This window comes from Lycium barbarum, chromosome 7, assembly GCF_019175385.1.
Source record: "Lycium barbarum isolate Lr01 chromosome 7, ASM1917538v2, whole genome shotgun sequence".
NCBI lineage: Eukaryota > Viridiplantae > Streptophyta > Magnoliopsida > Solanales > Solanaceae > Lycium > Lycium barbarum.
In genome coordinates, this window is record NC_083343.1 from 111015044 (window position 1) to 111079750 (window position 64707).

The 64707-nt window shown below is 35.5% G+C and overlaps 1 protein-coding gene and 1 long non-coding RNA gene across 2 annotated transcripts; one reads left to right on the forward strand and one right to left on the reverse strand.

The window, feature by feature from the left end:
• Positions 1–11675: 11675 nt before the first annotated feature.
• LOC132601738 (putative UPF0481 protein At3g02645) lies at positions 11676–14956 on the reverse strand. Its single transcript, XM_060314803.1, has 3 exons — positions 14488–14956; positions 12757–13304; positions 11676–12251 (listed from the first exon to the last, which is right to left on the reverse strand). The coding sequence occupies exons 1-3, from the start codon at positions 14954–14956 to the stop codon at positions 11676–11678; spliced, it is 1593 nt and encodes a 530-aa protein (XP_060170786.1).
• Positions 14957–42300: 27344 nt separating this feature from the next.
• On the forward strand, positions 42301–60248 carry LOC132602418 (uncharacterized). Its single transcript, XR_009567774.1, has 3 exons — positions 42301–42770; positions 42921–43220; positions 60132–60248. It is a non-coding gene; the product is annotated as an uncharacterized LOC132602418 (long non-coding RNA).
• The last annotated feature ends 4459 nt before the right edge of the window (positions 60249–64707 follow it).

A 64707-nucleotide genomic window follows, 5' to 3' on the forward strand; every position in this document is an offset into this window, starting at 1 on the left:
TTTGGTCGTGTATGGCCAATTTGTAGTGTTATTGTGATGTAGCCCTGTGAGGCAATGATATTATGGGCTGTTGTGACAGGTTGGTAGTGCCATATTACAGGGGAAACTCTGGCGAAAGTTTTGTAGAATCCCGAATGTTAACATTCGAGGATGAATGTTCCAAAATAAGGGGAGAATGTTACACCTTGTAAATTTCCCCGTTAGCGTACCACGAATAGACCCACGAAGGGTATTACGTATATGACATGTTGACAAGTAAGAAGTAATATTTAATGATTCGAAATGAGATTTCAAAGACATTGGAGGTAGGAGACGAAAGTTGTTAAGGAAAGCAAGGTATATGTTGTATGTCGGGCAAGAATTACGAGTATCGAATTAATGATGGCTTAAGGACATTTTGGAGAAGAGTTATAATGTCCCTTATGTATTCATGCCTCACGTTTCACGTTCAAGTTCATGTATTCTCTATTCATGTCTCACGTTTTAGCACTCATGTTTTCATGAAACTATGTCATGTCAGTTTCCATGACCCATGCCATGTTATGTCTCATGTTTCACGCTCATGTCATGTATCCAGCGCTCATGTTTCATGTCTCAAGCTTCAGTACCCATGTTTCCATGTAATCACACATTTAGTTCTTATGATCCATGATCATGCTCCCACGTAACCATGTCAAGCGCTTATGTTTTATGTCATCTTTCATTCATGTTCATGTATTCAAGCCATGTCCAGCCATATCCTTAACCATGACCCATCATTCGAGGACGAATGATCCCAAGGGGGAGATATTGTAACACCCCGTACCTTTAATGAAAGTTTTGACCACGATCCTAGACTTAGAACATCAGATAAAGAATGTGGGAATTGAAATTTTTCCGTTCAGTTGTGATATGGTGGTTTACGCCCATGAACAGTGGTCGTATTTCAAAATACGACCATGAACAGTGCCCGTAAACTGAAACCAAGAATTTCTGAACATTCTGGAATTTGACATTTTGAGGTCATATGGTTAAATATGGACCGTATTTCACTTTACGGCCCGTATTTCAAAACGTGTTTGGAATTTGGGAAAACTTCCTTGATGCAAGTTGTAGAGAATTGAAATACCTTTCCAAAGGTATCTCACGGGGGTCAAACGGACATCTGTGCAAAGAGTTATGACCATTTTACTGAAGAGAGGCAGTGCAGTCCATATGGCAGAATACGGACCGTATTGCAGTTTACGGCCCGTAAACTTGAAATACGGCCAGCACAGTGCTGGACGTAAACTGTATTTTCCAAAACATTATATGTTCGTTTATATCAGTTCAAGTCATTATTTTTCATTCCCTCAAACCCTAGAACGACCTCCTACTCTCCTCCAACATCAAGAACACCAAGGTAAGTCCATTCCAATTCTTCCAACTCAATTCTAACATATATCCTTGTAATCTAAACAAGAAATAATCATTCCTAATCTAGGGTTTTCAAGAAAACCCATCTCAAGATTCAAGAATCAAGATTTAGGAAGTCTTCTTCAAAATCCAAGTCTTTAATTCAAGTTTTGGAACAACTAAGGTATGTAGAACTTCCATCCACATGTGGGAATCTCTATGTTCTTCCCCATGCTTCGTTTTCTTGATATCCATGAAGTTCAAATCCTAGGGCATTAAACCCAACATATTGGTAGCCCGTATTTACGTATTTATGTACATGAATCTTGTATCTATATTCGTTATTGTATTCCTAATCTTCCATTACGGTTATTAGGAACCCCAGCTTAATCCATGAATCATGAATTCTTCCTCATGTGTTCTCAATATGTTTACATGAAATTTTATGATTTTATATAGCAAGTTACAAGCATGTTTTCAAGTCAATTATATATATGATTTCAAAATATTCTTATTACTCATGAATCAAGAACATGTTTGAAAGACTATGACAAGTTATCTTATGAAACCATGTTTACAAGATTATTTCATGAAACCATGTTTACAAGATTATTTCATGAAACCATGTTTACAAGATTATTGCATGAAACCATATTTACAAGTCATTTCGTGAAATCATGATTTCAAGACAAGTACAAGTTAATTCACGAAAATCATGGGCTTCTTAGCCAACTATATTATGTTCATGTTTTTGGGAGTTGCACAAATTACCGAGAAGGCTCAGATAGCCTGAAACTACGGAGCCACCGTAGGACAAGGATCGCTCCGCCAGCTAGGACGATACCTTAATATTTTTTTACTGAATGGATCCATCAGGTACCTTACTACCTCAAGCAAGGTATGAGGGCTCTGCTGGTCCGGCGAGGTACCAGACTCCACGTACCCACGTGGTAAATTACTACCTTATACCCTGGCAAGGTATAGGGGCTCTGCTGGTCCGGCGAGGTACCAGACTCCACGTAACCGCGTGGTGATATGTTATGATATGATATGTCGGTTTATGAAATGCTCTCCCTACTTATCATGTTTTACTCATGTTATATATGTATATTTATTCATGCTCATGTTCATGTTCATGTCCAAGTTTTCAGTTTCAGCTCTTATCATGTTCTTCCATGTCCCATGTTGTTTCTTCCGGTTGCTTTACATACCAGTACATTTAATGTGCTGACGTCCCCTTTTATTGCCCGGGGGCCTGTATTTCACGATGCAGGTACGCAGTTACAGGACGACGCTTCTGATCATTAGGATTTACTTGTACCAGCTTATTGGTGAGCCCCATCTCATTCGGGGTTTTAAGCATTATATTCTCTATTTAGCTTTGCATGTAAAGGTATGCTGGGGGCCTTGTCCCAGTAAGTATGTTTTCCAGTTAGACTCATGATAGAGGATTCATAGACTAGACAAGTCAGTTATGTTATGTCGGACATTCAGAGTCGTCTAGCCATTTTTGGCTCATTCATGTTATTTTCGCACTCATGTTTAAACAAGTATTTTTATTAAGTATTATGACTCATCACATTTTATAAAGGCTCATCATGCATTCAGGTTATATTTCCGCTCATGTATGCCTCATGATAGTTCAGCAAGCCATGTGGTTCGCTCGGTCACATGCAGTCAGGCACCGAGTGCCGTGTTACGTCCAGGCCATGGTTCGGGGCGTGACAATAAACATGAATTAGGGACGAAAAGTTAAACAATAAAAGTCATCGCTAATTCTATACATTTAGCATCAAATTAGAAACAAATTATCAAAAACAATTCTTAGATACGCGCAATTTTGCAACGGATTAACAACGAAGATCATAGCTAAGTTCAATATTTTTTTTTGTAATGTTTGTCGTCAAAATGAGGTACGCGCTTCGATCACGCGCAAAGCGCGTACGCTGAAACTAGTAAAATCAAAATATCTACTCCTAACGTCACTATATAATCCATGCTTGTTAGCTTCACTTGGCATCACAAATCCACATCCAAAGCTATATAAGCCATGCTCGTTAGGATCCTGAAAAGAAATACATTTTTGGGCGAGTTTCATGATAGAATCCTTGCAGATTTTAGTATAGAACTGGTCAGTTATGACGGCACTAGTAGACGGAGTTGCATCACAAAACAATTTGGCAAGTTTTTTTTTTCTTTTTTTTTTTGGCAAGGAGCTTATTGGCTAAAACTTTTGATAGTCGAGCTAAAAGAAATACATGTGAAAGTTATAGATGCATGATTAAGAGTCTAAATGGGAGATTGTTGGGGTATCTACTATTAATCATTAGATATGGTATATTCTAACAAATGTCATGGTTAAAAGTCTAAGTGGGAGATTGTTGGAATATATACTATTAACCATGTGTTTGGATATAATATTTATTTATTCAATATTTAATATATATATATAAAGAGTTAAATGAAACATGTCCTAGTATGTATGTCCTTTAATTATATAGTAGATGATTTAATGTATAGAGTTTAGCTTATACACGGAAGATTAAATCATTAGTTCTTATAAGTATAAAGTTTGATGTTCACAATCTAAGATAGAAATTGGATAAAGCTATCGGTATGAAAGTAGCACAAGATTAAATATAATTATCTTCATTACGGGAATGGTATAGTTCCGACTTCTTGTGCTAGTACATTTTGTGTGTATTGAACGAACCAAGTAGAGATAAGTGTTTTTGTACTGAATATATAAAACAACCTCTCTAGCTCATTAAATGTACTTATACTCTTAATCTTGATATGATTATTATGATCAATGTGATTTGTTCATTATTTTGATTTATTAAAAGGTGCGGCTCAATTGCTAGTCAATATTTTCGTGATAAATTGGATAATGGCAAAATACATTTGTGAAATAATTAGTTGATAGAATTCATATCTCCACTTTGAGATTGATGATACCCCTCTATGGATGCTTATAAGTTTTCATGTGAAAATCCTGCAGGTGGACTTTGTATCCGTCACATGAAATAAGTTAAGCAGAAGTATAAATGATTTAATTAGTCAATGAATTAAATTGTCAGTAATTTAATTTAATTGATTGATATTTATAATCTCAACATGGGGAGTTAAATAAGATTTAATGAAAGATTTCGAAATTAAACTGAAGAGTGCAATAATAGTTTTTTAATGAAATAATATGTAATTTATTGTGGTAGGATTAATTCATTCATATTTCAGATTAATCCCGCAAATTGAAAGCCTCATTATTTATTCTATAGTCCCTGCTATGCCGTTCCAGTAGCTGACGTCATTGAGCCACCTGATAGTTTTTATCTCAGACTTCCCAAGGGGCCAAATTACTGGAATCGTCAAAAAGGAAGACGTAGAGAAGCCTCAAATCGAAGAGATAGAAATCATGAACTGTGTAATCATCTAGCTCTCTTTTAAAAGTTTAAGCGTACTGTTAATTAAAGGGAGCATAATTTAAGATAATTTAAGTACTTTAATTATACTATAGTGTGTTTGGTATGAAGAAAAATGTATTCTAGAAAAATAAATAGGTTTCTAAATTATTTTTCCAGTTCGGTAAGTAAGCAAAAGATATTCTAAAAATATTTGTATGAATCTAGACAAATACTGAAGGGTTGGGTTTGGGTTGGCGCGGTGGGAATGGGGGCTAAGAGGGAAGAGAGGTATGTTGAGTGGTGAGGATATAATCAATGTAAAATGCAACTTGTGGAACTTTGTTTTTCTACTTTTACGAGACAAGTTATTTTTCTCATTTTAAAAAAACTTGTTTCACTACTAAAATATCACCATTTTCCCACTAAATTTCCCACTGAATATTGGTGGAAAAAATCTAAATAGTAGTGTTTTCACACGGAAAACTTAGGAAGTATCCCAGCTGAAAACTTAAGAAGTATCCCAGTGTTTCAGTGGAATAGGGTTTCCCACCATGCGTTTTTCCAATCATGAGTTGGTTCGGTGGTAATGAGGTGGAAAATTATTTTTGTATAACACAAATTTCCCATTGAATGTCGGTGGAACAAAACCTCTATTTCTAGTAATATTTTCCTGGAGAAATTATTTTCCAAAAATTTTGACAGACCGAACATAGAAAAATTGGAAAACATATTTTGATCCTCCATGACAACGTACCCTTAGTCTCCAAACGCCTCCTCACGTGTGGACATAGTTGTTATTTCATTAGCCAAATACGTTGAAAATATACGTATTTCCTTGTCTGCTACGATGCCATACATGTTTTCATCTTAAAGTTTAAGTTACTAGAAAAAACACACTTTCAATCATATAAATATATATTATTTCTCGACATGTAAAGTTCAAGCTTATAGAAGTAGGAGGGATAAGGGATATAAAACTTGTTCAAGAAGGAGGAAAACACATAATTTATCTTCCAGAAATCACACTAAATTCCGATTCAAAAGTGATATTAAGAAACTGGCTAGCATATAAAGCAGCTATTGCTGGTCCAGAATCAGCCCTCGAGATAGCTCAATATGTTGACTTCATGTGTGGAATTGTTGATACTCCAAAAGATGTCCATATTCTCAAGAAAGCTAATATTATCAAAGGAATTGAGATAGTACTTTGAATGATGACGAAATTGCTGATTTATTCAATGGGATACCTAAAACAACTGGGAAGTTCAAGAAGAAGAAGAGATCTGATTTAGAGAAGGCCATTGAAACAGTGAATGAGAAATATGACAATAAATTAAGAGTGAAGGTTTATAGGTTTATTACGAAGCATATTTATACTTCTTATTGGAGATCTCTATCGTTACTTTAAAGCATTCTACTCATTCTGCTGCTTTCTTTGCAAGCAATTTGTGAAGTCTATGGATGTAGCAAATGATTATCAATTTCAGTTTCTTCATCAATGTAATGTTTCTGCTTCTTTTTTTGTTATTTTCTATGCTTGTGATTTCTTTTTTTAATCTTTTGGTTTGGTACTCGCTTGTATAAATAATAAATAGTAATGAAATTTTGATCTTCTACGCATATCCAAGGTGATGAGAGCATCTTAGGAGTGCTTTTGTTTACATATTTTTTATTCATAACAAGAGAATGTTTAAGAGTTGAAAATTGACGAGTTTTTATTTCCATTCTATGAGTTTAATTTCATATTGTTGATATATTTGGGCGAATAAAGGATTGTGCGTAGTACACAAAAGTAAAGCAGCAAGGAAATGCTAATTTCTCATGTTTTGGTTTATAAGTTATACTAGTAAATGCCTACTAGTTAATAACGCAAAAATATACTGCCCTCTCCATTTCAAAATAAATAAATTTTTGGGAGTGTGCACACCTTTTAAGAAATCTAATTAAAGACATTAATTAAAAGATAATTTGTCAAGCCGAAGCCGAAGCCGAAGCCGAAGCCGAGCCGAGCGACGACGACGACGCGAGGGGTGGTCCTCTTCTCAACCCATTATGAGCTAGAGAATGTGTTTCTTAATATAAGCACACACATAACACTTTCAACCACCAATGTGGGAGAAATATTCACTTGAAAGGTTGTTTTTCAAACTTTCATTTCCCTCCATTTCTCAATTCATACTTCATCTTTAAAGTCCCTCACTTGATGCATTTGTGGAATTTAAACTCAACAATCCCCCACATGAATGGGGGGAATGGCTATATATGCAACATGCCTAAAAAAAACTTGTGTGATTACAGGTAAGGATTAACCGCATCTGGGTAAGTAGGTTTCCCTTTGAACTTTCCGTAGTGAACATACATCAGATATACTCGATCAATCGGTAGATTTGATATCTTTGAACCATTGATCTTTAATGTATATCTAGACAACATATGTCACACACTTAACCTTTAACCATTCTTGGTTCTCATTGTTGTGTCCGTTTTAGCCTTGAACACCGCCTGGTTTCATGAGTGTGTAGAGAACTGGCCTTACTCTAATTCTCCTTGAAGCGGCTTCCACTTCACGCTCACATAGGTGATTCCTAAACGGGTCATCCTGTAGATACACAATTTGATATACTTCGTATCAAACTTAGAAACCATTAAAAAGACTTTGTGCTTTATCCTTGTTCCTGAACATTGTCTTATCATGAGAATGGATTAAGTTTGACGACAATGTTGAACTGTCGTTCATAACTTTGTTTGATCTCCTTGAACCTAGATCTTGGGATTTCCAGTCAGTTAGGTGGAGTTACCATTATTATGACTTGTTCTTGGCCATAGTCCCATTCCCTTTGATGATTTATCAACCACCTCTCTAGTTAGGCCTTTTGTAAGTGGATCCGACACATTATCCTTGGACTTTACATAGTCAATTTTGATAATTCCACTAGAGAGTAATTGTCTAACGGTATTATGTCTTCGTCGTATGTGACGAGATTTTCCGTTATACATGACGCTTCCAGCCCTTCCTATTGCAGCTTGACTATCACAATGAATGCATGTAGGTGCTACTGGTTTAGGGCAAAACGGAATGTCTTCCAAGAAATTCCATAGCCATTCACCTTCCTCACCAGCTTTATCCACTCCATTATAGAGCGAGCGTTATATGTCTGTTTGGATGATTTCCGAGACACTGCTCCTCCTCCAATGGTGAAAATGTATCCGCTTGTGGATTTAACTTCAGATGATCCGGTGATCCAATTTGCATCACTATATCCTTCAATTACCGCAGGATATTTATTATAGTGTAAAGCATAGTCTTGGGTGTATTGTAAATACCCCAAAACTCTTTTCATTGCCATCCAATGAGTTTGGTCAAGATTACTTGTGTAACGACTCAGTTTACTTATTGCACAAGCTATATCTGGTCGTGTACAATTCATAATGTACATCAAACTTCCCAACACTCGAGCATATTCTAACTGGGACTTTCATTGACCTTTGTTCTTTGTAAGAGCAAGGTTCACGTCAATCGAAGTCTTTGCAACGTTAAACTCCAGATACTTGAATTTTTCAAGTACCATCTTAACATAGTGAGTTTGTGACAATGCACGACCTTGTGGAGTTCTATGGATCTTAATTCCTAGAATTAAATCAGCAACTCCTAAGTCTTTCATATCAAACTTGCTAGCAAGCATACGCTTAGTAGCATTTATGTGGGCAATGTCTTTGCTCAGTATCAACATATCATCAACATACAGGCAAACAATGACTAAGTGATTTGCAACGTTCTTAACGTAAACACATTTACCACATTCATTGATTTTAAATCCATTTGCCAACATTGTTTGGTCAAATTTTGCATGCCATTGTTTGGATGTTTGCTTAATTCAAGAAGGCTGTTTTAACATCCATTTGATGGATATGGAGTCCGTACACCGCAGGCAATGCTATCAACATCCGAATGGATGTTATCCTTGTTACCTGTGAGTATGTATCAAAATAATCAAGACCTTCTTGTTGTCTAAATCCTTTGACAACGAGTCTTGCCTTATATTTATCAATAGTGCCATCATCTTTTATTTTCTTTTTGAAAATCCATTTGGAGCCTAAAGGTTTGTTTCCCGGAGGAAGATCAACCAATTCCCAAGTATGATTGTTTAATATGGATTCTATTTCACTATTGATTGCCTCTTTCCAATATTGTGCTTCGGAGGAAGACATTGCTTCCTTGAAAGTTTGAGGCTTATTCTCTACTAAGAATGTCAAAAAGTCTGGACCAAAGGAAGTCGATGTTCATTGACGTTTGCTACATCTTGGATTCTCTTCGTTAGGCATATTTTCCTTTGTTTCTTCCCGAGGTCGTTTAGGTCTTTCACCAGACGACTCACATTCTATTTTATAAGGATAAATATTCTCAAAAAATTCAGCATTATCAGATTCCATTACCGTATTAACATGAATGTCGAGATTTTTCTGATTTATGAACCAGAAAACGATATGCTTTACTATTAGTAGCGTATCCTATAAAAAACACAATCGATGGTTTTTGGTCTAATTTTTACCCTTTTGGGTTTAGGAACTTCCACCTTGGCTAAACACCCCCACAATTTGAAATATTTTAAGCTAGGCCTTCTACCTTTCCATTGTTCATATGGAATGGACTTTGTTTGGCTATGGGGCACTCGGTTGAGTATTCGGCTTGCTGTAAGGATAGCTTCGCCCCATAAGTTTTGCGGTAAACTAGAACTTATCAATAAGGCATTCATCATTTCCTTCAATGTTTGATTCTTTCTTTCCCAATTCCATTGGATTGTGGGGTGTATGGGGGCAGTAGTTTGATAAATAATTCCATATTCTAAGCATATTTATTCAAAGGGAGATTCATATTCTCCACCTCTATCGCTTCTAATCATTTTGATTTTCTTGTTCAGTTGTGTTTCAACTTCATTTTTGTATTGTTTAAATGCATTAATAGCTTCATCTTTGCTATTAAGTAAATACATATAGTAATATCAAGTGCTATCGTCAATAAACGTTATAAAGTACTTTTTCCCACCGCGTGATAGTGTTGACTTCATATCACAAATGCCGGTATGAATTAAGTCTAAAGGATTGGAATTCCTTTCAATAGACTTATAAGGATGCTTAGCATACTTGGATTCAACACATACTTAACATTTGGATTTATTGCATTCAAACTTAGGAAGTATTTCCTAGTTAATCATTTTCGCAATGTTTTATAATTAACATGTCCCAAACATGCATGCCATAAACTATTTGACTCAAGTAAATAAGGTGAAGGAGAAATTTTATTCATATCAACTGAGATTACATTGAGTTTGAAAAGGCCTTCTGTGAGGTAGCCCTTTCCAACATACATATCGTTTTTACTAACAACAACCTTATTAGAAACAAAAACACATTTAAATCCATTCTTGACTAGTAGTGAAGTTGAGACTAAGTTCTTCCGCATTTCTGGAACATGAAGGACATTCTTGAGTGTTACAATCTTTCTAGACGTCATCTTCAAGGCAATGTTGCCTATTCCCTCGATTTTGGCAGTAGCAGAATTGGCCATGAAGATCGTCTCGTTGGGGCCAACTGTATCATAAGAAGAAAAGCATTCCTTGTTAGAACACACGTGGCAAGTAGCACCCGAGCCTATCCACCATTCTCACAGGTTACCTACCAAGTTGCATTCGGACAACATGGCACATAGATTATCCACTTCATTGTTCATTTCAGCCATATTGGCTTGACCTTTCTTCTTCTCCTTATCCTTTTTTGGAGCACGACAATCTGAAGCCATGTGTCCAATTTTGCCGCAATTGTAACAACTTCCTTTGAATTTCTTCTTGCTTGGAACATTCTTCCCTCCAGGAGCCCGCTTCCTTTTTCTTTGAACTTGTAGGGGCAGTTTCAACGATGTGTGCCCCCATTATTGCTTGTTTGCCATTGGCCTTCTTCTCTGCAGATCTGTTGTCTTCCTCAATTCTAAGACGAACGATTAGATCTTCTAATGTCATTTCCTTACGTTTGTGCTTTAAGTAGTTTTTAAAATCCTTCCACAAAGGCGGCAATTTTTCAATAAAGGCCGCAACCTGGAAAGCTCCATTGACTACCATTCCTTCCGCAAGCAGATCATGTGTAATCACTTGAAGTTCCTGGACTTGCGACATAACAGATTTATTATCTACCATTTTAAAGTTCAAGAACTTCGCAGCAACAAATTTTTTCAACCCAACATCCTCGGTCTTATATTTCTTGTCCAAAGCATTCCATAATTCCTTAGACATCTTATAGCCGCTATAGACATTATAAAGACCATCATCCAGCCCATTGAGAATATAGCTTTTACATAGAAAATCAGAATGATTCCATGCCTCCGTCACGATGAAACGCTCGTTGTCCGGAGTCTCTTCTGGTAGAACAGGAACTTCCTCAGTAATAAATTTTTGCAGACTAAGGGTTGTTAAATAGAAGAACATTTTCTGTTGCCAGCGTTTAAAGTCTATGTAATTCCGTTGGAAAGGAAAAATAATTTCGCGAATTTAATTAATTACATTAAATTTCGCGTGAATTAATTAATATCCGGATTGGAATTATTAAGTAATGAAAATGGAAATAAAATAAGTTTGGTCCAAAAAACCAAATCCGAAGCCGAGCGACGACGGCGTGAGGGGTGGTCCTCTTCTCAACCCTTTATGAGCTAGAGAATGTGTTGCTTAATATAAGCACACACATAACACTTTCAAACATCAATGTGGGAGAAGTGTTCACTTGAAAGGTTGTTTTTCAAACTTTCATTTCCCTCCACTTTTGTTTCCCTCCATTTCACAATTCATACTTCACCTTTAAAGTCACTCACTTAATGCATTTGTGGACTTTAAACTCAACAGAAACCACAGGTTACAGCAACCATAGACTTGCGTTTGCAGGATAATGAAACCACCGGTTACTGCAACCATAGACTTGGCAAAACGCTCGCAAAGAAAGCAGCAGGATGAGCAGTATAGTAGAAAGCAAAGATAGAAACTTCCAAGAAGTATAAATATGCTTCTTGATAAACTTATAAGCCTTTACTCTTAATTTATTGTGCAATTTCTCATTCACTGCTTCAATAGCCTTCTCTAAATCCGATTTCTTCTTCTTCTTGAACTTCCCAGTTGTTTTAGGTATCCCATTGAATAAATTAGCAATTTCCTCATCATTCAAAGTACTATTTCCTTTAATAATTTTAGCTTTCTCGAGAATTTCGACATCTTTTGGAGTATCCACAATTCCACACATGAAGTCAACATATTCAGCTAGCTCGAGTGCAGATTCTGGACCAGCAGTAGCTGCTTCATATGCTACCAAATTTCTTAATATCACTTCTGAATCGGAATTTAGTGTGATTTCAGGAAGATATATTGCATGTTCGTCTCCTTCTTGAATGAGTTGTATATCGCTGCTCCCTCCTCCTTCTATCAGCTTGAACTTTACCTGTTGAAAAAAAATATTCTCAAGTACTCGAATTAAAAGTGTTTGTAATCTCAAACAATTTAAATTTTTAAATGAGATGGTCTCACAGTTCAATATGAGGTATCAAATCAGGCAAGATGCCCTAGGTTCAAATCGTACCCCCACTCAAAAAATAAAAAAAATAAAAAAATCATTTCATGTGTTTGGTCAATGAAAAGAATTAGACGTGACTCGCGAGGGACCTGTTGAAAGATAATATACTCCCTCCCTGTTACTATTTTTTTTAATTAGTCTGTTAAAAAAGAATAAGAATGAAACTTTTTAAAATTTGGAAAATAGTTGACTTTGAACTTCTATTTTACCCTTAATGACAAGTTTTTATAGCCAAACAAATGTTATCGCATTTTCAAAACCACAAATTTTAAAAAGTCTTATATAGCCATAAAAATATTATGGCATTTATAATATCGCCATACAAGTTGAAACAGAGGAAGTAATTTATTAGGATTACTATGAACTTTGCTACCTTAACAATTTCTTTAAGTTCTGCGACTGATGGGATTTCTATCTCTTCGATTAGAGGTTTATTCTCCTCTTTCTTATTGAGAAGTCCTGTAATTTGGTCCCATGGCAATTGGGATATCAAATTATCTGGTTTCTCAATTATGCTAGTTCCTGGAATGCCAAGAGCAACGCCAGTTTGCACTGCTTTGACAAAAGTCCTCTTATGCAACGTTTTGAGAAAAGTCCTCTCAAGCGCTGTTTTGTCTAAAGTCCACTCATACCGAACAAAATTTTCTTCCTCCTCCTCTTCGTCTTCAATAAACGCGCCATTGTGGGCAATTAAATGAGGACAGTGCTCCTTGCATAATCTGAAACGACGAAATTTCTTATTCTCTGCTAGTTGGAGAGGAGAGTGTGATTTACGGAAACTATACAAAAGTTCTTCAAACAGCAAATCGTAAGGTTGGTTCAAAGCCATTTGAAGTTCTATGAGAACTGTACATGGGATTTGATTCGCAAGCATTATGATATCTTTATCCAAGTTTCGACGTTCAGAATCTATTCCTTCATCTGGAAATTAATGAAGCAATTAGTAGAGAGAAACTAAGTCAATATAGTATAAAACAAATCACGCCCCTAAGCAGGGCCAGCCCAAGGCCAAAGCAAGTAAGGTAATGGCTTTGGGCCCCCATTTTTTATTAAGTTTTATGCTAATTTGCTTAAAAGATTATTATGACTTATAATACTTTTATGTAGTTATGTAAATTGTTTTGAAAAAACTTAAAGATTGTGTGTCTGAATTCACAATAAAAATAAAGAAGGTGGACTCTTGAAATTCTAATTTTGTCACATAAATTGAGACAGAGGGTATGCACAATCTTTATAAGAGAAAAAAAGAGAAGAAATTCTTAGTCGCGTGATTGATTAGCTATTTTGTTAGTTTATTTTTTCGAATGAATTGATTTGAAAAAATTGTTAACAACTTCGCATTGTTATTGACGATTATAAAAAGAGTAATTAATGACTTCGCATAAAAAAAATAGAAAAGTGGACTTTAAATATGACAATCTTTCTCTTATAAAAAAACATAATTAGGGTCTCTCTCTAAAGTTTGGCTTTAGGCCCCCAATCTTATTGAGACGGCTCTGCCCCCAAGTATGGGAAAATGAGACATTTTCTATGATATTCAAGTAGACTCGAATGACTATAAAGTTACATAAAATATTTTATTTACTTTCATGATAAATAAGTAGGTAGAGTCAGGCGATTTATTTAGTTACAAAAAATTACTCCCCCGTCCCAATTTATATGACACTTTATGGGTTTAGAGACTCAAATAACTTTTTCTTTGACCACAATTTTTCATGTCTTTTAAATAATTTGAATGGTTAATTATTATGATTTATGCTAGTACATTTAACAAACTCCAAATATGTACATTTTTTGTCAAAAAATTAAAGATTCTTTGACGGAATATACGGCCACAATTAAGAGGTCCCATTATCGAAATCCAACCCCTGCCACATAATATAGGACATAGGAAAAGGCAATCAAATGCACGAAGCAGCCTGAGTTCACCTAGGGTCTGCACTCAAGGGATGTGATGTAGGCAGTCTACCCTAATGTAAGCATCAGGGGCTGATTCCACGGCTCGAATCCGTGATCTATACATCACATTGAGACAACTTTACCATTGCTCTAATGCTCCCTTCTGGAAAAAGCAAATTTAAGTAAAAATTGAGTGAGAGAATACCTTGATCTTGAGGCAAGTGACAACCTTGAGAATCTATTTGATGATGTGGGAGATGATTTGTCAAGAAGTGAAGCAAGTAGAGAGAATCAGTAGTCAATGTCCAATTTAATGTATTGGTGCCAATGTTCAAGAACTTATCATAACATGCTCGAATGATTGGCTCAATTAACCTTAGCTTGTCGTTTATGAAATCTTGGACTTGGGAAAAATCCATGCGCTTCCTGGCTATGTTTAGTTTGTGCCTTTGATTGACAAAGAAATCTGGACGTGAAAAATGGTATGGTCCTAGTCCTATTTTTTGTGGGACATAAGCTTGTGTATTGGTTTCTTTAAAGCTTTTAGGAACATGACAAATACAAGGAGAAAGGTCAATCCTTATTTCTTTCTCTAATTTCAAGGTATTGATAGAGTCATTGAGCCAACGTTGCTCAGCCAGTGGATTATCGATGAAGGATGATTCTGTGGTCATCTTTTCGTGTAGTAGTAATATATTTTGGGTGTGGATCTTTTGATGCGAAGTGGAGCAAATTCGAAGCATGGTTTATATAGTGACAATGGAGTAGGTATTTGGATTTTAATATTGAGCAGAGATAAAATCACGTGTAATTTTAATCAGTTGGATGGGTACACACAGAATCACATTCTTTTTTATATAATTGCGGCGTTCGAGTCAGCTTCCGCACATTTCGACTTCTTTTTTTGATAATTGTGGTGGTGTTTGAGTCAGCTTATGTGCACCTCGACTAATTCGATGGGATACCATTCACCTCCCACTAGTTCTTTTTTCGATAACTGTGGTGTCCGAGACAACTCGCGCGCACCTCGACTAATTCAACGGGATACCATCCCCCTCTCACCACCAACAGGTACCAAGTCTGGGACTGATGAAAAGAAACCATCTAGTGTTTTTTGTGTCTGTTGAATTAAACTTGAGACCTCATGATTTTCAACTCATTTGATTGACCATTAGACAACACCCTTGTGTGCCACACATTGTAACATTTTACTGATGTGATTTTAACTAGATCTAGCTTAAATATGCAGGGATTATTAGTTAACCCCTCTAATTAATCAAAAGCATATTATTTCATTAACAAGAAAAATCTAATACTAGTGACAAATTCGAGTGTCGGAAAAAATTCATGACTGAGGAATAAAATCGTCATAAAGCCATCGGTAATTGATGAACTCTATCACAAAATCATCATAAATTCGTCCCAAAATTGTGATGGGCGTAAATATTCTGTCATAATTTGGTGTTTTTCCTGTAATGTTTTACACAAGATTTTATATTGGGTTTATTTTTCTACCCTTCCAACCAAATATAATGACCAAAATTTGTGTCTAAATGTGTTTGGTCCTTATTATCTACCATCACTTTTACTTAATTGTCAATCAATCTTTGAACTACAAGTGTGATATAATCCTACTTGGCACACTTCACTTCATGACATCCACTCAAGGCCAGGTCGTGGAACTTCATACTCTACAAGCAGCGTGGATGACGAGGATGGCATGGAAGGCCTTTGGAGGCTCCTACAAGCCATAAAGATGGCTTACGATGTGTGGAAGGTAGCTTGGGCGAGGCTTGGAGAAGAAGCTACTAGAAAGAAGGCCTAGAACTTAAAAGTGGCTAGAAATGCAAATGTGGCTAGACGTGCAAAAAAAAGGCGCATAGATGGTAAAGTTATTGCTGATGGTAAAGTTATTGCTTATGCTTCAAGGCAGTTGCGGAAATATGAGAAAAATTATCCCACCCATGATCTAGAGTTGGTTGCGGTAATTCATGCATTGAAGATGTGGAGACTTTACTTGTATGGTGTTCATGTCAATATCTATACAGACCACAAGAGCCTTCAATATATTTTGAAGCAGAAAGAGTTGAATCTACGGCAAAGGCAGTGGTTAGAGCTGTTAAAAGATTATGACGTTAGTATTCTCTATCATCCAGGAAAAGCGAATGTGGTAGCTAATGCTCTTAGCCGCAAGTCCATGGGCAATCTATATGATCTTCAAGCGGAGAAGAGGGGGTTAGCTCGTGAACTTCAATGGCTAGCCAGCCTAGGAGTTCGCTTAATGGACTCGTGCAGTACGAGAGTTGCTATCCATAACTCGGTTGTTTCATCTTTAATAGCGAAAGTGAAAAAGCGCCTATATAAGGACCCCATGCTAATTCACTACAGAGATACACTCCTTCAGAAGAAGAAGTCACCATTTGAAATTTCCGCCGATAGAGTTCTTAGGTATCAGGATAGATTATATGTTTCTGATGTTGCAGGGTTACGCTAACAGATTCTGAAGGAAGCCAATCATTCCTGTTATTCTGTTCATCCAGGAGTAACAAAGATGTATCATGATCTCAAATCTATATATTGGTGGGATGAAATAAAGAAAAAGATAGCCGAGTTTGTAGTTCAATGTCCTAATTGTCAACAGGTAAAGATTGAGCACCAGAAGCTTGGAGGATTGTTGCAAGCTATGGATATTCCAAGTTGCAAATGGGAAGTGATTAATATAGATTTCAGTGCTGGCTAGCCTCATTCTCAGCATAAGTATGATTCTAAATGGGTAATTGTGGACAGACTTACGAAATCAGCTCATTTTCTACCAGTCAGAACTACGTACTCAGTCGAAGATAATGCAAAATTGTATGTCAAAGAGATAGTACGACTCCATGGTGTTCCAACATCTATTATTTACGATAGAGGAGCACAATTTATAGCTAATTTCTGGAAGTTTTTTTAAGAAGGTTTGGGAACTCAGATGAGACTTAGCACAGCTTTTCACTTACAGACTGACGGGCAAGCTGAGCGCACTATTTAGACCCTTAAAGATATGCTACAGGCATGGGTATTAGACTTTGGAGGTAGTTGGGATAATCATTTACCACTCATTGAATTCGCATATAACAATAGTTACCACTCCAATATTCAAATGGCCCCGTATAAGGCTCTATATAGGAGAAAGTGTAGGTCACCAATCGGATGGTTCGAAGTAGGGCAAATAGAGTTAGTGAGCCCAGACTTAATCCAACAAGCTATAGAGAAGGTCAAGCTTATCCGAGGCCAGTTGTTAACAGCCAGAGCCGACAAAAATCTTATGCGGACAATCACCGACGAGACCTAGAATTTTAAGTTAATGATTAGGTATTCTTGAAGGTATCCCCTATGAAAGGTGTAATGAGATTTGGTAAGAAGGGCAAGCTTAGTCCTCGGTATATTGGGCCTTACAAGATTGTGCGTAAGGTAAGCCAAGTGGCTTATGAGTTAGATCTGCCTTCGGATTTGGAGTCAGTCCACCTAGTTTTTCATGTGTCTATGCTTCACAAATGCATTGGAGATCCTTCTAGAATTGTGCCAATAGAGGATGTTCAAGTTACAGAGAAGCTGTCTTATGAAGAAGTACCCGTTGCTATTCTAGATAGGCAAGTTCGGAGACTCAGAACCAAAGACGTAGCCTCAGTTAAAGTTCTATGGAGAAATAATAACAGGGAAGATACGACTTGGGAAGTAGAGGAAGATATAAAGTTCAGGTACCCACATTTATTTCCGCTTCCAAAGAGGTTCAAGCAGAGACAGCATTATCCCCAGGTACGTAGTGCCATCTTGAATGATTTCTTAGTCGTGTGTAGCCAATATTGATATTGTTGTTGTAGCCCTATGAGGCATTGTATATTCTAGGATGTTGTGACAGGATGGTAGTGGTACAGTTACAAGGGAAACTCTGGTGAAATTTCCATAGAATCCCAAAGAGTTTAACATTCGAGGACGAATGTTCTTAAAGGGGGGGGGGGGGGGGGAGGAGTGTTACACCTTGGAATTTTGTGTCGCTTTCATTATGAATATATTAATGTAAGACTAGAGTGGACATGAAGCCCTTATAAGGTTAAGTAGGGTATTTTCCAAAGCCATATGAGGCAATGGAAGTAAGTTCGTCGGAGAAAGTTGAGGTTGAGTCATGTTTGGAAGGATTTCATGTCATTTGAGTTATACATTGTTTATCATCACTTTGAGGGAGAGATATAGAGCCTCTTATATGGTTAATGAAGTTCTATACAAGTGTCAAGAAGGTTCAATAAGGATTGGAGGTCAAACGAATCGAAAAGAACTCGTTTCCGCAAAAGTTGGAGTTTGTGGCTTAGTTTGCGGCTGCAAATTGAGTTTAATGTGCAGAAAACTGGCTGCAAACTCACAATTTTGGCAGCCCTCACTGCCCAACACCACCCTCAAGTGAAGGAAGGAGTATGCAGCCGCATATTGAGTATGCTAGGCCGCATACTCACCGCAAAGTAGGGTTGGTGGTGATTTTGTCACATTTTTAAATCCCAAACGACCCTAACTTTATTTTCAACTTTCCACACTTATTTACCCACCTCTTTAGAGACTTCCAAAGAGCTGTTGAAGGCTCTCGATCATTCCATACCTTTCCATATCATCTAAATAGAGAATCAACATCAAAACCTCAAGGTAAATCCATGAAAGGTAATGATTCTAGTTTCCTTTTGAAGTTGTGGTGAAATTAGTCTTGAAGAGGGAGTTAAGTAAAGTGAAGTTCTTCTATTTTAAGGTATAGTTCTTCTATTTTAAGGTATACTCTTCATCCTATTCGTTTGTTTAAGTGATATAAAGGTTTATAACTCTTATCGAGAAGGAAATTTAAAGTGGAGAAGCCATAGATGTTGAGGTGAAGAAGATGACTATAGGTGAGCTTGAAAAGAGGATTTTGGATGAAATTGAGATTGAATTGAATATAATTCCTTGATTATGATATTATGGATGTTGTTATTGTTGTTATTGTTGTTTGGGATTTATTTTATGATATGATGGAAATCGATAAAAGAGGGGAAGTACTGCCCAAATTTCATTAGCTCGTTATGTTTGTTAAACTTAAGGGTGTGTTCAAGACTTAATCTTAGTATGAATCCTTTGTATGTAGATTTCGCAGACTTGGGAGGAGAACGTTGAGTAAGTAAGGAGACGTAAAGGTATGTAAGGCTAATTCCTTTCTTTCAAAATGCATGACTCCCATGTTATGATTCCATACATGATTTCCATAGTAATCTAAACCCCAAGAAATACTAGAATGTCCATAATCCTCAAGATTTATATGATGATGTTGATAAGTGTTCTTCATAATAACAATAACGACAATGACTCCATTTCTAAGACAACAAAGCCTAAAGTTTTAGATGTTCTCATGATATGATTTAGCTTACCATGTGATTCTTGATTTCATTCATTATAATTGGCCTTTTCTTATGCTATTGTTTCTTCAAAGTGAGATAGAATCAAGATTTATATGATGATGTTGATAAGTGTTCTTCATAATAACAATAACGACAATGACTCCATTTCTAAGACAACAAAGCCTAAAGTTTTAGATGTTCTCATGATATGATTTAGCTTACCATGTGATTCTTGATTTCATTCATTATAATTGGCCTTTTCTTATGCTATTGTTTCTTCAAAGTGAGATAGAATGACGATGATAAATATGATGATGATTTCAATTCTAGAAAGGCCAAAGTTTAAAGATCTTAATGTTCTCATGCTACTATTGAGTTGTCACTTGATTGTTGATTATACCCTTTGTTGTTGATCTCACCTTATGATAGTTGTTCCTTCAAGGTGAGATATAGCGATGGTGATGATTCCATAACGACACATCAGAGGTCACCGACCTGACATCACTCCGATAGAGTTGTAGCTTTCATTTGGGCTCTCATGCATGCTATTTATATTATTTATTTATGTATATAGGGGATATGAGAAATGGGCGAGGTGTTATATACGCATAATCACCTGATCAGTTGGGATACTATGACATCGTCCCGGACGCGGGATATATGGTTATGGATCGGGCTACACGTACCGCAGCAATATCTATATATGGATAGGGCTGCACGTTCCGCAGCTATATATATATATATATATGGATGTTGTTTTGAAAGAATCAATTAAGCATGCATGATTTCTGCCTTAAGAGGCAATCAGACATACAGGTTATCCCTTTATCTCATGTTTCTTTATATCTTGATTATGTTGTTGCTTATGCCTTACATACTCGATACATTATTCATACTGACATCCCTTCTTGTGGACGCTATGTTAATGCTCGCAAGTAGACATGGAGATGGATCTGATCCTTAGGTGCGTCATCAGCGAAGTCCCAAGAGTGCTCCATTTGCTTCGGAGTCGATATTTGTTGGTATATTCCTTTTGTGTACATATATGGGCATGGCGGGGTTCTGTCCCGTCTTTATGATTTCCAGTATTCTACATAGAGGCTCGTAGACATGTGTGGATAGTCAAAAGTTTCATCGCTTCACTAGTGTACATCTTGTATATCATTTTTGTAGCCTTGTCGATTCGTGTAAATATAAATGGGCATGGTCGTTGATAATCATACTGATGCGTTGTTCCTCCAGTATTCATGCCCATATAGATTATGGTAGTTATGAGATAGTCAGGTGGTCCACCAAGACATGTTTATTTGATGCAGGTTAGATAATGCTCGGTAGGTTAACTTCGGATACTCGTCATGACTCTCCGGTTGGGTCGTGACACAATGTGTTATTAAATAACTTATTTAATATCATTTATAAAGGCACATATTTTTAAATATTAATTTTAATTTTTTATAATTAAATTTTATTTTTAAACTAAACTAATTATGTAATTACACTTGTGCAACCAAACAACATGCTTGTAATTATAGTATAATTATATTATGACAAATAAATAGATCGTTATAATTATAATACTGTGTAATTATTAGGCTGTGTAATTACTACCTGATAATTACACTAATTCCAATTACAGGTGGCTTCCCAATCAAATCATTCCAACACTAATTGTCAAATCATTGTTCATTCATATACTAAACTTCAGTACTATTACAAATAATAAAATACTATTTAAGACCTTATTGGTATGAATTATGATTAAACGGAGCAAAATGTCACGGTTCGTTTCAGTTCCCAAATATTCACACATTCACGCTCTACTTTCTAGCCTGTTTTGATAAGTGTTTTAAATTGTTTGTTACATTGAGAATCTAGGGATTCATGAAAATCGTGACAATATGTATCGTGAACCTACTAGAATATAATATAATAAATATATTTACACAGGGACACGTATTAATATATTTAGCATAAAATAGTATTGTTTATTAATTAAACGTCTCCTAAATCAATTATTAACATCATTAAGCTTTCAAGACGTGACTGTTCTTCTGTTAGAAGCAGACACGAAACAAGATCTCTATGAGGTTGGTCAAAAAATTAGGCAGCAAACGAACTAAGTTTATATACTATTTTAAGCTTTAATTGGACAACTGTGGATCTACCGTTCGAAAGAACTTTGAATTCTACAAGGCCACTGTCCCCTACTCTATGTAACAAACAATTTTTTTTTTTTAAAAAAATCTAATTGTAGAAGGGTTTATGGTTTAAGCAAATTGCTTCAGCGCTGGAAATGGCAGATAAGCAATTAGGAGGCGTTTCGACATAATTTCATCTCATGAGATGAAATCATATTTGAACATATAATTTGAATTTCTTAAGTTGCAGTTTTTTTATAAACATAAAAGCCCCACAAGTTGTAAAAACCATCAAAATTTTCTCAATTTTTATACAATCTTACCAAATGAATAAATCATAGTTCATAATAAAATTAATACGCTACTAGAAGACTTTTCTAAAAAAATACAATATTAATTGATCAAACTTTAGTTCAATAAAAAGAAAAATTTAACATGAATAGTAATGTAACTATTCTTTAATATAATCCTTTCGCATGGTACGAACAATATATCTTCCAATTTATGGTTGGTAAACATGATTGATAAATATATATACCAACTTATGGTCATTTTTTTACAAAATATAAACGTATGGGTCAAATTTTACATTTATATTTTTTGAAATCATGATTTAAATCATAATTTCAAATCCCAAATCATACTTTTTTGGATGATTTGGAATTTCATCTCATGAGATGAAATCAGAGATGAAACCGCATGTTCAAACGCTAATTTCATCTCACATGTCCGAACGCCTACTTAGTTCAACACTTGGTTATATCTTTCTTTGTTATTTTGGTTCAATTCCATTTATTGTGTTCGTCTATAGAATTGAAAGAAATGGAAAGGAGAAGCTAAAGAAAGTGAAAGAATAATACTTAATAGGGAAGCAAATTCATTATTCTATCAATTTTTTCAAATATTTTAAAAGCTAATTTCATATGAAGAAACACGATAGAGATACGCAACAAACATGAAAAAATAGGTTGTAAGCTTTGATAACACGTTATAGCCGTACAGGACCTAGATTTAAAACTAAAAACATCACAGGTGAACTGATTATCACATATAATATCAGAATCGTCACTCAATGTACAACGTTGATGGATATGGTGAGACAAACATAGTGAGGATGTTGAATAGTACTTCCTATGCCCCAATTTATGTGATACACTTTTCCTTTTAGTCCGTCTAAAAAAGAATGATATATTTTTTTATTTGACAACAATTTAACTTTAAATTTTACTTTTTACGTTTAACGAGATGATTTATAACCACTCAAATATCTTTAGCTTGTTTTAGACCACAAGAGTCAAAAATCTTCTTTTATTTCTTAAATTCCGTACCTAATCAAATTATATCACATAAATTAGAACAGATGGAGTATATCATTAAGAGGGATGTATAAAACATTCTAGTTAAATTCATGGAGGTGGGCAAGACCAAAGAAAAAAATGTATATATGATAACTAGGTGAGAATGGCCCGTGTCAGCACGGACCCAACATTTTGCAAATTGAAATTATAAATATATCTTTGTCAAAACAACAAATATCAAGATATGTATAGTCTATCGATGTTCTAAATTCTAAACTCTCAATTTAGATTCAAGAATATAGCAAGCACTAATCGAGCATGTTATTTAATATTACAGTTGATTATCTCTTGAAAGTACCGTCCCGCATCTACATTGAAAAAGTTGAATTTATTACCTTTTTCATTTTATATGATTTTATTTTTAGATTTTAAAAAATCACTAATTATATTGAAGAATAATTTAACTTTAAAGATCTTATTTTGTCAAGATCTTGTACATTGAAAACCATAGTTATGGACTCGAAAATGTTAATAAATAAAAAAGTGTATGTCAATATTTAGCCAAATTACATCATAAGTTTAAACGAAAGAAGTAATTTTTTTTTGTGCTCTTGTTCTTTCTTTTTGTAACATCATTTAAATTAGAAAAAAAAATAATATATTTTAAATTAAGGAATTTTTTATGATCTTATAAAAGTATTTGAAAGTGGAATAAAAGAACTTTTTCTTAAAACTTTCAAAGAAAAATGTCACAAGTTCTTATCCTTTTTATGTTAATAGATTTTATTTAGAATATAAACCCTGATAAGTTCATGAAACCCAAAGTTGAGCTTAAGTATATGTAATATGAGTAACTCATAGGAGTATTAGACTTAATCAAATATTGGGTGGTTTGTTTTGCATATGAAAGAATTGAATTGTGTTTATCCCTCACAAAGGTAAAAATTTATTTGTATTCGATGTTTACCACTCGTATTTTTTTCTAATTTTGTTAGTTGCCTTGACACTCTCCTAAGAATATTTATTAGGGGTTTGTTTTACTAAGTTAATCTTATCAATTATTCTTTAAAAATTTAAATTTGACTATTGATAATATTGGAAGAAAATTATAGATCTCTCTTGATTTGCTAAAACAGACAAGTAAACAATTCTTTAATATCAAAGCTAAACAAAAAGAAAGGGAGCGGATTTATTCATGTATTTATACATAAAATTTTAGTATTTAATAGGTAATGATTAATTAATATGAATTATTACCTCATTAAATTACTTAACAATTGTTATAGAGATTGATATATACAGTCAAACCTCTCTATAACGGCACCTGCATATAACAACACTTCTCTATAACAGCTAAGATTTTTCGGAACCCATTTTTTATGTTATATTTTACTTATCTATAGCAGCATTTCACCTATAACAGCAACAACCAACTTTATAGCAGTACACTCTTTGTAAAATTACCCCTCATATAACAACTATCTTCTTTTTTTGGTAATAAAATAATTAACCATCTTTATAAAAATAGAATATCTATGATTGCCACTAATAAGAGTGGAAATTTGGACCAAATAGTCGATCATTTAATACACCATTTATGACAAAAAATATCACATGAATATATATATTTTCATCATTAAACGATTTTTCTTCATTATACAAAGTGTGATTAAGCTTAGAATTTGACAATTAAAAATGAAAATTAGATTTTATGCATCTTTTTTTGCCTATAACAGCGAAATATTATTTAAATATCAATGTTGTTATAGGTGTATAACAGTCATTCTCTATAACAACTGAAAAATTTCGAATCCAATCATGCTGTTATAGAGAGATTTGACTGTATAAGTATTTATACTTATAGGGGAAATTAGAGTAGAGTATCCCACGTGTCTATTTGAAATGTTCAATTGAAAATTCCAATTACCCCACCTTATTAAATGAGATTTATTTCAAATGAGGGCATGATCTATAATTACAAAGGAAAAGATGGACTTTCTTTAGAGTTGTTGATAAGGTCCAACAAAAATAAATCAGAAAATACAATCTCCATAAGCAAGCTAATCTTGCAATGGGCTTTAAATAATATAATGCCCTCGATTTTTTCATTTATTGACCAAAAACAGACATGTTGAAACCATGTTTTATACTCCCTCTATTTTAATTTATGTGAACCTATTTGTTTTTTTAGTCTATGCCAAAATAAATGACCTCTTTCCTAATTTGAAAACAAATTCACTTTATGAAATGATTTATAACCACACAAATATTCAAGACTTATTTTGAATCACAAGTTTCAAAAGTCTTCACTTTTTCTTAAATGTCGTGCCTAGTTAAATGAGTTTACATAAATTGAAACGAAGGGAGTAATATATAGAAAAAGCAAGGAAAATCTTTAAATTGGTAGGTAATGAAGCTACAATGTGCTTTTTAGTTTTTTTTTTTTTTTTTGAAACACCATTTTATTTTTTATTTTAAAGGAATATTCAAACTTATCTGCAGGATAGGTTCCATCTTTTTGGACCATCTATTGATGAACACAGTGCATTACAGGGTAGGTAATCTTGCCTTATCTTAAATCTTAAGGTACCAATATATGGATCTCTAAATCATTCTTCTGAAACTGTACAGTTTTTTTTTCTTGCATATAATCTTATGTCTTTTAAGGTAATTTTATGGCATAATACATAAACTGGTACTTAAACTTGATCATTGTTAGAAAGTAGGCACTCCAACTTCGGGAGTGCACATATAGACATCTCAACTTGTCCCTCTTGTGTCTCATGGACACCGATGCTGATGTGGCGCATAGATTGGAGGTATCTAAATGATCATTTTGTAAGTTGGAGTGATCAACCGACACAGTGGAAACGAGTTAAGGTAATCTAGATGTGCATGCTCAAAGTTGAAGTGTTTAGTTGCCAGCTGAGATAAAGTTTAATCAAGTTTAAGTGTTTGTTTATATATTATGCCTAGTTTTATACATAATATTACTTTCTCATCCGAGATAAACTCCTTGACAACTTTCTACCAATAATTAATTTTGCTCTCAAAAACTACACACAGAGTTGGTTGTTATCTGTCGCACATACACATTTTGATTTTCACTATGTTCGACCTGCTTTTGTAGTGCTCTGTGTAATGTGTCGTGAAATTATGGCACATTCGATGTTTTTTGGCTATAAGTTTTACTTGTTTTTGAGCAAGTCCTGGCCTTTTTGATGTGTTTGTGATATGTTGCTAGTATTTAACGTATTTTGGAGCAAGTCATGGAAAATGGGTTAAAAAGATGTTCAAATAAAGAAAAATAAATGAAGCCTGACTTGTACAGAGCAACATACGGACCGTATAATATTTACGGTCCGTCAATACTACCGTAGATGCATAACAGAATGGCCTCAGACCTGAAGGAGGAAGTCAAGGCAAAAGTACGGACCGTACATTATTTACGGTCCATAGATCCCACTGTGCATTGGTTCCAGCGGAGTCTTAATGGGAAAAAGATTTTATGGACCAGTTGCACGGACCGTATAATATTTACGACCGTAAAATTGGAAAGTATATTTGGTGACTGAAGAGGATTATACGGAGATCACTAACCTATTCTACGGACCGTATAATATTTATAGTCCGTACATTGATCCATCGTATTTTGCACGATTTAGACTCTTATAAATACCTGATGTAGGTTTGTAGACTATTATTCACCAGCCTTCAGTTTTATTTTCCTTAGCATTAACTACTCATAGTTTTTGAAGTCTTTTGGGATCACAAACAATTGCAATTAATTTCTCTTCAATTCCAAGCAAGCATTTGTAAGCATTATGATCTCAATTATTTCTTATTGTTCTTCTTCTTCTATGAGTAGCTAAATTTCCTTACTAGTGTTGTGAACCCAATGAAGGATGTTTTGTAATTGGGTATTGTGATTGATATACACATAATGAATTATTAGGATTATTTACATAATGGATTATTAGGGTTATTTGTTGTTCATTCTTCATTCATAATTAAAGGTTGCAAACATTGATTAAAGCCATAGACTTTAATGTATTTGGGAAAATAATTAGAGTTGGTAAGAATAAATAACAAGGATTCAAAGCTTTAAATTTTGTTTAATAAATAAACTTAGGAATAAGACGAATTTAAGTTCTTCATAGTTACTTTGTTATATTTGGAAAAATCATAGAAAGAGATAATCTTTATTTATTGGGAAATAGAAGAGATTCATATAAAGGTTAAGTGCATTTATATAATGATCCATTAGAAGTATATCAAGATCGATACCCATGATCATACACCTTATCTAACGGCGACACAACCTTAGTTTCTTTTATCATAAATTACAATCCAAAGCAATTAGTAGTTATTAGTCACAAACAACCAACTTTTGCAAACATTATCGGATTAAGACATTAGATCTAAATTAAGCATTCTACGAGTTTAGTAACCTTTTCACACTATATTCCCTGTGGTATTCGACATTAACCTTTTTGGGTTATTATATTTGACATTGTCCGCTTTACGCTAATTAATGGTGTATTTTGAGCGTATCGCTGTGTCATTGGCGGAATATGATAATGTGGAGCAATGTAAAAATGCTCCCAACATTTCTCAATCAGTTTTTTTTTTTTTTTTTTTTATTTAAAGTTGCTTCAGGTTTAACTATAGTTTAATTTCTTCTAGAGTTCATGCATCTGAAGAATAGATTTCAATCTCAAATTCCACAAGTTATTCAAAATGGTGTTAAAGGCATTGGTGATACCATGAGTGATATAGATGAAATAAATACTGATGCATTTATTTAAGCATATATTCACAGTGTGGTTTTAACCTGCATACCATGAGAAATGCAAGGCGTTATTGAAAAGGCGGGTTTATTCTTCAACTCTTGAGAATTCTTTAATTTAGTCATGACCAAATTACAGGGTGTATACATATACACGTAGAACAAAACTTTATTACTTAGTAGTATTATACAAGCCAGCTACGAAACCAAATACAGGAAATAGTAAGTATACAAGCATCATCTCCTTCAGATTAGTCGAAACAACAAACCAAAAAATAAAAACAAAACGAGGGAAACAACGAAGAAAATGAAATGATATATCAAGCAGGAGAATGAAACCACCGGTTACCAGAGGCGGATCTAGGATTTAAACTCTTGGGGTTCAACCTTTAAATTTTTTAGCATTGAACCATTATATGTCTAAAGTTATGATTTCATATCTATTATCTATTATAAATTTAGTAAATTTTTACTTATAAATTTGTATACCGCATCGAAAATTTGGGGTTCAATTGAACCCCAAATTATAATGCTCCATCCTCCCCTGCCAGTTACAGCAACCATAGACTTGCGTTTGCGGGGGAATGAAACCACCGGTTACTGCAGCCATAGACTTGGCAAAACGCTTGCAAAGAAAGCAGCAAGATGAGCAGTATAGTATAAAGCAAAGTTAGAAACTTCCAAGATGTATAAATATGCTTCTTGATAAACTTATAAGCCTTTACTCTTAATTTATTGTCGAATTTCTCATTCACTGCTTCAATGGCCTTCTCTAAATCCGATTTCTTCTTCTTCTTGAACTTCCCAGTTGTTTTAGGTATCCCATTGAATAAATCAGCAATTTCCTCTGTTGGGATATATACTATTAACCATGTGTTTGGATATAATATTTATTATAGAACAATTATTTATTCATTGTTTAATAAAGAATTAAATAGATCATGTACCAGTATGCGTGTCCTTTACTTATATAGTAGATGATTTAGTGTATAGAGTTTAGCTTATACACGAAAGATTAAATCGTCGGTTCTTATAAGTATAAAATTTATGTTCACAATCTAAGATGGAAATTGGACAAAGCCATCGGTATGATTGTAGCCCAAGATTAATATAATGTATCTTCATTATGGGAACAGTATAGTTTCGTCTTCTTGTGCTACTACATTTTGTATGTATTGAACGGACCAAGTAGAGATAAGTGTTTTTGTACTGAATATATAAAACAAATTCTCTAGTTCATTAAATGTACTTATACTCTCAATCTTGATATAATTATTATGATCAATGTGATTTGTTCATTATTTTGATTTACTAAAAGGTACGACTCAATTGCGGGTCTATGTATTCCTGGTGAATTGGATAATGGCAAATTACATTTGTGAAATAATAATTAGTTGATAGAATCCATGTCTTGACTTTGAGATTGATGATACTCCTTTATGGATGCTTATAAGTCTCATGTGAAAACCCTGCAGGTGGATTTTGTATCCGTCACATGATGTAAGTTAAGCAGAAATATAAAAGATTCAATTAGTCAATGAATTAAATTGTCAGTAATTTAATTTAATTGATTGGTATCTGTAATCTTAACATGGGGAGTTAAATAAGTTTTAATGTATGATTTTGAAATTGAACTGAGGAGTGCAGTTACGATTTTTTAGTGGAATAATTCGTAATTTATTATGGTATGATTAATTCAGATTTCTTGAATTAATTCCATAATAGGAAGCCTCGATAATTAAATTATGTGGTCCCTGTTGTGCCCGAATAATAAAGAATTATATGGAATATTATTTCTAGGTGGAAAATAAAGACCCAATAGGTTTTGGAAAAGGGGAAAACCCTAAACCTGTAGTTATAAAATAAGGGTCTTATTCCATAAGAAGGTGAAGGGTTTTACAAGTTTCTACTCTTTTTCCATAGAAATTCGCCCACACGAATTTCACAAATTCTGGTATTATTCGGGTTACACAGCAGAAGACTGTGGAACTGAAGGATGACGATCAACTGGATGGTGTGTGCTCGTGGTTGAAGATTCGATTCTTGGTCGCGGTCACACTTCAAGAGATAAGTATCAATTTTATGTTTGATTAATATCTTGATTATGTGTTGTCTATATTACATGCAAGTTCGATCCTGGCTTTTTGCTTCCGCTGTGTATGCCTGATTTCCATCAATTGGCCTCAAGAGCCTGCTTGCATCTAAATAGATTTATGTATATGCCTTGATTATACATGCTATTCATAGTTTTTGTGAAAATATACTCACGTTGAAAAAGCTATAGGAAAAGAAACACTGGAATATAATGTCAGAGGATTCATGTGTAGCTTTGCGTGTTTTGTGAATCGTTGAGGGATGACCTAAGATTAACTTATCGTTAATTGTTAGTAACCGTAGTATTTAGTTAAAGCTTGTGGGATGTGTACAGATTCTCTAGATTACAAAAGGAAAATCTTTTGCCGGGTTTGCTTGGCGGCGGCGGGTTTAGGCGTGGGTTTTAACCCAAGTCCTTGTGAAAACCTAACACCGTCTTTACTTTTGATTGGTATAAAGAATGAAACATGGGTCTCTGATTGTTTTATTGGTTAAAAGAAGCCTTCCCAATTCGTTTCTAATGCATTTATTTGCATGTGTCTTTAATCATTCTATGCTTGACCAGTATGAATCTCCATAACAGCATATGGAATTTTGGACTTGTGATGAAGAAAAGATCATCAACAAGAGGTTTTGTGATGTCAGGTCTAGGCTTATATGGGCATTATTTTATTTTAATAACATTGTGCTTCCTGACATGTGTTTTAGTTGTACATATATTGAGAACTTATGATTGATTAATTGATATCATCAAAGTGGTCTATTAATTTTGGATGATTGAAAAAGTTCTTAATATTTTAAACACGTGATTTTATATCACACATTGATTACATGAGTATTATTATCTCCTCATAAGTGTATAATCTTGTATAAATAAGAATTTTATGATAAATAAATAGTGATTTTCGAGTTGGTCTATTTATTTGAGATTATTGAAAATTCTTAAAGCTTTATACCTATGAGATTATATTGATACATGAATTGAGAATTATGATTTCTATATAGGATTCACTGATGTGATTTATTTATTTGAGTCATTCGATATTCTCAATGTATTGTGAAGAATTGTCCTGAATAACTGTATACTAGTGGTGGTGTTTTATCTACAGATAGAAGATGCGCCTTTAGATACTAGTAACGCTTGATTAAATCATGAGAAGAGATATTGAGGTTTTCATTCAAAATGAGGAAACATAATATTTTGGATTCTCAAGTGTATTAATCGAGAGGACAATTTGTTGTAAGAAGGTCTTGTGTGCCTTACCCAGAAGAAGGGACACATTTTATGGCTTCAGCTCGTGGGATAATTATAAAAGGAGAATAGAAATCTGAATCAAAATATTTAATCCTTAGCTATGCCTAAAACGGTTATTTTGATGAATTTGGTTAGTTGTGGAGATCAAGAATTTCACGAACTCTTATTCACCTGAAATTTGGTGTGTTCATTGGAAACGCCCAGTATGAAATAATCTTTGAAGCTGTTTAGATGGGTTTTATGTTGTTCTTTCGGATTAAAACGAGTATGAAAAACTACTCTTTATGTCAGTTTTGTTTATGTTAACTCTAGAACATGAATACACATGATGATTTAACATGAATTGATATATGATAAGAATGTAGGTCATATTGTTTAATTCTTAAAGATGCTTAAATTATTTTGAATATGATTTTGGTTATAGCTTTGGAGATGAATTATTTTGCGGACTTCAATTAGCCTGAAATTTAATAGATTCATTGGAAATGACCCATTAAACAATATTCATTGTTATGATTTGGGATTGTTTAAATGGTGTTTTAGGCATTTTTTTCTATTTCTTGAAAATTATTTTAAGGAAAAAAAACTCGGTTATGATCTAATGGTGATAGAGATTCTTCCTTATGTTTTTCATGTCTAAATACTAGTGAAATAATAAATTTATGTGTTGAGTTTTGGTCTTCCTCCCCATCGGATGGATTTATTATGGGTTGTCACTAGGTATAATCACTAGTTATTGATAACTTGTATTAACTCTCCATCTGAGTTACATGTTGAGTCAATGGAACTAGAGATAATGATAATGATATTCACTTGGCTTAAATTAGCAGCATACTCTTCGTTTGAGTTAGCTCTGGTTTTAAATTTATAAAGTGAATATTTGGCATCACATATATATGTTGCATGAATTGTTCTTTTATATTGAAATTTGTTGTGCAAGATGCATGGATATCTATGTGGTGTGTTTTGAATTTTATATTCAATGATTACATAAATATGCTAATTTCTAGAAAGCAACGCTGAGATCATGTAAACATATTTTAAAATTTTGTTCGTTGTTCTTGATTCATGTGTATTAGTATGCGAATGATGATATGTGATAAGAGCTACTGAACAAATGGATATATTTTTTTTAAAATTCTATTTTGGCTGAAAAAGTTTTTTTTTTATCCGAATTGGTCATGGTTTCGGAATTCTGATTTTTGACGAACTTCGATTGACTCAAAATTTGGTAGGTTTATTGGAAACGACCCACTGAGAAATACTCACAGATATGCTGTGACCTAGGGGATTTTTTGGCCATTTGGGGTTGTTTAGATGGGTTTTTGGATATTTTTCTGTTTTCTGTAAAAAAATTGTTAACTAATTTTTTTTAACAAATAATGGTGTTAGGGTTCATTTTCTATGGTCTCCATCGTATATAGCAGTGATATAGTGAGTTTATGTGTTGACATAGGTCTTCCTCCCCATCGGATAGATTCATTATGGTTAATTACTGTGTTCTAGTCCCTAGTTAATTGATAGCTCTTCTTGACTCTCCAACTGAGTTACAAGTTGGTTCAATGGAACTAGGGATAATTAAATGGGATATTTACCTAATATAAATTAGCAGTTTACTCTCCATCTGAGTTGGTTCTGTTTCTTTATGGGGTGATATATCTGGCATGACTCATATATTTTGCATGAATTGTTAAGTTTTCCTATCGAATCTAACTGTTCGGTAAGCATGGTTATATGTGTGATGTGTGGTTTGAATTTTATTATTCATTCAGCATAACTAATGATCTATTTAATGATTATATCTCAAATTCTCAATAGATTTTATCCAGCCCACTTACTACTAATCAGGAATTTCTTCTGATAGAAATAAGACATTAATTTAAAGGATGCATTATATGTAACTTCTGTTAGAAAGAATGTATTTTCAGTTTCTAACCAAACAAGAGATGGATAGTTAGTTTATTTTTCTTGTAACTCTTGTGTTATTGAGTTTGATAAACATTTTATCTCTTGTGGTACATTGATGTGTGACCCTTTAAATTAATAACTCTTCTGAACTGAATAGTGTTAATCTGTCCCATCAGAGAATAAATTTTTTTTTCGTGAATTGAATGAACTTATCTGTGACGCTTGTGTCTAGGTCATTTTAATCTGAATAGAATTTCGAAGTTGGTCAAATGATGAACATTTGAGGTTCATTGAAAGTAGAGGCACTACCAACTTGTGAGTCCTATTTAGAAGGAAAAATGACTAAGAGACCTTTTCTTTTAAAAGGAAATAAAGTTAATGATAAGTTAAGACAATCCATTCTGATTTGTGTGGTATAATGAACTTCAAGGCAAGAGGTGATTTTGAGTATTCTGTGACATTCATAGAAGATTACTCATGATATGAATATATCTATAGATGCTTTGTAGGTCCGAATGCTTTGAAAATTTCAAGGTATTTAAGGCGAAAATGAAAAGCGTCAGGGGAAATATATTAAGTCACTGCGATTTGATCATAGTGGCGAGTACCTCTTTGCAGAGTTCATTAGTTACTTATTAGATAAAGGGATTGCATTTTCAATTGTCTACATCAAGTATTGTACAATAGATTGGTGTGGAAGAGAAAAGAAATATGACTCTTTTGAAGGTGATAAGATTAATTGACTTATTTATATTTGCTTTTTCGTTTTGGGATATGTCGTAGAAACTGCGAGTTACATTCTTAATTAAATTCCCTCTAAGTTAGTACCTTTGATACCCATAGAACAGTGTATTGGAAGTAAGCCAAATCTGCAACATGTTCGGATATGAGGTTGTCTAGCACACGTGTTCAAAGGGAAAACAGATAAGTGGAAATTAAGAACGGATGTACGCATGTTTATTAGATATCCAAAGGGAATGAAAAGAGATTTATTTACTGTCCTATAAGGTAATTGTTATTACAATTGCTAGATTTTTCGAAAAGGACTATTTAATAAACCAAATTGCTAGAAGTAAACTAGTTTTATAGGAACTGAGCAAAGAAATAGCAAATGAGTCATCTAAAAAATTCAGAAGTTCAAGAACATCTAACCGACAAGTCAGGGTTGACGTTCCATTGCATTTAAGTAGTGGGAGAAACGTTAATAGGCATAAGGAAATTCACTACTTTTAAGTAGTGGGAGTGATGTTGAGCAAATAACGCTATATGAAGTCGTTAATATTTTAATACCGAAAGGCAATGAAGATAATATTAAGACTCAGGAATATGATAGTGTGACTATAATAGTAGTAGTACTTAGTCGTAGTGGGAGAATAATAACCAGGATCGGTTCGGTGTATACTCTTGGGAGAATTTCATCATAGGATTCCTGAAAAGAAATACATTTTTTTTGGAGAGTTTCATGATAGGATCCCTGAAGATCTTAGTACAGAACCGGTCATTTACGACGAAGCACTACTAGACGAAGTTACATCAGAAAACAACTTGGTAAGTTAATTTTAGCAAAGAGCTTAGTCGCTAAGACTTTTGGTAGTCGTGCAAAAGGAATACATGTGAAAGTTGTAAATGCATGGTTAAAAGTCTAAGTGGGAGATTGTTGGGGTATATACCATTAACCATGCGTTTAGACATGGTATATTCTAACAATTGTCATGGTTAAAAGTCTAAGTGGGAGATTGTTGGGATATATACTATTAACCATGTGTTTGGATATAATATTTATTATAGAACAATTATTTATTCATTGTTTAATAAAGAATTAAATAGATCATGTACCAGTATGTGTGTCCTTTACTTATATAGTAGATGATTTAGTGTATAGAGTTTAGCTTATACACGAAAGATTAAATCGTCGGTTTTTATAAGTATAAAATTTATGTTCACAATCTAATATGGAAATTGGACAAAGCCATCGATATGATTGTAGCCCAAGATTAATATAATGTATCTTCATTATGAGAACGGTATAGTTTCGTCTTCTTGTGCTACTACATTTTGTATGTATTGAACGGACCAAGTAGAGATAAGTGTTTTTGTACTGAATATATAAAACAAATTCTCTAGTTCATTAAATGTACTTATACTCTCAATCTTGATATAATTATTATGATCAATGTGATTTGTTCATTATTTTGATTTACTAAAAGGTACGACTCAATTGCGGGTCTATGTATTCCTGGTGAATTGGATAATGGCAAATTACATTTGTGAAATAATAATTAGTTGATAGAATCCATGTCTTGACTTTGAGATTGATGATACTCCTTTATGGATGCTTATAAGTCTCATGTGAAAACCCTACAGGTGGATTTTGTATCCGTCACATGATGTAAGTTAAGCAGAAATATAAAAGATTCAATTAGTCAATGAATTAAATTGTCAGTAATTTAATTTAATTGATTGGTATCTGTAATCTTAACATGGGGAGTTAAATAAGTTTTAATGTATGATTTTGAAATTGAACTGAGGAGTGCAATTACGATTTTTTAGTGGAATAATTCGAAATTTATTATGGTATGATTAATTCAGATTTCTTGAATTAATTCCATAATAGGAAGCCTTGATAATTAAATTATGTGGTCCCTGCTGTGCCCGAATAATAAAGAATTATATGAAATATTATTTTTTGGTGGAAAATAAAGACCCAATAGGTTTTGGAAAAGGGGAAAACCCTAAACCTGTAGTTATAAAATAAGGGTCTTATTCCATAAGAAGGTGAAGGGTTTTACAAGTTTCTACTCTTTTTCCATAGAAATTCGCCCACACGAATTTCACAAATTCTGGTATTATTCGGGTTACACAGCAGAAGACTGTGGAACTGAAGGATGACGATCAACTGGATGGTGTGTGCTCGTGGTTGAAGATTCGATTCTTGGTCGCGGTCACACTTCAAGAGATAAGTATCAATTTTATGTTTGATTAATATCTTGATTATGTGTTGTCTATATTACATGCAAGTTCGATCCTGGCTATTCGCTTCCGCTGTGTATGCCTGATTTCCATCATCCTCATCATTCAAAGTACTATTTCCTTTAATAATTTTAGCTTTCTTGAGAATTTCGACATCTTTTGGAGTATCCACAATTCCACACATGAAGTCAACATATTCAGCTAGCTCGAGTGCAGATTCTGAACCAGCAGGAGCTGCTTCATATGCTATCAAGTTTCTTAATATCACTTCTGAATCGGAATTTAGTGTGATTTCAGGAAGATAATTACATGTTCGTCTCCTTCTTGTTTGAAAAACTATATCCCTGATCCCTCCTCCCGTCAGCTTGAATTTTACCTGTTGAGAAAAAATATTCTTAAGTACTCGAGTTAAAAGTGGTTGTAATTTCTAACAATTTAAACTTTTAAATGAAATGGTCGCACAGTTCAATATGAGGTATCAAATCAGGCAAGATGCCCAGATTCAAATCTTACCAAAAAAAACAAAACAAACCAATGATTTCATGTGTTTGGTCAATGAAATGAAAAGAATTAGACGTGACTCGCGAGGGACCTGTTGAAAGATCATAAACTCCCTCCCTGTTACTATTTCTTTGTTAGTTTGTTAAAAAAGAATAAGAACGACAATTTTTTAAAATTTGGAAAGTAGTTAATTTGAACTTCTATTTTACCCTTAATGACAAGTTTTTATAGTTAGATAAATGTTATCGCATATTTAAAATCACAAATTTCAAAAGTCTTATATAGCCATAAAAATGTTATGGCATATATAATATCGCCATATAAGTTGAAACAGCGGAAGTAATTTATTAGGATTACTGTGAACTTTGTTACCTTAACAATTTCTTCAAGTTCTGCCACTGATGGGATTTCTATCTCTTCGATTAGAGGTTTATTCTCCTCTTTCTTATTGAGGAGTCCAGTAATTTGGTCCCATGGCAATTGGGATGTCAAATTAACTGGTTTGTCAATTATGTCAATGCCAGTTTGCACTGTTCCTCCAATGTCAAGACTAAAACCAAATTCAGAATCATCAAAAAGACAAAAACCAATATCAGAATCATCAGAACCTTCTTCCTTCGCCTTTTTTCCTCCGCCATTCTCTCTGCTTGTAGCTCCGCCACACTGTCTTCAATAAACGCACGACTGGGGACAATTATATGATGCATATAAGCCAGCAAATGAGGACAGTGCTTCTTGCATAATCTGAAATGACGAAATTTCTTATTCTCTGCTAGTTAGAGAGGAGAGTGTGATTTACAGAAACTATAGAAAAGTTCTTCAAACAGCAAATCGTAAGGTTGGTTCAAAGCCATTTGAAGTTCAATGAGAACTGTACATGCGATTTGATTCTCAAGCATTATGATATCTTTAGCCGAGCTTCGACGTTCAGAATCTATTCCTTCATCTGGAAATTAATGAAGCAATTAGTAGAGAGAAATTAAGTCAATATATAAAACAAATCACGTCCCTAAGCAGGGCCGGTCCAAGGCCAAAGCCACTAAGGCAATGGCCTTAAACTGCTGGTCTTTAAGTTTTGTCCTTCGCCTATAACCGATGAGTTTTGGATTCGAACTTTCGCTCAGTCAAAAATTAAAAAAAAAATTGCAAGGCAGAATTTGAATTTCGCTCTGTCCCCTCTGGCAGACTTTGCCTTGAAGCATATATTTTATTTTATTTTACTTTTCAAGGCAAACTTTTAGTTATGCCTTAAGGAAAAGTTCCGCTTTATGAGACATACTTTTAATTATGCCTTAACTAAAAGTGTGCCCCATAAGACATAATTAAAAGTATGTACCATAAGGCGGAACTTTTCCTTAAGGCATAACCAAAAGTTTGTCTTACAAGGCAAAGTCTATGCCTTAAGAAAAAGTTCGTTTTGCCTATAAGACAAACTTTTAGTTATGCCTTAAGGAAAAGTTCCGCCTTATGAGTCATACTTTTAGTTATGTCTTAACTAAAAGTCTGTCTCATAAGGCATAACTAAATTATGCCTTAAGAAAAAGTTTTGCCTTATGGGTTAGACTTTTAGTTATGCCGGATCCGGCATAACTTTAGTTTTTCCTTAAGGAGTGTATGCCGGATCCGTCATACACGCCGCCAGCCTTGCTTTGCGAAATTATTTTTTATTTTATGCCTAGACGGGGGTTCGAACCCAGAACCTCAGGTATTCGTCCACCTTTTCAAGCGAAGGGTAAAACTTAAAGACCACAAATATGAGGGCCAAAATTTAAAGACCACAAATATGAGGGCCAAAATTTAAAGACCACCCCAAAAGAAGGGCAATCCGCGCAAAAAAAATGTTAAGTTTTATGCTAATTTGCTTTAAAAATTATTATGACTTATGGTACTTTTATGTAGTTATGTAAATTGTTTTTAAAATATTTAAAGATTGTATTTTTGAATTCACGATAAAAAAAAAAGAAGGCGGACTCTTGAAATTCAAATTGTGTCACATAAATTGAGACAGAAGTGTGCACATATAAAAGAAAAAAAGAAAAGAAATTTTTAGTCACGTGATGGATTAGCTATATTGTCAGTTTATTTTTTTTTCCGAATAAATTGATTTGAAAAAATTGTTAACAACTTTGCATTGTTATTAACGATTATAAAAAGAGTAATTAATGACTTCGCATATAAAAAAATAAAAAATAGAAAAGTAGACTTTAAATGAAAATATATATGACGATCTTTCTCTTAAAAAAATCATAATTAGGGTCTCTCTCTAAAGTTTGGCTTTAGGCCCCCAATCTTATTGAGACGGCTCTGCTTCTAAGTATAGCAAAATGAGACATTTTCTATGATATTCAGGCAAACTCGAATGACTATAAAATTAAATAAAAAGTTTTATTTACTTTCATGATAAATACTTAGGTAAAGTCATTCGATTTATCTAGTTACAAAAAGTTACTTTGCACGTCCCAATTTATATGGCACCTTATGGATTTCGAGACTCAAATAAATTTTTCTTTGACCACAATTTTTTCATGTCTTTTAAATAATTTGAATTGTCAATTATTATGATTTATACTAGTACTTTTTATAGTCTCCAAATATGTAAATTTTATGTCAAAAAATTAAAGATTCTTTGTCGGAATATACGGCCACAATTAAGAGGTTTGATTATCGAAATCCGAACTGTGCCACATAAGTTGGGATAGAGGGAAAGGCAATCAAGTGCATGAAGCATCATGTGTTCACACAGGGTCCGCATGCAAGGGATGTGATATAGGCAGCCTACCCTAATGCAAGCATCAGTGGCTGATTCTACAACTCGAACCCGTGACTTATAAATCACACTGAGGCAACTTTACCGTTGTTTCAAGACTCCCCTTCTAAAAAAGAAAATTTAAGTAAAATTTGAGTGAGAGACTACCTTGATCTTGAGGCAAGGAACGACCTTGAGAATCTATTTGATCATGTGGGGGATAACTTGTCAAGAAGTGAAGCAAGTAGAGAGAATCAATAGTCAATGTCTAATTTAATGTATTGGTGTCAATGTCCAAGAACTTATCATAACATGCTCGAATGATTGGCTCAAATAACCTTAGCTTGTCGTTTATGAAATATTGGACTTCGGAAGAATTCATGCGATTCCTGACTATGTTTAGTTTGTACCTTTGAGTGACAAAGAAATCTGGACGTGAAAAATGGTATGGTCCTAGTCTTATTTTTTGTGGGACATAAGCTTGTGTATTAGTTTCTTTAAAGCTTTTAGGAACTTGACAAATACAAGGAGAAAAGTCAATCGCTATTTCTTTATCTAATTTGAAGGTATTGATACAGTCAATGAGCCAACGTTGCTCAGCTAGTGGATTATCGATGAAAGATGATTCTGTGCTCATCTTTTAGTGAGGTAGTAATATATTTTGGGTGTGGATCATGTGATGTGAAGTGGAGCAAATATGAAGCATGGTTTATATTGGGACAATGGAGTAGGTATTTGGATTTTAATATTGAGCAGAGATAAAATCACGTCTAAGTTTAATCAGTTGGATGATTACACACGGAATCACATTCTTTTTTAGATAACTGTGCTATTCGAGTTAGCTTCCGCGCATCTCGACTTATTTTTTCGATAATCGTCGAGCCAGCTTGCGTGCACCTCGACTAATTCGATGGGATACCATTCACTTCCCACTAGTTCTTTTTTCAATAACCGTGGTGTCCGAGCTAACTCACACGCACCTCAACTAATTCAACGGGATACCGTCCCGCTCCCACCACCAACAGGTACCAAGGCTAGAACAGATAAAAAGAAATCACCTAGTGTTTTTTATGTTTGCTAGAATTTAAACCTAAGACCTCATGATTTTCAACTCCCTTTATTGACCATTAGGCAACACTCTAGTGTGCCACACATTGTATTTTACTGGTGTGGTTTTAACTAGATCTAGCGTAAGTATGCAGTGATTATTAGTTAACCCCTCTAATTAATCAAAAGCATATTATTTCATTAACAAGAAAATTCTAATACTAGTGACAAATTCGAGTGTAGGAAAAAATTTATGACTGAGGAATAAAATCGTCATAAAGTCATCGGTAATTGATGAACTCTATCACAAAACCATCATAAATTCGTCACAAAATTGTGATGCGCATAAATATTCTGTCATAATTTGGTGTTTTTCCTGTAATGTTCTATACAAGGTTTTATGTTTCTACCCTTCCAACCAAATATAATGACCATAAGTGTGTGTCTAAAAGTGTTTGGTCCTTATTATCGACCATCACTTTCACTTAATTGTCAAAAAATCAACCTTTGAACTGCAAGTGTTTCTATATGATACAACCACATGTGGGGTACTTACTATTGTTCGGTTGTTTTGTGGATGATCCGGCTACGAAGGACCAGTGTTTTTAAAGGCGTTTTTGGGTGAGTCTCAGGCTAGTCCCGAGGCGGGGCGTATCAAAGACGCTTCAGGATGCAAATGAAAGGTGTAGATTCATAGGGCGTATGCCTTAGAATTTGGGGCATAAGCCCCGAGCGAAAAAGTGTAAGTCCCAGGGGTAAAAGCGTACGCCCCGGGCGTTAATTTGATTTTTATTGTTTTGAGATCTTTTTTTGCCATATATCATATTTATGCTATCATGTTGTAGTGATTTTTTTCCTAAAATATTCAAATAAAGAAAGTATATCTCATAGAAAAAACACTACCATAAATAGTTTTTTCAAATGATTACGCATGAAATTGGTAGGATAGAGAATCCATGTCAGTATGCTGCCGAGGCACCTTTATCCATATTTCGTCACCGAAATATATAAACAAAAATGCAAATATTAATAGAGGGTGGAAAGGACTAGTAGATGTGGAGATCGATAATGAAGTGGATGATGATTTCATTTTGAAGTTTATCTCGGCTATTATCACTTTTTGTGTTGTTACCTTTCTCAAATAATAATTATAATAATTTTTATATTATTGGTGGCTTATTTAAATTTATTTACATAATTTTAATGAAAAATTTACTTTTACTTATTTTATTAGTAATTAAATTATAAATTGAAGACATGTGAGACTTACCCTTGTAGATTCATGAGAGTTAAGCCCCGTATTTCGGGACTTACGCCTCGTCCCGTGCTTCATAAAATGCATCGCCTTGCGCCCCCCGCCTTTTAAAATACGGTGAATGACAAAAGATCAAATTGTACTAAAAAAATTAGAAAATAAAAAATAGAGAGATGAATTACTATAATTTGATGATATGGTGTCCACCTTTCCATTCTCAAACTCTCTTCCCATCTCTTTGGGGGTTAACTCTCTTCCAATCTCTTTGGGGGTTAATGGTTGAAGAAATGTACACGAAAATTTCTTGTGCATTTCTTTGTACCAAAATTGTGTAATTTATACAAGTACATGAATGAAAGAATTAAAAATAAATCTTAAATCCTACACATTTTGTCTGCTTTCTATTGGTTGCTAGAGTAACAAAATAACAGAAATAAACTCTATTCTATGATAGGAAGCTTTTAAGAACATAACAGTTGTATAGTTGTAGAATATCATAACTGTACATTTAATCCGAATGGGCTTCTTTCTGTTTGTGCTTTGTTGGGCTGAATGAGTGGCTCAACTCTTTCTGTCTTTGTTGAACTATATTGCTTGGCCCAAATACTCCTTTCGCTTTCAGACATACCGAAGACTTCAATAATGTCGAATTTCTTTCTTCTGGAAAACATACGACCATTTCCTTCTTGTCCAAACCCTCATCTGCCATTGTTGAAAAGAGTTTATCTCTTTCTCCTTCTTTTTCACTTGCATCACAAATAGAAACCATAGATAGTCGATTTTCATTCTCATCACCCCTCTTCATGTTGGAGAGGAGAGAAGTGACTCCCAACTTGGATAAAAACGAATGATGAGAAGGACCAGAGAGGGCCTTTGTAAACAGTTCGGTAAGCTGAGCTTTTGACGGAGCAAAAGAAGGGGTTATCAAACCTGAAAGAAATTATTGTCATACGAAGTGGCAATCGAGTTCAACATGTTTAGTCCGCTCGTAGAAGATCGGATTTCGGGCGATGTGTATAGAGGCCTTGCTATCAGAGTGAACAGGAATCGGTAAAGATAGAGAGATGGAAAGATCTTAGAGAAGACGAGTTAACTAGGTGAGTTCTGCAGTAACCTTTCTCATAGATCTATACTCAGATTCAGCTGTGGATTAGGAAGTTAAAGCTTCTTTCTTTGATTTCCAAGAAATAGGAGCTCCTCCTAAGCTTATAAAGAAACCATTAACTGATTTTCGTGTGTCTTTACAGGATGCCCAGTCGGCATCAAAAAAGGCAATGAGGGAAACTGATAGATCCGAGTTAAAAAACAAACCTTGCCAGGATTAACTCGAAGATACCGTAACACACGCAAACCAACCATGAAATGACTGATATGAAGTTGTTGCATATATTGACTCAAAATCAGTATTGCAAAAGAGAAATCCGGTCGCGCATGGGTAAGATAATTAAGCTTCCCAATAAGTCGCCTGTAAACTGTTAGATCAGCAAGAAGAGGGCCTGATGATGCACAAATCTTGGATGAAGGATCAAGGGGAGATGAAACCAGAGGTAAATTGTCACAATCAAACTCCTGTAATAGTTCTAGTGTGAATTTCCTTTGACTGACTATAAATCCTTGTGATTCTTTGAGAATTTCCATACCTAAAAAATAGTGTTGTTCACCTAGATCCTTGATCCTGAATTCAGTATTGAGAAAAAGCTTAACAGCTTCAAATTCTGAAGGATCATTCCCAGTGAAGAGAATGTCATCAACATAGACAGTAATAATCGAAATGAGCTTGCCTATTTTCTTAAAAAACAAAGAATAGTCATTTAAAGATGCACAATATAATATCCTTTGAAGCTCAGGGTTCATGCAAGCTTGGCATACCATTCCTTTGAAGCGTGTTTGAGCTCATACAGTGAATTCTTAAGCTTACAAACATGATTAGGACTAGGTGCAACCATTCCTGCTGGAAACTTCATGTAGAATTCGTCTTGGAGATCTCCCTGTAGAAATGTATTATTCGCATCAAGCTAAACAATAGGCCAACCCTTTTTGATTGCAATAGTTAGAAGACGTCTAATTGTTGTCATCTTAACAACAGGGAAAACAATTTCATTGTAGTCCAAACCCTCCCTCTTTATGTCCCCTCTAATGACTAGTCTGTCTTTTAGCCTTTCAAGAGACCCACTTAAATGTTGCTTTACCTTATACACCTATTTATAAAGTAAAGCCTTTCTTCCAACAGGTAAAATGAACACCTCCCAAGTATTATTATCTTCCAAAGTTTTTAGTTCTTTGTCCATAGCTTCTTTCCATTTAGGATGGAGACAAGCTTGATTGCAACTAGTAGGTTCTGTAGTATGAGTAATAGAACCCAACAATTGCTGATTTGGTAAAGATATGGCAACAAAGGAAAAAGTAGAAGGTTGATAAAAATAAGTTTTAGACAGATTTGTGAGGTAAACATGATTACAAATAAAATCATCTAAATATGCACGTCTTTTATGTGTCATATATGATTGCCTTGCTGGTGAAACGGGATTAATAGAAAGACTAAGTGCAGGAATAGTGTTAGAATCTGAAGGTTGTTGAGTAGAATTGGAAAAATGAGGTGAATGAGCACCATGGTCATTTAGGGGTGATGGAAGAGGGATAGGATCAGACATGGTGGGCATTGATTGAGAAGTGGGTATTTCTTGGTCATAAACAGGTGCTTGAGCAGGAAAAATGTGTTGAGAAACAGTGGAAGATGAGGCAAAAGGAAAAATGGTTTCAAGAAAATGCACAAATCTAGATACAATTACTTTCTTAGTAGAGAGTTCAAGTAGTTTGTAGCCCTTTTGACCATGTGGATACCTTAGAAAAACACAAGTTGTTGCTCTAGGATCAAATTTACTTATGTTTCCTTTCAAAGTAGAAGCATAACACAAACACCCAAAAGTCCTTTAAGTGACTGTAGTTTGGTGCTTTGCCAAAAAGAAAGTCATACTGAGTACTTCCTTTAAGAACATTAGAAGGAATTATGTTGATTATATGTGTGGCAGTCAATATGCACTCTCCCCATTAAGATTTGGGAAGTCTTGATTGAAAAAATAGAGCCATTGCTAGTTCTAGCAAATGTGTATGCTTCCTCTCAACAATGCCATTTTGTTGAGGGGTTGCAACATATGAAGTTTGATGAATCTGCTTCCTATATGCCTTTGCCTAATTCCAGGGCATTGTCAGATCTTATCTTTTTCACTTTTACATCAAGCTGTCTTTCAATTATCAGTAAGAAATCCTTCAAAACTAAGAAAGCCTTAATTTTAACAATTAACAAATAAGTCCATGTTCTTCTACTAATATTGTCACGACCCGACTAGGGGCCATGACGGGTACCCGAGGCTGACCACCAAACACCGATCATTCTATTACTCATCATACTCATCCGGCATTCATTCATTATTCTCGTGCTTTTAATCAGAGGAAAGCCCCTTTTCACTTTGAAACATATTTACCTTTATATATATAAGCCTTTTGACTTTCAAAATAGTATACATATACAATGAGGAAATCGTGACACCATACTATCCACACATACGTATCTACGAGCCTCTACTAGAGTACTAGACATTTGGGCTGGACAGGACCCCGTCGTGCCTAAAACATATATATACACAAAATAATTATCAATGGCACCTCCGGAACAATGGAGTGCTCTCAAAGTTTGCTGATAGCTCCTCCGAATCTGGATCACCTCCCTGTCTGCCTGTGGGCATGAACACAACGTCCAGGAAGAAAAAAACGGCAGTACGAGCATTGTACTGAGTATGTAACGCATGAATAAAATGAACATAATAAAGAAATCATGAAACGTAAGGTAAAGATATAACCTGCTTAGCTTTTAAGAGTAAATGCATTTTAAACATATCACATATATCAACATCATTAACCCGCGTCTGGGTAACCATCATGGGCCCCCCACTAGTGGTGATCATGTCCGCCCTTCTAGGCTCGGTGTACTCACAAGCAGCCCGTATTAGCGGTGACATGTCCGGCCATTCAGGCACGGTGGAACCATAAGCATCCCGCCTTAGCGTTGACATGTCCGGCCATCGAGGCACGGTGGAATCGTGTCATCATGAATTCATCATAAACTTATCATCATCATACATTCATCATAGAACAGGCATTAGATCTTAAAGATAATCTATAACTATATCGGGGTGACATAAGGTCGAGAACCCCCGATTACATTATGGAGTGATCATATTCATCATATCTCACCTTGAAGGAACTAACACTATAAGGTGAGTGTACACAACTAACAACATCAAAGGATCATACTTAGGATCATTACCCTCATGGACATCATATCTTGCTTTAGAATTCCTTAGACTTAAACTCATTACCATCATTATCATATTCATGACATATCTCTTATCTTTACCTCATAAGGAGCTTTTTATCAACGTAGACTCATAGTTCATGGAATATAAGAAAGTCATGGAGAGATAGGGGAATTCATGTCATAGGGACCATGTCTTAGAAAGGAAGGGAATAGCCTTACATACCTTGTATCTCTTCAACTCTATCGTCTAATTGCGTGCCTCTTTAACTTGCGATTCTACCTTTAAGAGAGTTTGTACTAACATTAGATAATCGATAGCTTAAGTATACTTAACTAAAGCTAGAGAAAATTGGGCAACATTTCCTTTGTTTATACAATTTTCTCCATATTATATATCAACTCCCAAACGTCTATAAGAACATTCATAATCTCATAATTCTCAATCTTTATCAACCGTACATCATTCAATTCTCCTACTTCCATTTCAAGGGCATCCATAACCTTGGTCATAATACAATATTGCATTCATCCTCCTATTATGTTTCTCCCATGTTCTTAATATCATTGATAACAAGATTCTATTCATAATACATCAAGAGTCATGATTCATGTCAACTACTATTTAAGAATACCATTATTATCACATTTGAGCTCTATATTCTATTTTCTCCCACAATCCAAGTCCTTCAACCCCTCAATATTCTCAATAATAGGAAATAAACATAAAACTCACCATAAACACTTGGGAACAAGCCTTGAGTCACTCTAATACATTAGAATGAAATCCCCTTCTTGCATGCCAAAGAAATTCTTACTCTACACAAACCCTAATAGGCTTCCTAGTATGTGAATCTCTTGAATCTTGGCTTTTGATCTTGATTTCTTGGTATAGATTGTTGTAGAAATAGAGAGAGGGTTTTAGAGGGTTCTAGAGAGATGTAGAGTCTGATTTGGGGGAGAAATAATGAATTAAAACATGAGAGCTTATATTTATAATCAGGGCTGGAAACTTCCAGATCCGCGGGTCGACGGCTCGTCGACGGGTCGACGGCTCGTCGACGTGTCGACGGTCCGTCGACATGCACCGTCGATTCTCCGCCTGAGATGTCTGATTGCAGAACCTCGTCAACGGTGCCAGGTGACGGCTCGTCGACGTGTCGACGGTCCATCCCTTGGGCCGTCGACGCTGACTGGTTTCAGCAATTTTCTGAGCTGTTCTGTTTTGCTCCGATTCGATTTGTTTCGCTTCTAATTCCCTCATAATGTCAAGAATAAGTACTTATACTCATGTACACATACAAAGTAAAATATCTCGTAACTAAAGCTCTGGTGCGGACTACCGAACCGAAGGTGTACACTACCAATAAGCCAAAATCTTCTTGCAACAAAACGGGAGGTGTAACATTCTCCCCCCTTTAAAAACATTCGTCCTCGAATGTTAAGTTCTCAGGAATCCTACAGAAATTTCGCCAGAGTTTCCCCTGTAATAGGGCACTACCATCCTGTCACAACAGCCTACAATAACAATGTCTCACAGGGCCACAACATAATAGCAAGAATTATGGCCACACACGACCAAAAGCATGAAAAAGAGCGTACATACCTCATAATATTGGCGTCCTATCTTGGATATTTTTTGGGAGTTAGAATAAGTGCGGGTACTTGGACTTCATATTTTCTTCCGCTTCCCAAGTCATTTCTTCCTGGTTATTATTTCTCCATAAGACTTTGACTGAAGCTACCTCTTTATTTCTGAGCTTCCGCACTTGCCTATCTAGTATAGCCATAGGTACTTCTTCATAAGCCAACCTTTCCGTCACTTGAACGTCATTTACCGACACGATCCTAGTAGGATCTCCGACACATTTTCGGAGCATTGAGACATGAAAAACCGGATGGACTGATTCAAGTTCTGGAGGTAAGTCTAGTCCATAAGATACTTGACCCACCTTGCGGATGATTCTATAAGGTCTAATGCATCGAGGACTTAACTTTACCTTCTTACCAAATCTCATCACGCCTTTCATTGGCGATACCTTTAAAAATACCTAATCATCAATTTGAAATTCTAAGTCTCACCGACGGTTGTCTGCATAAGATTTCTAGCAACTTTGGGCTGTCAATAGTCGATCTCAGATCACCTTGACCTTTTCCACTGCTTGTTGGATCCACTCGGGGCCTATTAATTGTGTCTCCCCGACTTCAAACCACCCAATTAGCGATCTGCCCTTTCTTCCATATAGGGCCTCATACGGGGCCATCTGGATACTGGAATGATAGCTATTGTTGTATGCAAATTCAATAAGAGGTAAATGGTCATCCCAACTACCACCAAAATCTATAACACATGCTCTTAGCGTATCCTCCAAGGTCTGAATAGTGCGTTCATCTTTCCCATCAGTTTACGGATGAAATGTTGTGCTAAGTCTCACCTGAGTGCCCAAACCTTCTTGGAAAGACTTCTAGAACTTGGCTATAAATTGTGCCCCTCTATATGTGATAATAGATATCGGAACACCATGAAGTCTCACAACCTCCTTAAGGTACAACCTTGCATAGTCTTCTGTAAAGTATGTAGTTCTGACCGAAAGAAAATGAGCGGGCTTCATGAGTCTGTCCACGATCACCCATATGGAGTCATACTTGCCTCGGGAACGAGGTAACCCTACAATGAAATCCATGTTTATTACTACCCACTTCCAAGTTGGAATTTCCATTGCTTGCAATAATCTTCCTGGCTTTTGATGCTCAATTTTCACTTGTTGATAATTTGGACATTGGGCCACAAATTCTTCTAAATCTATCTTCATTCCATCCTACCAATACATTAGTTTGAGATCATGGTACATCTTTGTCGCTCCTGGGTGAATAGAATACCGAGAATGATGAGCTTCTTCTAGAATTTGACGACGTAACCCTGCAACATTTGGGACACATAGCCTTTGTCGGTACCTAAGAACTCCATCTATAGAAACTTCAAATGGTGACCTCTCTTTCTCATGAAATGTATCTCTATAATAGCTCAACTGAGGATCTTCGTATTAGCGCTCTCTTACCTCCATATCTAAGGATGAAATAATTGGGTTGTGAATACCGATTCCTGCATTGTCTGAATCAGTTAAACGAACTCCAAGATTAGCTAGTTAGTGGAGCTCACGGATTAGTTCTTTCTTCTCCAATGGAACTTCACATAAACTACCCATTGATTTGCGGCTAAGTGCATCAGCTACTACATTTGCCTTTCCGGGGTGGTATAAAATACTCACATCATAATCTTTTAGTAGCTCTAACCACCGCCTCTGCCGCAGATTTAACTTCTTCTGCTTGAAGATATAATGAAGGCTTTTGTGATATGTATAGATATCAACATGTACACCATACAAATAATGTCTCCACATATTTAATGCATGGATAACTGCAGCCAATTCAAGATCATGAGTTGGGTAGTTCTTCTCGTGTTTCCGCAACTGTCTTGAAGCATAAGCGATGACTCTACCGTGCTGCATTAATACACACCCTAACCCAACCCCAGAAGCATCACAATACACAACATAACCATCTGACCCTTCTGGGAGTGTTAAGACTGGGGCTGAAGTTAGCCTATCTTTTAATTCCTGAAAACTGCATTCACAAGTATCATGCCACTGAAATTTAGCTGATTTCTGAGTTAACTTCGTTAACGGTGCTGAGATAGTTGAAAACCCTTCTACGAATCTTCTATAGTAACCTGCCAATCCCAGAAAACTATGGACTTCTGTAGGCGTTGTGGGCCTTGGCCAAGTCTTCACAGCCTCAATTTTCTGAGTGTCAACTCGTATGCCATCAGCTGAAATAACATGGCCCAGAAAAGCTACAGAATTTAGCCAGAATTCACATTTCGAGAACTTAGCATACAATTCATGAATTCGAAGAAGTCCAAGGACAATGTGTAAATGGTCTGCATGCTCGGCCTCTGTCCGAAAGTATACCAGAATATCATCAATAAACACGATTACAAATAGATATAAAATAGGCCTGAATACATTATTCGTCAAATTCATAAACACTGCCGGAGCATTAGTTAACCCAAAGGACATCACCCAAAATTCATAATGGCCATATCTCGTTCTGAAAGTTGTTTCGGGAATATCTTCTTCTTTAATTCTCACTTGATGATAACCTGACCTTAGATATATTTTGGAAAACCACTTGGCACCCTGTAACTGATCAAACAAATCATCAAACCTTGGAAGAGGATATTTATTCTTGATCGTTACCTTATTCAACTGTCTGTAATCAATACACATTCGTAAATAGCCATTCTTCTTTCGTACGAATAGGACTGATGCTCCCCAAGGTGATGAACTGGGCCTAATGAATCATTTTTCAAGCAAATCTTTCAATTGTGCCTTTAGTATTTCAACTCTACAGGAGCCATTCGGTAAGGAGGAATAAAAATGGGATGGGTGTCAGGCAACACATCAATAGCGAAATCAATCTCTCTTTCCAATGAAAGGCCTGGGAGTTCATCTGGAAATACGTCTGGAAATTCATTCACTATCGGAACGGATTGAAAAGTTGGTGACTTTTCTTCGGTTGCATGAACTCGAACTAGGAGATAAATATAGCCTTTAGATATCATGTTTCTGACCTTAAGGTAGGAAATAAACCTACCCCTTGGAGATGTTGTATTACCTTTCCATTCAAGCACAGGTTCTCCCGGAAATTGAAATCGAACTACTTTCATCCGGCAATCAACATTAGCATAACATGAGGCCAACCAATCTATACCCATAATCACATCGAAATCTAGCATTTCCAGCTTAACTAAATCAACTTTAGTCTGGCAGTCACCTATCACAATTACACAATTTTTGTACACTTGTTTAGCTATCACGGGATCACCAACCGGAGTAGACACCTCAAAAGGTTTAATTGGCTCGGGTTTCACCCCAATACGACTAGCAATATACCGAGTAATATAAGATAGTGTAGAACCCGGATCTATCAATGCATATACGTCATGAGAAAATACGGATAATATACCTATAACCACATCCGGAAGGACTCAAGATCCTGTCGTCAGGCTAAAGCATAGATATAGGGCTGGATACCACCAGAACTGGACGCTCCCCCTCTGCCTCTACCTCGGTCTGCTAGAATCTGGGGAGTCTGCCCTACCGGGCGCACTGAAGAAGAACCAGTCGTTGATTCAGTGGGCTGAACCCCACCTCTACCGTACCTCGAGGGGAAATCACACATCATGTGCCCAGTCTGTCCATAAACATAACAAGCATCTGATCCTTAGCGACATGGTCCCGAATATAACTTTCTGCACTGACTATATCGTGGAACTGGTGGTCTCCCCTACCTATAATCACCCTCAAACTGGGAACCTGAAGCTCTCGAGCTCTAACCCTGCCCTGAATAAGTAGAGCGATCAAATCTCCAACCTGCAAATCGTGGAGGTGCACTAGTCGCCGACTTTCCTGAGTATCTAGAATGTGACTGCCTTGATCCCTCTCTATAGTTGCTACCGACACCAACAGATTTGGCCCTCTTACTTTGCCCTCGATCAATATCACGTTCACCCCTTTGTGGGTGTTGCTACTCTTCTAAGTTCTAGCATGGGCCTGAATACGGGAAATGTCTATCCCCTCCTGTAGCGAAGCCGTCAGGCGATCTTTAAACAAATGTGGCCCTAGGCCTCTCACGAACCTATGCACTCTATCTCCCATATCGGCCACCATAGTCGGAGCATATCTAGCCAATGAGTTATAGTGAAGGATACTCTCGGACACTCATATATCCTTGCTTCAAATTTAAGAATCTATCCACTCTAGCTCGATGGACCTCAGGTGGCAAGTAGTAGCGGATAAAGGCATCTGCGAATTCTTGCCAAACTGGAGGAGGTGCATTCTATTTTCTTGAAGATGTCCAATTATTATACTATAAGACCGCCATACCTCGGAGTCTATAAGATGCTAATTCCACAGATTCAGTTTCGGAAGCATGAATAATCTTCAATGTTCTCAACATTTCGTCAATAAAGCCCTGCGGGTCTTCATTCGGTTTTGACCCGAAAAATTCTAGAGGATTTAAACACATAAAATCATGGACTCTAGTACTAACTGCCCTGTCACTTGGACCCGAACTCTGCAGCTGTGCCTGGGTGGTAACTAACTGCGTCAGTAGCTGAATAGCATCGGTCATTTGTTGACCCGAAGTAGCCGATAGAGGAATTGGAGGCATAGGAGCTGGAACTGAAGGCCCCACTTGCTCTTCTAGGTTAGGCGGGGTGGGGGAAGTATTAGATGGAGCCTCATTATGTGATTCACTCTCTTCTATATCCATTAGCGGCTCCCTTTCTACCCGCATTTCTATCGTAGTCTTGCCCTTCTGGGCGGCTGTAGCTTTTCTCTTTGGCAGCATCTCTGAAATCACAACGCACAGTTAGGGGGGAGAAAATCTTATAACACGACTCGATCGCACGATTTCGTAAGAAGAAGAATGGTCATTTTTCCTAAATGCCCTGTAGCCTCCTGTTTATAAGTGTGGCACGCAACACACCATAAACAAGACTCTACTAGACACGGCTCGTAGACACTTCCTAAGACTGAACTGCTCTGATACCACTTTTGTCACGACCCGACTAGGGGCTATGATGGGTACCCGGGGCTGACCACCAAACACCGTTCATTCTATTACTCATTATACTCATCCTACATTCATTCATTATTCTCGTGCTTTTAACCATCGGAAATCCCTTTTTCACTTTGAAACATATTTACCTTTATATACATAAGTCTTTCGACTTTCAAAATAGTATACATATACAATGAGGAATGTTGACACCCAATTTTTTCCTGCCTTTCCTACAAAATATCTACTTACGCTTCTAGTATTTTTGTGCAATTTTTAAAATAATTATTTATATTTTACTATGGTTATCAGCCTCTTATTAATACCGGCGTTTTCGTTCGCTAGCTGTTATTGTTTTTGTTACTGCTACCGTTATTATTATTATTCTTATTGTTATTACCGATATTATGAAAATCCGTATTTTTATCATTTCAGTATTTTTTACATCTTATGCACACGCATCGCATTTATTTTCGCATAATTAAATAATGGCGTTTATTTACTGATTGATTTTTAAAATATTATTGCACGGCTATTACGACGTAACGTAATTCCTATTTTTATCTGAACACTAGTAAATGCGTGTTTTTATATTAAATAACATTTTAATTCTGTCCATAATTAATCCTAAAACTATTTGGGCCAAAATCCTAATCCGTTGAACTCAGCAGCCCATTATCCATCTACCCGCCCCAATTAATGCCTCAACGTTCGGACCAGTCCATTTAACAATTAGCCCATTACCCATTTTAATACCTAACCCAACATTTTATTCACTACCCAGCCCATATCCGCAACCCGACCCGACGGCCCATTTCGTTTTCTTAATGAAACGAATAGGGTTTTCACCCCTTTCAGCGTCGCTCGCCTTCTCTCTCTCTCTATCCTCTTCCTATCTCCTCCACGCTTCGTCGACGAAATGGGGTAAGATCACAGTCGCCTTTCGATCCCCCCAGGCCTGCATGGCCATTTCGGGGAAGGCAATAAATGCCTATCCCTTTCCCGGTCAGTTTTTCGGCCGTTGACACGGGTAAGCTTTGTCTTCTTCCTCTTTCTTTTCCGCTAGCACTTGAAAGGATTTTAATGAGTTTTGTCTGGTTCACAAACGAATGTGAGATCCCTTTTACTTTCGGGTACGCAAGATTTAATTGGTTTTCGTCTTCTTCACCTGTTTTTCTGATTGACGACAGAAGGAAAAGAGACCCAACGTTGATTTGAAAAAGGTTGACTTAGAAAAAGCCCCGCCCAATTTTTGTTTCAAACCCTAGAGAAACCCTAGTTCATCCCTATAAATAATCGTTTAGGGAGTCATTGAAAAGGAAGTTTTTTGAGCCGCCTCAAAACCCCCCTTGAAAACTCTTCTTTAGCCGCCTGAAAAATTCCATAGAAATTAGAAGCTTTTGATTTAGCAGCCTGGAAAACACCCTGAAAATATTAAGTTTCTAACCGCTCAAACTCCCCTTTAAAGATACTAGTTTCAATTTTATTGATATCGTCTCAAAAAATACTAAATCCTGTTCTGTTTTTGCCTTGGGTATTTGTTCGAATCTGAGTGTAAATAACTCGGGATCTGTGGTGTTCGAGTGTAGATTGGAAACCCCACACCCACTTCGCTGCACCCGAAGCAGTCCAAGGGACTCGTCTCCCTCCGCATTCGGTGTTGGGCTAAAAGCCCAACGAAATCTTCTCTCGGTCCATCCCTGTCCACAACAAATAATGGAAAGCATAAATGCTGGGCCAAATCCCAATAGGCATGAACAGTGCACAGCAGTTTAAAAAATGGGCTGAGCCCATTCTCCCCAACTGCAACTATGGATCACAGTGGCCCAAAACGGGCAGGCCCATTTGATATTATTTGGCCCCTTTTATTTTATTTTGTGCCTTTAATTTGTATGATGCAACTAACCCTTTTATTTTATTTTTTTTATTTTTTTTATTTTTAACTTAGACGAATTCTAGGAGAATTAGTGGGATTAGCTTAGTGTAAAGGGGAGTTAACTTAGGGAAAGACCCGCAATAAATCCCATAGGTTTCATTCTTTTTATTTCACATTAAAATTATTTATAATACCCATAGTATTTATTTGCATTAGAATAATTGATTTCCAAAAGAGCATGACTACATATTTTGAGCTAAGGAATCATCATTTATTATTACTATCTTAAAAAAAATTAAAACGTCATTAATAGGCAAATATTAATCCAAATATATTTTAAACATTTTAGATTAATCCGATGATACATTTTAGTCGAATATAATTAAATAAAGTAATAAAAGAGAAAGAAACTTATGCCCTTTACATCACGTTTTTAAAGAAATAAATCTAGACATTTCTACGTCGCCATATTTTACATAAAGTCCGCATTTGCTAAAAAGCTTTATTTATAAGCAAGTTATTATATTTTGCAAGCCTTGTCCTCAATAGCATTATTATATTTTTTTCATGAGTTCTATTTCAAATAGTATTTTAAAATCTTCTTTTATGCAAATTATCCTTATTTTAAGATAACATTATTATTTTCATTCAAAGTTTCAACAACATTTATAAATCTCATTTTTAAAAGCATTTCCTTTATGCAAATTACTATATTTTTCTACAAGTTAATTTAAATGGCATTATTATATTTCCTTTAAAACCTCAGTAATATATACAATCTATTCTTATAAAAATTTAAGCATTATATTTACCCTTAATTAATTAATCTAAGTTTGGCCGGTAAACCGTAGTTAACGGATCCTAGAGGATGCCTAACCCCTTCCCTTTAGAATAATTAGAACTCTTACCTAGAATCACGCTAATTGAGCAGACCATTAATAGAGGTTTAGTTAGGCTTTACCTTAGTTAATAAATTAGGTGTCCTAATTCACCGTTAAACTAATTAGGTGGCGACTCCTTAAAATAAAACAAATAGAAATCACCAATATGTTGTACCTTAATTTAACCCAGTTAAAATGAGGTATAACAAGGAAATCATGAGACCATACTACCCACACATACGTATCTACGAGCGTTTACTAGAGTACCAGACATCTGGACGGGACAGGACCCCGTCGTGCCCAAAACATATATATACACAAAATAATAATCAATGGCATCTCCGGAACAATGGAGTGATCTCAAAGTCTGCTGATAGCTCCTACGAATCTGGATCACCTCCCTGTCTACCTGTGGGCATGAACATAGCGTCCAAGAAGAAAAGGACGTCAGTATGAGCATTGTACTGAGTATGTAAGGAATGAATAAAATGAGCATAATAAAGAAATCATGAAACGTAAGGTGAAGATATAACCTGCTTAGCTTTTAAGAGTAAATGCATTTTAAACATATAACATATATCATCATCATTAACCCGCGTCCGGGTAACCATCACACGCCGCCCACTAGTGGTGATCATGTCCGCCCTTCTAGGCTCGGTGTACTTACAAACAGCCTGTCTGGCCATTCAGGCACGGTGGAACCATAAGCATCCCGCCTTAGCATTGACATGTCCAGCCATTGAGGCACGGTGGAATCGTGTCATCATGAATTCATCATAAACTTATCATCATTATACATTCATCATAGAACAGGCATTAGAGCTTAAAGACAATCTATAACTATATCGGAGTGACATAAGGTCGAGAACCCCCGATTACATTATGGAGTGATCATATTCATCATATCTCACCTTGAAGGAACTAACATTGTAAGGTGAGTATACATAACGAACAACATCAAAGGATCATACTTAGGACCATTACCCTCATGGACATCATATCTTACTTTAGAATTCCTTATACTCAAACTCATCATCATCATTATCATATTCATGACATATCTCTTATCTTTACCTCATAAGGAGCTTTTTATCAATGTAGACTCATAGTTCATGGAATATAAGAAAGTCATGGAGAGATAGGGGAATTCATGTCATAGGGATCATGCCTTAGAAAAGAAGGGACTAGCCTTACATACCTTGTATCTCTTCAACTCTATCGTCTAATTGCGTGCCTCTTTAACTTGCGATTCTACTTTTAAGAGAGTTTGTACTAACATTAGATAATCGATAGCTTAAGTATACTTGACTAAAGCTAGAGAAAATTGGGCAGCATTTTCTTTGTTTATACAACTTTCTCCATTTTATATATCAACTCCCAAACGTCTATAAGAACATTCATAATCTCATAATCCTCAATCTTCATCAACCGTACATCATTCACTTCTCCTACTTCCATTTCAAGGGCATCCATAACCATGGTCATTATACAGTATTACATTCATCCTCCTATTATGTTTCTCTCATGTTCTTAATATCATTTAAAACAAGATTCTATTCATAATACATCAAGAGTCATGATTCATGTCAACTACTATTTAAGAATACCATTATTATCACATTTGAGCTCTATATTCTATTTTCTCCCATAATCCAAGTCTTTCAACCCCTCAATATTCTCAATAATAGGAAATAAACATACAACTCACCTTAAACACTTGGGAACAAGATTTGAGTCACTCTACTCCATTAGAATGAAATCCCTCTCTTGTATGCCAAAGAAATTCTTACTCTACACTAACCCTAAATTCTTACTCTACACTAACCCTAATAGGCTTCCTAGTATGTGAATCTCTTAAATCTTGGCTTTTGATCTTGATTTCTTGGTATAGATTATTGTAGAAATAGAGAGAGGGTTTTAGAGCGTTCTAGAGAGATGTAGAGTCTGTTTTGGGGGAGAAATAATGAATTAAAATGTGGGAGCTTATATTTATAACCAGGGCTGGAAACTTCCAGATCCGCGGGTCGACGAGTAGGGTCGACGGCTCGTCGACGTGTCGACGGTCCGTCGACATGCGCCGTCGATTCTCCGCCTGAGATGTCTGATTGCAGAACCTCATCAACGGTGGAAGGTGATGGCTCGTCGACGTGTCGACGGTCCGTTCCTTGGGCCGTCGACGCTGACTGGTTTCAGCAGTTTTCTAAGTTGCTCCGTTTTGCTCCGATTTGATTCGTTTTGCTTCTAATTCCCTCATAATTTCAAGAATACATACTTATACTCCTGTACATATACAAATTAAAATATCTCGTGATCAAAGCTTTGGTGCGGACTACCGAACCGAAGGTGTACACCACCAATAAGCCAAAATCTTCTTGCAATTAAACGGGAGGTGTAACAAATATCATCCACAATAGTGAGAAAGTACTTGTAACCATTATATGTGGAAACTTTAAAGGGACCCCAAATATCAATATGAATTAGTTCAAAAATCCTAATGGTACTGATTTGACCGGTGGGAAAGGACTTTCTAGTTTGTCTTGCAAGAGGACAAATATCATAAGTACAAATAGAATTAGAATGCAAAGATATGAAACTGAACTTTTTCATTGCTGGATGTGTTAAATGACTTAATCTTGCTTGCCATAAGGCCACTATAGATACTACACTACTAGAAAAAAGGAAAACAGACTGAACTACTATTGGAAAAATTTCTTTCTGGTAAAGAAACTACATGATTGGAAAACGAAGTTCTACTCCTAGACTTGGTAGGTTCCAGTAGATAAAGACCTTCCCTAGCTTCACCAAAAGCTTGTTCCCTACTCATTAAAAGGGCCTGTATTACACACCAAAAAATGTTAAATTTGAGAGAACAAGAGAATTGAACACAAAATGTATGGACAGATAACATATTATATTTGAAAGAAGGAACAAAAAGAACATTTTGTAGAGTAAGTGAGTCAAATTTCTAACAATTCCTATATGTGTGACCGTGATTTTGTAAGAGTTTGGTAGATTAATACTTAGAGGAACAGGGAGGGGTGTAAGATTGACAAAAGAATTGGAATGAAAACACATATGCTCATAAACACCAATGTTTATTATCCAAGATTTAGTATTATAAACTAAGAAACAAGATCCAGAATATTTAGTTATAGTACTAGCAACTACATTTGCATTTATCTCTGATGTGGTGCTGCTTGATGCACCACCTTGTGTTTGCTTAAAAATGTGCATAATCTATTAGACATGTTCCTTACTGAGCTGATTCAAGCCATTTGCTTCCACTTTATCATTTCCGATGCTTATGTTATCAAATTCATCTTCTGTGACTGCAATATTTCCTTTAACTGGACCTTGAACTCCTTTGTTATTGTTGGTAAATTGGAAATCATCTGGATAACCAATTAACCTATAGTAGTCATCTTCTACATGCCCAACATTCAAACAGTTAGTGCAAATTACATTAGGGTTGAACATCTTCTTTCTCCCTTTTGTTCCTCTTTGTCCTTGAATGATCCTTTGATTAGTTGTCCTTTGCCCCTGGTATTGATTTCTAGATTTTTGCTTATTTTGTGTTGGGTATCTAAACCTTTGGATTTGGTTTCCAAACTTTTGTTTTGTGACATTTGGTTTCCTGTCATAAAAGATGAACCATTAGAAGGAAAATGAGGGTTCACGTAGAGTTCCCTCTAGTTTTCATCTTGCAACAAGAGTGAGTATGCATGATCAATTCCTGGTAATGGATTTATCACCAATATATTTCCTCTTGTTGGACCATAAACATCATTCAAACCCATGAGAAATCGAATGAGTCTCTGATCCTCCACAGACTTGAGCATTTAATGTTTCCCATTACAAACACAACTGATAAGATCCTAATTAGGAACTCTAAAAATTCAAACAACAAAAATAAAAATTGGAAAAGTAAAAGAGAATTGCGGTTAAGAAGTTTAGAGGATAGAAGCAAGACCTTTAGAATAATGATTCTATGGACAAATTTGGATATACAAAACGAAAACCCTTCCAATTGGAAATCAATCCTAAAAACCTATACTATATGAATTCAAATATGACTCAAAATTGGAATTCCACAAATGAGCAATCCTAAATCAATTCAATGGAAAGGATTCAATTAGGAACTAAGAAATCACACTTAGTCAAACAAACAAACTATATTAAGATACTAAACAATCTCTCAAAACACTCAAGTTTTATCAATATTCAAGCTAAGTGTAAATGAAGACTAAGGGGTCTATTTATACTAAAGCTTATTACAATAAAGTCCCAAAAGTGGAACTTTGCGCAAATAACTCCCACATGAGGCCTTCGTTCCACATGTCCAATTGACTTGCAATTATATCCCCAAATTGCATCCTTAGTCTTGAATCACATCCTTAGCCAAGAATTGCAACCTTTAGCCATAATTTGCACTTCTATCCCTCTTGCACTTCTATCCACTTTGTGTAGTAGCGTTCTCCATCTCTTCCTAAGCTATCTCCCAAAGGTTGTACACTCGAGAGGCCTTTTCGTCAAGCTCCTCCAATGTTTCCCTCTTCATGAATAAGGCTTGCAGCTCTTGGAGTTCCCTTGCTTGACTCCGAGTGAATGGTCTTGAGCTTGTTGGGATCATGTCACAAACACAAACACAATTACAAACGATGTTTGAGTTTAGTGAATCCAACTCATCCCACAGCAGTTTCAATTTTGTGAAATAACCAGCTTTATCACCGGACCCTTGAACTAATCCTGTCATTTTCTTTTGCAGATGGTATAACTTAGCACCATTGGATTGTCCAAATCTTTACTCCAGATCTGTCCACAAACTTTTTTCTACCTTGGAGTAGATCACAGAGTGGGCTATGTCCTTGGATAAGGCGTTAAGTGTCACGACCCGACTAGGGGCCGTGACGAGTACCCGATACTTGTACCGAGCACCCCTTATCTATCGTTTTACCTTTACTTCTCAGCGGGCCGTAGGAACTGTGCCATATATATTTTTTTTTCGTTACTGAACATTAACATTAGTAGCATCATCGTAAACATAGACTAGTAAACTTTGCTATCACGTTATACGGCGACGTGAACATTCCAAAATACAACACATCTAACTGTACATATCTGTCTACGAGCCTCTAGACATAGTACACATATACATAGAAAGGGGCCGAGTACTGTCGTGCCCGAGTATATACACAAAATAGTACCAAGGAACTGGGGCTCCGGAACAACTGGAGCGTTGTCAAATGCCGCTGGTAGAACTCCTAAGAATCAAACCCGCCTGTCTGCTGACCTGCGCGGCATGAAACGCAGCGTCCACAAAAAAGGACGTCAGTACGAATAGTGTACCGAGTATGTAAGGCATAAAAGATAATACAAGCAGGAACATAGAGTACGATTGACAATATCATGAGGTCGTAGGACATATAATGAGGCTAGAAAGTGACCTGTACGTAGGAACGCCCCTTTCAGGCCGGATACCGTGCATGCTTGTCCTTCCCTTTTTAAAACGTTCCTTTTTCATAGGCATAGAAAATAGGGTTTATATCGTGTCGTGTTTTATCATATTATATCCTATCATCTCATAGCGTGTCGTATCATATCATGTCGTAGCATATCATATGATAGTATATTATGTCATAGCGTATCATGTCATAGCATAGCGTGTCATAGCGTATCATGTCATAGCATAGCGTGTCATAGCGTATCATGTCATAGCATAGCGTGTCATAGCATATCATGTCATAGCATAGCGTGTCATAGCGTATCATGTCATAGCATAGCATGTCATAGCATATCATGTCATAGCATAGCATGTCATATCATAGCATAGCACCGAACAATGTCGGCTCGCCCACATAGCGCCGAAATACTGGCTCGCCCATATATCCCGCGTCCGGGCATCCCGCGTCCAGGATGATAAGCCAGCTGACCAGGAGGCAATGAAACATGTTTCCCTTCCCATTCCCCCATGTATCCCTTCCCCCCATCCCATGTTCATATACATATCTTATATACATATACATATTTTTTATACATATACATATTTCCATTAGAATGGTGCAGTACTTATCGTTTGATAATCGGAACGAGGATCAAAAGTTTCCTTTGGATTCTACTCCAAAATAAGTCAAACGGAGCAATAGGGAAAATCCGGGAACAATGGGCCCACCTCGGGTCAATTGAGGCGGCGTACCAAATTTACGTACATTATATTTCATGACGTCACTTGTGAGGGTTTTAAGGTAGTCGGGTCATATTTATGCCAGTTCCAGATGTTTAGGAAGTTTTTCCAATATTTTACACAATTTCTAATTCAATTCTACTGAATGAAAAAGGGGAAACTTTAGGTGCGGATTCCGGAGAATGGAGATGTCCCCGAGGCTCGTATCCAACTTATTACGTCTAAGACATGCCATAGAAGGAAGGGTGAAGCCTTACATACCTTTTCCGCTTCATACACATCTCCAAAATCAAGTTTCAAATTCGCCAAAATCTACAATTTGGTCACAATTACCAAATGTTAATTGTAAGGCTTTAAGATTTCAATCTTAACCAATACTTGTCTACAAAAATTTGGGCAGCATCTCCCCTATAAATACACCGTCCCCGAAATTCAACTTAGCCAATTTTTAATCAATAACAATCCGGGAATTCAACCCGGCCAAACTATCAACACAATGACAACAACCATGACTACAAAACACAATATAACACAACTAGTCTTCTTTCCAACATAATGCAATAGCTTTCAGTTCAACTTCACATTTCCAAACCAATCTCAATGTTTTTACATTCATTACTAATCAAGATCATTACAATATAATTCGGAAGCATTTCATATCATTTCTACCAAATATTCACAAGATATACAAAATATACAAACTTTCCACCAAAACCATAATCCATCCAAAACTTCTAATCTTCAATCTACATATTCATAACATATTTCCATCTTCCAATTTCATCAACCATAATCTTAATTTGCACCTTAACAATTTCATTTTCATAATTACATAAATCTACCATAAAATCACAAAACTTCTCATAACCACTTAACAACCAATCTTTCATGCCAATATGGACTATTATCTTTCCAAATTCACCAACTAACATAATAATTCACATTTAAAACTCCACTTCCATAATTACATAAAAACTTCATTAAAATCACATAATTTCCTATAACTATTTCCAATAATTTTCCATGCCAACGTGAACCATTTTCTTCCATTTCCAATATAAGGTCCACCACAACTACAACTAGAATACAACATAAAATTCAACTCATATTATTTATACAACAATATACATATATGTCCACTTACATATATGCACACCCACTTTGTAAACTTCCATATTTTCATAAATTCTTCTCATTTCTACATACTACAACATAAACCAACCTTCATAACATAATAAAAAGGAATTAATTCTTACCTTTTTCTACAATCTTCTTCACTTGACCAAGTTGTCAACTTGAAGAAACAAGTGCTCTTTCTTCCAAAATAATTACACCAAGTTGTAAAGGACCCTTGAATTAGTGGAAATACCACAAGAAAATAATTTTTGGAGAAAGATTTCAAAGGGACAAAATTTCAAGAGCTTGGCCGTATGGCCCTTATGTTCTTGCTCTTGTTTCTTTGTTTTTCTCCTTCTAAATTTTTCTTGAAGGTTCTATGGGATTTTTGGATGATTAAGTGGCATTTTATCCATTTATCACATGATTAATTCTAGGGAAAAGGGTCTGATTTACCCCTCTACTTTTAAAAAAAGTTCATATTTACCCCTCGTTATACTATCAGGCCATTTATACCCCTACCGTTACAATAGTTGAAATATTTGCCCCTATTTTTAACGGAGGGGTAAATATGAACCTTTTCCAAAGTAGAGGGTAAATCAGGCCCTAAAAAATAAAACACCCTAAAGTTTCCAAACAAAACTTACTTCGGGTACCTTTTCAACCCCTAAAATGACTATCCGAACGTCTACATATCCTTGATGTATTGAGCCTACATTATTGTACGCAGAAAAAATATCAGGTTCTATATAAAATATTGACGTTTCGGAGTCTTGACACACCACTAATCATTGGTCAAAGTATGAAAAAAAAAACTAAATTTGTTCAACCAAAACTTACTTCGGGTACCTTTTCAACCCCTAAAATGACGATCCGAACGTCTACGAATCCTTGATGTATTGAGCCTACATTATTGTACGCAGAAAAAATATCAGGTTCTATATAAAATATTGACGTTTCGGAGTCTTGACACACCACTAATCATTGGTCAAAGTATGAAAAAAAAACTAAATTTTTTCAACCAAAACTTACTTCGGGTACCTTTTCAACCCCTAAAATGACGATCCGAACGTCTACGAATCCTTGATGTATTGAGCCTACATTATTGTACGCAGAAAAAAATATCAGGTTCTATATAAAATATTGACGTTTCGGAGTCTTGACACACCACTAATCATTGGTCAAAGTATGAAAAAAAAAAATTCAACCAAAACTTACTTCGGGTACCTTTTCAACCCCTAAAATGACGATCCGAACGTCTACGAATCCTTGATGTATTGAGCCTACATTATTGTACGCAGAAAAAAATATCAGGTTCTATATAATATATTGACGTTTCGGAGTCTTGACACACCACTAATCATTGGTCAAAGTATGGAAAAAAAAAACTAAATTTTTTCAACCAAAACTTACTTCGGGTACCTTTTCAACCCCTAAAATGACGATCCGAACGTCTACAAATCCTTGATGTATTGAGCCTACATTATTGTACGCAGAAAAAAATATCAGGTTCTATATAAAATATTGACGTTTCGGAGCTTTGACACACGACTAATTATTAGTCAAAGTATGGAAAATAACACTAAGTGTTGCAAAAAATAAAGTTGGCCAATTTTTGTTTACTGTTTATATAACGCAGTAAAATACTGTGTTATAGGAGCACCAAATTTTTTTTTCTATAACGCAGTAAAATACTGCGTTATAGCACTTAACGGGTCCGTCTCCGTTAGTGCTATAGCGCAGTAAAATACTGCGCTATAGGTACTTTAGTAACTTTTTTTTTGTTGGGGTATTTTGGTTCAAACTGTTTTTTTTAGGCATTTTGGTTCCGGACTCTCACCAGTTTCGTTTGAAAAAACTTAGTGTTATTTTTCATACTTTGACCAATGATTAGTCGTGTGTCAAGATTCCGAAACGTCAATATTTTATATAGAACCTAATATTTTTTTCTGCGTACAATAATGCAGGCTCAATACATCAAGGATTCGTAGACGTTCGGATCGTCATTTTAGGGGTTGAAAAGGTACCCGAAGTAAGTTTTGTT

Bases quoted from the DNA above. Each gene is read 5' to 3' on its own strand.
- LOC132601738 (XM_060314803.1), bottom strand. From the start codon at position 14,956: ATGACCACAGAATCATCCTTCATCGATAATCCACTGGCTGAGCAACGT. The intron at 13,305-14,487 runs GTATTCTCTCAC...ATTAATTTCCAG, and splicing joins TCACTTGCCTCAAGATCAAG to ATGAAGGAATAGATTCTGAA. The intron at 12,252-12,756 runs GTAGCAAAGTTC...TTTTTTCAACAG, and splicing joins AACTTAAAGAAATTGTTAAG to GTAAAGTTCAAGCTGATAGA.